This window comes from Cnephaeus nilssonii, assembly GCF_951640355.1.
Source record: "Cnephaeus nilssonii genome assembly, chromosome: 2".
NCBI lineage: Eukaryota > Metazoa > Chordata > Mammalia > Chiroptera > Vespertilionidae > Cnephaeus > Cnephaeus nilssonii.
Genome location: NC_137073.1, coordinates 81,471,964 through 81,544,052, shown reverse-complemented (window position 1 = coordinate 81,544,052; position 72,089 = coordinate 81,471,964).

Sequence of the window (72,089 nt, the reverse complement as noted above, 5' to 3'; positions counted from 1 at the left end):
GGCCCCGACTGCGGCCCCGCGGCGCGTCTGAGACCGCGCTCTCGTCTGGGGCGCCCTCCCGCCTCACCCCGACACGAGTTCTGTTCAGGGACTAGTGCTGGCTTCGTGATTACTCAGCACTCTCTGGTTTCCTTAGGGTGACATCAGTCCGCTCCGGGTCCAAACAGGCTCCTCTCCGAAGGCTCCTGCCCAGCGGGGTCCTGTGTCCGGAGACTGTCGGGGACCCCCTGCCCAGACAGCCGCCGCCAAGCCCTCCCCAGCCCTGGGGCGCTGCGCCTCTGCTGTTGATTGCTTTTGCTCCCTGGTTAAATGCCAAAGCTCAAGGTTTCCTTTTCTTTCTTTCTTTTCTTTTCTTTCTTTTTTTTTTTTAATAATTATAAAAGTAGGATGTACTGGATTAAAAGGTGGGAAATTATAAAAAGAAACGGAATCCTCGGAGGTCTCATCCTCCAGGCTCAATCTCTGCTCGTTTTGATGCATTTCCCTCCAGTCTTTTTTCTCTTTCTTTGCAACAACATTTTAGACTTTGAATGCTGGTCAGCTGCAGTCACCCTGTATCCTATCTTTTCCTCAATATTGTTGCAGAAATGTATTATGTACTTTTAGCAAATATCGCTTTAAAGCTCATTAAGAGTCTCCATAGTGAGTGTACCATTAGTTACTTAACTATTATTTCAGTTTATGGGCATCTAGGATGTTTCCAAGTTTTACTAATACAGTTGACCTTTGAACAATACTGGAAGCCAAGCAGTTGAAAATTCACATAACTTTTGACTCCTCAAAACTTATGTGCTGGGGGGTGGGGGTGGCTGGGGAGAGGTCAATGGGGGGGGGGGGGAAGGAGACTTATGTAATACTTTAAACAATAAAGGATTTAAATATATATATATAACACTACAATCATCCTGGGTATCCACAGGGATTGGTTCCAGGACCCCACAAATACCGAAATTCCCAGATGCTCAAATCCCCTATATACAATGGCATAAAACAATGCATACAGTCAGCCGCCCACATTCACGAGTCCCAGATGCAGGTTGAAAATATTGTTTTCCGACCTAGCCAGTTTGGCTCAGTCGGTTAAAGTGTCATCCAGTGGACTGAAGGGTTGTGGGATCTATTAGGGTCAAAGACAGGTACCTGGGTGCAGGCTTGACCCCTATCCCCATCCAATCAATGTGTCTCTTTCACATCAATGTTTCTCTCTCTCTCTCTCTCTCTCTCTCTCTCTCTCTCTCTCTCTCTCTCTCTGACTCGCCCCTTCCCTTCCTCTCTCTCTGTAAATAAATAAATAAATAAATAAATAAATAAATAAATAAAATAAAAATCAATGGAAAAAAATACCCTCAGGTGAGGATTAACAAGAAAAAAGAAAATACTGTTTTCCAGCCGAGGTTGGTTGAATCTGTGGATGCAAAACCTGGGACTATGGAAGGCTGACCGTATACTTACTGAAAAAAACAAACAAAAACCCCCGAATACATGTAGACCAGTACAATTCAAACCTGCATTGTGCAAGGATCACCTGTAGGTAGACCATCTGCACCCTTCCCAATGTTTGCCCCGGGGTTGTTGGTTGGCAAAGTATATAGGCCCCAACCAAGAGTCTCACCCCGTCTGTGGGGAAGAGTGAGAACCCTTGGAAGCTTCTGCTCTTTTCCACCTGCTGATAGTAGAGAACGGATGGAGGGCTGAGTGTGTGCGGAGCAGCAGGATGAGCCTTTGTGCCTGTGAAGCCGGAGGTCACAGGTTTTGCCATGGAGATGGGGGCAGAGGGGGAAGCACCTCCCACACAGGTGAGAAAGAGAGGCCAGGAAAAGGCGTCAGCTGGCCCTTAAGGGGAAGTTAAGTGGCTAATGATTTTAGAACACTGATGATGCACACCCAATTTTAATTCTGTTAGTTACACACGCCAATGTATTATTTGGGAAAACACCTCTTAATCTTGTTTTCTTACTTAAAATAATCAAAGAAACACAGGAGAAAAAAATTGGGCCTAAGTGAAGGAAGAGTACCACCCATTGGAGCCTTTTCCGCCTTGCTGTGACCTGCCCCTCTGCAAAGCCCCTGTCCCTTTTGTGAGAGACTGGTGTAACGTGTTTGTAAGATTCCAGATATCTAGGATTAGCAGAGCCCATGAGCCATCCACAACTCCTGTGAGCTCTTACATAAGCCTACCTCTATTCATCTCCTGGAAGTCACCTTGACTAAACTTGTGATAGGAGAAGGAGGTGGTGGGAGAAAGGCGGTGGTCGGAGAATAAACTCAACCTCCCAGAGCCTTTTTTCCGGATCTAACACACTCTCATGCGTTAGTCTGGTTGCTAAAGAGCATGCAGTCCTACTGGCTGTGTGAATGCCAGTACTACAGGTCCTGCTGGTGGTGGGGTTGTGACTTTCTGTAACCCACGGGACAAGCAGGAACAGCCAGCCCTTGGCATCTCCCTCTCTCCTTGGTCTGAGAGAAAATGTGGCACTGACCCTGTCTCTGGCTGAGCCAGTTTTCTCCACACCATCTCTGTGAGGGAAGCTAGACTGACCCACTGGCAACCTCCTCGGTCTTGATTGAACTTTGCACCACAAAGCAGGCACTTTGTGTCCCTGGCATATCCTTTGTGAAGTAGCTGGCAATGCTTGACCCATCTGAGAACTAGCAGTATGGCAGTGATACGATTTCAGAAAGACGGAGACAGGCCATGGTGGCGTTCTTTCCCCCGCTGAACCCAGAGGTGCCTGCCTCTCCCCCTGCCCCTGTCCAAAGCAGCCCCCTCTCCTGACAGTGCAGCCATCCCCTCCTAACCCACTGCCTCGTCCCTGTGGTCTCCGCCTGGAAGACAGGTCCTGTGGAGAGCCCACGGGGTGATATTTGCTCCAGGAGTAGCCTTCTGAGGGCAACACTTCAGACCTGGCTGCCAGCAATCAACCCACCAGCTCCCAAATCCCACATCTGCTCCCTGATTAGTACCCAGGGTTCCTTTCAGCTCCCATTTCATAGGGCCGGGGAAAAGCCAGCTCCAGGCTCATCACGTCCAGTGAGGTCAGACCCTCCCAGCCTGGCCTCTCAGCATCTCTTCCTCCAGCACCACATTCTCCAGGCACTTGCTGACCCTGCTGTGTTCTGCCTGCTAAAAAAAAGGTCACCTGCTTTTCAAATTCTTTCCACTCTCCTCCCAGTTATGTGTGATAGCCTTTTAGAAGCTTAAAAATAACATTTGTTTCCCCAGTGGTTTTGTCTATTTCCATTTGTCGAATCTCATTTTGTTCCATGTGTTTCTAAGGGAACAGAAATCAAAATGGTTTACGTCCTACTTCCTATACTGGCCTGACCGATGTTGTCAGACAGGAATTGTCCTTCAGCCCAGGGTGGGTACACGCAACCATAAGCTGGGCCTTGATGTAGTAACTATATAAACTACAGAGACAATGGACATTGTTTGGCTATTGGAAAATCTACTTCATTGTACTTCCTTCAATCAAGCAGAGATTTTTTTCATAGATTCAAGCCATTTGGCATGTATATAATAACATTGATGATATTGATATTTATAACTATATAAAAATGGGTTATACATACAATGATGCAATGATACAAACATTGATAATAATATAAAAATGGGTTATATTATAATCATGAGCAAAGACACTGTGTCCCATTATTAAAATAAAACTGAGGGAAATATAAGAAGCCAAATGGGTGGCTTTAGTTACTGGAAGGGGTGCACTGGGGGGCTTCTGGGGAAAAAACACACACATGCATAAAATGTTCTAGAATGTTGCAGAAAATATGCGGAAAACATTGAAGATCCAGGTGATAGTTTCATAAATATGTCCACTTTGTGAAGATTCATTGAGCTCTATATTTACGATCACATTTTTCTTCATGTATGTTTTACATTAATAAAAAGTTGATTTACAATAAGCAAGCACACTGAGGGGTTTTGTTGAGGTAAGCAATGAAGGCAATGATTCCTTCATTCCTTCATTCAACAAATATTGCTTTAGTGCTCACTCAGTGCTCATTGGTAAGCATGAACTTTGTACATACTAGTATTATAGAAATGAGTAAGTTAGTGGCCACAGGGCCTGGCTTCAAGGAGTTAAGAGTCATCTACAATGTAAGTTAAAAGTGCTCAATGTATGTACCAACATTGGATTCTTAGATGTGGCAAATGTACCACAGTAATGTAAGAGATGAGCATTAGGGAAACTAGCTAAGGGGTCTATGGGAATTCTTTATACAATCTTTGCAACTTTTCTGTAAATCTAATTCTATTCTAAATTAAAATTTTTATTTTAAAATATTCACTATCATAAGGCAGAGATTACTTTTGAACTAAGGGAATCAGAGATGATTGTAGAAGAAAAGATGTGTGAACTGGGCCTTAAAGGAAGAATGGGATCATAATAAAAGGAAGTGGGGGAGAAGTTTTCTAGACAGGGGGAAAATGATACAAGGAACTGTGGGCTCAATAGGCAAGATATGGAAACAGCCTAAATGACCATCAATGCATGAATGGATAAAGCAGCTATGGTGTGTATATACTAAACTGAGATATTATTTGGGCCACAGGAAGAAAAAAAAGATATCCTGCCATTTTGACAACATGGATGGAACTTGAAATAAATCAGATAAAGACAAATACTGTCTTATATCACTTATCTGTGGAATCTAAAAAAGTTAAACTCATAGAAATAGGGAGTAGAATGGTGGCTTCCAGAGGTTTGGGGGCAATAGGTAATCAAGAGGTGGTCAAAGAATACAAACTTCTGTTTCAAAATGACTAAGTTCTGGGGATCTAATGTATAGAATGGTGATTATACTGTAGTTAATAATTCTATATTACAGACCTGAAAGTTTCCAAGCAAGTAGATCTTCAATGCTCTCACCACAAAAAAAGAAATGGTAATTATGTGACACAATGGTGTGTCAGCTAAGCTATTGTGGTAATCGTTTTGCAGTACGTAAGTATATGAAGTCAACCAAAAAACCCTGCTGAGTGAGTAATTAGACTAGTACAGGGTTCTGTAGACTAGTGGGTTGGGAGCAGGAAAGAAGTGGTGTGATGTAGGAACAACCTTAAACTGTAAAACTTAATGCACAAAAAATTAACTCTGAATTGCTATTGAAGTCCATTTTACAGAGAAATATAAGTCAACTTGAAAACTGATAGAAATTAATATATTTAAATTACCTCCCAGGTCTGTGTACATCTACCACAGAGCTAAAGGAATTAAGTTATAAGATTTATTGAACACTCACTCTGTACCCAGTACTGTGATAAGCACTTTATGCCTACTATCTTATTTAATCATCCTAAGATCCTTATGAAGCAGCTGTTACCATTTTATTTTACAGATAGAAAATCAGGAACTTCTTTCCAGCAAATACAAAAGAGTCATAAATATAAAAAATAGATACAGCCACCTGAGATCATGTTTGTTTCCAACAAGCACAAAAGTCATAAACATCAAAAATAGATAGAGCGCTTAGTGCCAGAATGTGCTTCAGTGGTTGAAATAGAACTCTGAGTTGAAAATCTGTTTACATTCACATTTTATTTAAATTTATTTTTTAACTGCAAGGAAAGTCATCTGGGACTAATTTAAGTTCTTCAAGACCTAATGGTCTTGATAAGACCATTTATCAAGTGTGTTTTGTGGAATAATTCAGACAAGCAAGTTTGGCAAGCAGTAATTATCACACGGAGTACCAAAGCCTGATAAAGTCTGGCCTCCACAGACTAGACTGGACACAGCATGGGAGAGATGCTTTCCTATTGGGTTGTAAACTCTTGTTCTGTGAAGTCAGAGACAGCACAGCTATGCTACATGGACCGCAGGATGGACATCCCAGCTCCGAGCTGTGAATGTTTCCAAATGTTCCCGAAGAAAACGGACAGGATTTAACTTTACTATCTCAGAGTTTCAAGAAGCATTGTGACTTGCCTGCAAAGCCAAGTTTTATGTGTTTAAGAGTCACTTGACTCAATATTTACCTATGTCATTTTCCCCCTTCTTATAAGACACAGTAAGAAACAAAGTACATTTTAGTTTGGCTTTTAATAATTCTCAAATCATGCATAAATGAAGAGTTCATCAAAGATCTATAGTTTCCATTGAAACGTTCCTTCTTTTGTTTTTTCCTATGACTTCCCTACAAAATACTAAACCCCCCCCCCCCCGCCTCTTATTATTTATTGAAAGAGAACTAAACTTTTGAGAGGAAATTTTGTTTTCCTTTAATTCCTGACAAACTGTGTCCTATACCTGACCACCAACAAGGTAAGGGAGGCAGCTGAGTTACTCCAAGAAACATTTTGTTCTTGATCTTGCCATTCAATATCACAGGGTGTGATGAAAACTGGAACAAATATGGAAATCGTGGAGGTGCCAGAACATTACATTTAAAAAATGGAATTATTTGAGTCAATCTGGAATGTCTGGTTCTTTTGGTTTAGGCCTCATGGGTAGCATTGCGCTTCAAAAACAACTTGAATTGGCTACCAAGATTCCAGAAGGGTAACATAATCTTGTACCTTTGTGGAAAGATGCTTATCTTTGTCTACTGTTAGCAGAAAGAGGTTGGATTCTTCTACCTCTTTATGTTTCAAAATGAAAATTGTCCAAATCAGTTTCAAACTTGAAAGCAATTTGGAAACAAGAGTGGGAGGTGGTAATCTCTCAGGTCTTTTCAGTTTGTGTTGTTCTTAATTTGAAATAAACACCCCAGCATGAATCAAATCCTCTACAGCTACAGAACTGTGAGTGTTGGGGGAGATTCATCATTACCACTTTCCTTCACGTGATTTGGCAATTAAAGAAGAGGTCTCGGAGTTAGTAATCCTGAATACAAGACCCAGACCTGCTGCAGAGACAGACACTTCTGTGAGACCCAGGAGCAGGTGGTAGCTCAACTCCCATCCTGGAAAATGCAGTTTGGAACTTGGGGACCTGCACCCCCTGGGAACCATGCTGTTACCTCCACAAAGGCCTCCACCAAGAGCTGTGAACACAGGACAGGTCTCACTTCTCCCCTGTAACCAACACTCAAAGTTATAGGGGTGTGTCTGACCTCAGTAAAGCATTGGGGAAAACCAAAGGGAATTACAACATAGAAAGGAAGGAATTTTAAGCTGTCATCTAATAAAGAGGGGGAAAAAAGCCCCATCGAGTTAAGGGGACACACCCGACTCCTAATCTTGTTGACGTATCGTCCCATAGTGGAAATAAATCCCCACTGTGGGGCTCTGTTGCTTCTTCCCATGGGGTGAGTCTAACTCCAGCTTCCTCTTTTCAATGCAGTTCACATCGCCATGCCTGGCCAACCCGGCCTAGAAGACTCCGATGGCTCCGGCAGGACAACCAATGGCGTCTCGCAAGAGTCCAGGGTCCAGCTCCCTTGAAGGCCTCACCTTCAGACATGGCTCTGCATTTTTCCACTGGGAAAGTATACACATAATACACACAGAAAAAATAAAAATAAAAAAATAATACACACACACACACACATTCCCCCTCCACACCATTATCACATAGAAAAAAGGCAACAGTGCTGCTATAATCTTGCCCAGTACAGTGCTTCTCAACCTTGAATGTGCATGTAAATCACCTGGAGTGGGGGCTGAAACTGTACTTCTTTTGTTTGTTTTTTAAAGATATATTTTTATTAGAGGCCCTATGCACAAATTTGTGGAAACGGCTTGGCCCTCGCAGCCCCTCGCAGCCCCTCACAGCCCCGGCTTCATCTGGAAGGTCATCCGGACGGTTGTCCAGAAGGATGTCCAGGTTGTTCTGCTGTTCGGTCTAATTAGCATATTAGCTCTTTATTATATAGGGAAAGGGAAAGAGAAATAGGAACATCAATGAGGGAGAATCATTGACTGGCTGCCTCCTGCATGCCCTTTACTGGGGATCAAGCCCACAACCTGGACATATGCCCTGACCAGGAATCAAACTAAACCTCCTGGTTCCTAGTCAACACTCAACCACTGAGCTGCACTGGCCGGGCTGAAACTGTATTTCTAACAAGCTCCCAGGTGGTCCTGCTGCTACATGTCCCATATGCTGAATAGCAAGGATCTAATTAATACACAATCCATAGTCAACATTATTCAGTTGCCTCAAAATATCTTTTTCCAATGAAGTTCTTATTCTTTTCCAATGCAGGATCCAGTCAGGATCCACTGCATTACATTTGGCCATCTTGTCCCTTTAGGCAGAGATTGTGAGCTTTTTATTGACTTCTCACTTAGTTACACAGAGACCCAGTGGAAGTGTTATTTCCCCCCCGAGAGACCCTCTCCATTAAATATTTGAACAAGGACCACGCTCCTCACAATCGCAGTGAAGGAGAGGCAGAGGAGAGAGTGATGTCTTGTCCAGTTACATCTGGAAGGAAGCACCTGGAGATGACACTGTAATAAGTAGGTTCTATTATGTGTGTTTTTTAATGCAAACACACATAATGACCTGGACTTTCTGAGGCAAGTGCAAGGATATGGTGCCTAACTCAGAATAGCAGCACAACATTCAAACAGCTGCAAAGAGTTTTACTGCCCTTAGTCCCAGACTTAAAGATCTTATCCATTCTCTCCAGAGAAAATTAGAGTCCAATGCTACATATAAGCATGGTAACACCCAGTGGGTGTTCAAACTTCATTTCTGACTTTGCAGAGCTTAGAGTTTGGATCATTTTAATCCCTCCTACAGTAACTCTCCCAAGGGCTCAGGCAGGATGGGCCCTGGGAACATACAACTGTGCAAATCCCACTACAATGTCCAGTGTGGGCTGTACAATCTCCCTCGCTCTGTGTGACCATCACCACTCAGTGCAACCATCATCTCTGCTTTCTCTTCCCAGTGGCCTCTGCTAAAATGCATATATTGCCTAGAAGGGAGGATGATAGACTAATTCTTCTGTTTATCTGGCTAGCAAAAACTAAAACCTGAAGAATCAAGAAACGGGATAGGTTATTTTTCAAGTTGATGGGGGAGAAGGATTATGTGACTTCATAAAGACTCCTCTATGTAGGAGGAGTGCAGAGGCAGGGAATCTAGATAAACTAGAAGCACAGTAGAACATCTGCACCTGGCATTAGAGTAAGCATCTCAAGAAAGGAGGCATTGAAAGGAGACCAAGAAGTTTCTTGTTCACCAGCCTCACACTTTGTCCTCAGGTCAACACATCACGCTCCCAGGCAACACAGGAGTTACTTCATAGAATGGAAAAGAATCCATGATTAGAAGGTTGTAGAGACAGAACCCCTCCCCTAATAAGGCATTCCCACACAACATTTTTATAGAAGAATTTTAGTCTCTGCTTGAGCATTCCCTCTGTGACGTCCACAATATGCCCTTACAGAATACATACTACTAATAAGCTAGTGGTTATTGAGTGCATTCAACACGGGCATCATTCTAAGGGCTTGACACACATTCATTCAGTCTTTTAATATGCACAACAGCCCCAATTTGGTGATTCTATTACAATTCCCATGAGATCACTGAGGCACTGTGAGATTTAGTAACTGGACCAGATGACACATGTCTAAATTGGCCCTAAGCAGTGGGATTCCAAGACCAATGACTTTAACCACTTCTCTAAACTGCCTCCCAAGAAGACTTGCTGCCTTGTAGAAGTTTAAATCCTAAAATATGCATCACATATATACTCACTCAACTCACAATTTTAAAATTCATAATGCAATGATTATGCCTTGCTTTTCCTATTTTCTATATTTTACTTGTGGTAGGTTCAGCCCAGATGTCCCAGGGAAAGTCTTGTGCCAGAGAGGAAAGATAAAGATTCCTTCTATAATTCATCCATGACAGGAAGCTTCCCAAGGCTGCAGGGGGAATCTGAGAAGGGATTTTGAGGGGAGGGGAGGAAAGAAAAAATGGCTAAATACTATCTCTGAGATAGATGATGACTTCAAATTGATAAACTTTGTCCCAACCTTTCCATTTTGGTGTCTAATAGACATCTCCAACTTAAGTCCAAACGAAAATACTTGATTTCCACCACCACTCTCCAAACCTGCTCTCACCCACCTCATTAAATCATACCACTGGTCACCTAGTTTCTTATGTCTAAAACACAGGAGTCATCCTAGATTTCTCTCTCTCTAACATTCACAGCAGTTCCACTGGCAAGTCCTATTGGTTGTACCTTCGAAAGATATCCAACATCCAACCATTTCTCACCATCTTGCCATCCCTGTCACCTCTTTTTAGTCTAGGTCACCATCATCTCCTGCCTGGATTACTGCACGAGCCTCCCATCTGGTCTACCTTCTTCTACTCTTGCTCCCCTAAAGACTCTAATCCACTTGGCAGCAGTGATCTTTAAAAACGTAAGTCTCATCCTTTTCCTTTATGCTCAGGACCCTCTAATGGCTTCTCATGAAACTTATGATAAAATTAAAATTTTTCATAATTGTCAACAATGTATATGCTATGTGATCTGGTCCCTGACCACCTCTCCAAGATCATCTTCCACCACTCTCCCCTTGCTCATTTTACTCTAGCTACATTGCCTTCTTGCTGTTCCTAAAATGCCCTAAGTTTATTTCCCTTTGCATTTGCTAGAGTGCTTACATTGCTCTTCCTTATTCCAAAATCTTTGTAGGACTCAGTCCCTGATTCCATTCAAATATCACCTCCTCAGAGATAACTTCCCTGGGCATACTTTATAAAATAGCTGTTTGACACTACCTCTAACCATCACTCTTTATCTCTTTAATCTGCTTTTATTTTTCTTTGTAGAACTTATCACTCCTGAAATAATATTTTTATATTTATTGCTTACTTATTTCTAACTTATCCCTTTAGATTATAAATTTTGTGAGAGAAAGGATCTTGTCATATTCACACTTGTTTCCCCAGTGCCTGGCACATTGTAAGTGCTCAATTAATATAATTTACTTTATAAATATATTCTAAAAGCCCAAAATGTGTTTATAGATTTTCTTTCTTGCTGATATCAAGATCCATATTTCTCACTGTCTGTGACATTTATGTTCCAAAGGAAACTCAAACTCAGCATGTTGAAAACTGAGCTCATTATTACTTCCCACCTCTTCCCCAAGCTATCATTCCCAAGCATAATTAACAGCACTAGTCTTCACCCAAGCCCCCAAGACATAAATCCAGGCATCATTCTAGATTTCACCCTCTCCCTCACCCCTAATCTATTACCAAATTCTGCCATTTCTACTTATATCAGAATTGCTCTTAGTTACAGACAACAGAAGCCACTCTAGCTCTTTTAAGAAAGGAAAAATCATTAGGTAGCACACATAATCTTCAGGAGAGCCCAAGAGCCCAACTTGGAGGATCTTCAGACAGGAACATTGCCCAAGTCACCCTGCCAAGCTGTCCAGTGGAAATACTGCTGCAGCTACTGCTGGTGCAAGTCCTTGGATCGCAACAAACTCCGGGGTGGAAAGCGACGGCTAGGACCACTGTTTCCAAGACGCAGTATCCCACGGCCATCCTTGTCAGAATGGACTTCATGTGCTATCTCCTTCTTCACACCTTTCTTTTCTAAAACAAAGTCCTGATGGACATCTGAGGGGTAGGGCCCAGTTCACATTCCTGCGCCCCATCTGACAAGGAGGCTGGGAAAGTGTGGTTGTGGCTTCTTCTTTGAGGAGGTGGACTCAGAGTTGGGAAATTCCCCAACCATAGGAAGGGTGTTCAAGAAACGCCGGGCAGCCACAGGCATCACCCACGTCGGTTCACTCTATCTGCTATTGCCCAAGTGCGCCTACCACCACTGACTCAGCTCAAGTCTTCATAGTTTGTGGTCTTGACTAATGTGACAATCTCCCTTCCCCTTTTCTCAACTCCACACTCATGCTAGAGCAATACATCTAAAAGCAAATCTTAACACATCACTCCCTTATGTATCATCCATTATTAAAAAACAAACAAAAAGTCCCTCAAAAGCTCTCATTGACTAAAAATGAAGTCCAAATCATCTAGTTGGCATCTAGAGCTTCTTGTGACATGGTCCTTTCCAAGATCCTCTCCTCACTCGTGATCCTGTACTTCATCTCCACCAAACTCTTTGCCCTTCTCCAAACACTGCCCGTTCTCTCCTGCTTCTTTCCCTTGTACATTCCTGTTCCTTGGAATGGCTGACTCCCCAACAAACTCTTGCTCATCCTTCAAAGCTCATCTCAAGCATCACTCCCTCTCTGCATCTACCCTGATCCCTCATTCAGGACAAGACACTGTCCACTTGGCTCTGCCTCGACCCCTACCTCCATCTGTACTTATTCTATTATTTTGTAACTAGAGGCCCAGTGCACGAAATTAGAGCACGACGGGGGTGGGGGGGGGGGGGAGGCGTCCCTCAGTCCAGCCTGCACCCTCTCCAATCTGGGACCCTTCGAGGGATATCCGACTACCCGTTTAGGCCCGATCCCAGTAGGATCCCAGTAGGATCGGGCCAAAACGGGTAGTCGGACATCCCTCTCACAATCCAGGACTGCTGGCTCCCAACTGCTCGCCTGCCTGCCTTCCTGATTGCCCCTAACCGCTTCTGCCTGCCAGGCTGATCACCCCCTAACCACTCCCCTGCCAGCCTGATTGATGCCTAACTGCTCCCCTGCCAGCCTGATTGCCCCTAACTGCCCTCCCCTGCCAGTCTGGTCACCCCTAACTGCCTTCCCCTGCAGGCCTGGTCACCCTAACTGCCCTCCCCTGCAGGCCTGGTCCCCCCCAACTGCTCTCTCCTGCAGGCTTGATTGCCCCCAACTGCCCTCCCTTGCAGGCCTGGTCCCTCCCAACTGCCCTCCCCTGCTGGCCATCTTGTGGCAGCCATCTTGTGTCCACATGGGGGCAGCCATCTTTGACCAAATGGGGGCAGCCATCTTGTGTGTTGGAATGACATTCAATTTGCATATTACTCTTTTATTAGATAAGATAGAGACCTGGTACACGGGTGGGGGCCAGCTGGTTTGCCCTGAATGGTGTCCGGATCAGGGTGGGGGTTCCCGTGGGGCATGGGGTGGCCTGGACGAGGGGCCTATGGTGGTTTGCAGGCCAGCCCCTCCGGCGACCCAAGCATAGGCCAGGGCTGGCTGGAAGCAGGTATCTGGGATTTATTTATCTTCTATAATTGAAACTTTGTTGCCTTGAGCGGAGGCCAGGGCCGGCCAGGGCGGGTGGGAAGCTGGACTTCCTCCGTCACCGGGGGCAACCCAAGCCTCCTGCTTGCTCCAGCTCTGTGGTGGCTGCCATCTTAGTTGGGTTAATTTGCATACTCACTCTGATTGGCTGGTGGGTGTAGCTGAGTGATGGTCAATTTGCATGTTTCTCTTTTATTAGTGTAGATAGTTTGCTTGTGCATCTATCTCCATGACAGGATGGAGCTCGACTGTGAGTTCCTTGAAGGCAGAAACCATCGCCTTATTTTTGTATCCCTCACAAGGCTGCCTCATGGCAGAAATGAATGAGTATGTGGAAGAAAGAACAAATAAATGAAAGTGTGAAGCTGTGTATTTTACTCTACAGTTAGAATCACTCTCTACCCTGCACAGCTAGAAGACTTTCCTTACCTTTTTAAGTTTTTATTATTATTTTTCTTATTTCATTCTGCTTGAAATGCAACTGCTTCTTTCCATGAATTCAGAGACAATAAGCTCCTCCAAGGCAGGAAGTCGTATCTTTTTCACTTCTATGTCTGCCTATTTGTACTAGTTTCCTAGGGTTGGCAAAATAAAACCATACAAACTGGGTGGCTTAAACCACAGAAGTGCACTGTGTCTCAGTTCTGGAGGCTGGAAGTCTGAGGTCAAGGTGTGGGCAGAGCCGTGCTCCCTCCGAAGACACTAAGGGAGGGTATGCTCCAGCCTCTCTCCTCGCTCCTGGTAGTTTCTTGGCTTGTGACAGCAGAACCCTAATCTTCACATGGCGTTCTCCCCGTGTGCCTGGTCTCGGGGTCCAAATTTATCTTCCATAAAGACAGTCACTTTGGATTAGGGCCCACCCTAATGACTTCATCTTAACTCGATCATCTGCAAAGACCCTATTTCCAAATAAGGCCACATTCACAGAGACTGGGGGGTTAGGACTTCAACATATCTGAGGGGGGGGGGGGGGGTGGAGCACAATTTAACCCATAAATATCCCATGTCCAGCAAAGTGTCTTACAGTTATCAGGTGTTCAGTTAAGGTTTGTTAAAGACCTTGAGGGCCCCTAGTGAGACCTGGCTTCTAGCCAGTGTGTTTGAGACCCTCCACCCACAGGCAGGGGTGAGGTGAGTGAGTGTTGTCTGGTGGACACATCATTCTCTGCTAAATCTCTGCAGGGCTGGAGGGTGGAGAGGGACTGTAGTGAATACAGGTTATCATCTCTTTGAAAACAGTATTTTCTCCCAGGAAGGTTATAATATCCTTGGGCTCATCTGTGGATAAGAAGAAAGGGATTTGGGCTGGCTGTTTGCAGGGCAGTGGTGTTGGGCCAAGCGGTTGTAAACATGCCATCCTGTGGAATGTGTCTGCCTGCTTCGCTTGGCAGATTCCTCAAGGACTGGATGAGCTCCAGCCAATGTCCGAGGAGTCTCTGCCTCCTTACTTGGGGCCCAAAAGAATCTATCCCGCTGTCCAGAGTCCACTCCTCTGTGCCTTCTGATCCTGCCCTCAGTACTGGCCTCAGGGAAGAGTTCTTTTATTCTGTTTTTAAAATTTAGATACATATCTTAGAGGACTGGTACTTTCTGCATCTCATGTCATTTGATCTTTACCATAGTACCGTGAAGCAGAGTTCTCATTTAATTGCAGAATACATCATATGTAAAATGAACGAATTTTATCTGTAGAACTTTAAAAAATAGTAATGAAATTGGTAATCACTGCCCAGGATAAGAAACAGAACATTACCAGTATCTTAGAGGCTTCTGTGGACCTCTCTCCAATTATATTGTCCTTCTTCCCTGCAAGAGAAACATCTGAATTTTATTAATAATACCCCTGCTTTTCTTTATAGTTTGCCAACTATGTGTATGCATCTCTTAGAGTATAATACTTAGCTTTGCCAATTTTTGTTCTTTCTATAAATGAAATCATATATAAATGGAATCATACAACTTTTTTCTTTTGGTCATCATTATGTGTGTTTTTTTTTTTAATTCTTCCATATTAATACCTGCAATAGTAATTCAATTATTTTCTTGGCTGTGTAATTTTCCATTGTATAAATATACCAGCATCTATTTATTCTACTCTTTATAGACATTAGGCGTGTTACCAATTGGAGCTATTATGAAAAATGCTATTAGGGACATCTTTCTGCATGTCTTTTAGTGTATAGGCAGTTTCTCTAGGCTACATGCTAGGAGGTATGAAGGATGAGGTCAGATTATGAACATTTTAATTTTACTAGATAATGCCAAAGTGTTTTTGAAATGCTAATACCAAGTTAAACTTCTGCTAACAATAGGTTAGAGGTTTCATTACTTCACAGACTTGCCAATATCTGGAATTATCAGAATTAATACTTTGACCATCCAGTGGGTATGAAATTAAAATTTTTTAAAAAATATTTTTATAGATTTCAGAGAGGAAGGGAGAGGGAGAAAGAGACAGAAACATCAATGATGAGAAAGAACCATCAATTGGCTGTCTCCTGCATGCCCCCCACTGGAAATCGAGCCCACAACCAGGAATTCAATCGTGACTCCTGGTTCATAGGTCAATCTCAACCACTGAGCAACACCAGCCAGGGTAAAATTATAATTTTAATATGTATTTCCTGGATTACTATAAAGAATAAGTACTATTGAAGTTTAACTCCTCTCTCATGAAGTGCAACTTTTTGTCCATTTTGCTACTGGGTTCTGTTGTCATTTTCTTATTGATTTATAAGAATTTTTAATATACTCTGGATACTAGTTCTTTTTGATTACTGAGTGTATGTGTTGAAATATCTTCTTCATATTTTGACTTCTTTTTATTTATTTATTTATTTTTGCTCTCTATACGGAGTCTCTTGATGACAGACATTTAACAGAAGTGAATTTATCAATTTTTCGTTTATGGTTTGTTTTTTTGTCTCTTGCTTAAGAAATCTTTCTTTACCCTTAAAGTATCATAAAGTTATTTTTCTAATTTATCCACTAAAAGATTTATACCTTTACCTTTCATATTTAAGTCATTATTTCACTTGGACTTAATGTTTAGGTATGACTTTCATTGCTGCTGCTGAAAAGAGTCAATTGTAACTGTTGGTCCTCTAAAGGTAACCTATGTTTTCTCTCTGATGGTTTTTATAACAGCTTTATTGAGATATAAGTCACATACAATAAAATTCACTTTTTAAAGTGCGCAATTCAGTGTTTTTTAGCATATTCATAATTATATAACCTTCACTTCTATCTAACTTTAGGACATTTTCATCAACTCTCCCCCACAAACCCTGCATCCATTAGATGTCATTCCCTATGACCTCCTTCTTTCTGCCCCTGATAACCACTAACCTTTCTGTCTCTTTGGATGTTCTGGACAACATATAAATGAAATTATACACTATGTGTGGCCTTTTATGACTGGGTCCTTTCACATAAGCATAATGTTTTTATGATTTATCCATGTTTTAGCGTGTATCAGTATTTCATCCCTTTTTATGACTGAACAATATTCCATTGTGTGGATATACCACATTTTGTTTATTCATTTATCTGTTGATAGACATTAGTGTTGTTTATTTTTTGCTATTATGAGTTATCCTGCTATGAATGTACAAGTTTTGTGTAGATGTTTTCAATTGCATTGAGTATACATTTAGCAGCTGAATTGTCATAGTAATTCTATATTTAACATTCTGAGGACCTGCCAAACTGTTTCCCAAAGTGGCTACATTATTTTCTCTGGTAGCTTTTAATATATTTCTTTTTCTTTTATTTTATTGTTTAAAGTATTACATATGTCTCCTTTTTCCCCCATTGACCCCTCCCCGGCTACTCCCACGCCCCAAGACAAGCCCCTACCGCCCCAGTGTCCGTGTCCATTGGTTATGCTAATATGCACGCATGCAAGTCCTTTGGTTGATCTCTCACCCCCCCACCCCCACCCCCCACCCCCGCCCTACTCTCCCCTGCCTTCCTTCTGAGGTTTGATGGTCAGTTCAAAGTTTCTCTGTCTCTGGATCTATTTTTGTTCATCAGTTTATGTTGTTCATTATATCCCACATATGAGTGAGATCATGTGATACTTATCTTTCTCCGACTGACTTATTTAGCTTAGCATAATGCTCTCCAGGTCCATCCATGCTGCTGCAAATGGTAAAAGTTTCTTCTTTTTTATAGCAGCATAGTATTCCATTGTGTAGATGTACCACAGTTTTTTAATCCACTCATCTGCTGATTTTTTTTTTTTAATTCTTTGGTAGTCTGTAGTTTATTATTATAGGTGGATTTTTTAAAATTCTTCTTCAGAGTCATTGGGACTCCTGAATCTAAATATTGAAGTATTTAAATTATTCTGGAAAAAAAAATCTCAGCCATCACCTCTTAAAATACTGTTTCCTCTGCATTTTTTTCTATCATTTTCTCTAATAATTAAAAGTATACTAGACCCCAGTATATTCCCATTTGATTTCTTATAATTCCCATCTCTTTATCATTCTGTGCTGCATCCTGGATAATTTCTTCACTCTTGTCTTCCAGTTCACCAGTTTTCTCTTCAGCTTCAGTGCCTTATATGGCTCATCCATTAAATTTTAAATTGCAATTAATAATTTTTTATGTCTAGAAGCCCTTTTATGGTTCCTTTTCAAATTCACTCATGTTCCCTGCATATGTTTGCAAGCTTTTCGTTTTTTCTTGAAACAATTAAACATAATTTTTCAATATTGAGTCTAATTGTTCTGATTCCTGAAAACTGTGGTTTAGCTTCCGCTCTTTCCCCCCTTCTCAATCTTAGTGGCCCGTTTTCCTAGGGTGCATTTTGTTTTATTTTACTGTGAGTTGCTCATTTTCTGAAATTTAGCTGAAAATGTTCTTTAAGGCCTGGATTGAAGTTGAGTTTCTCTCAGAATATTCAAATTGCTTCTGCCAGTCTCCTGGGGGCATCAGTCTGGTCTTCCTTACTTGAATTCTTCACTCAAAGTTTTTTGACCACACAGGTGGCATGAATTTAGGCTGATAAATCCTTATGAAGGCTCAGTAGTGATTTCAGTCTTGGGGGAGAAGTTGTTTGGTCCCTCTACTCAGGAAATAGGTCAACACAAGCAAGTCCCCTAGTTTTCTCCTTCTATGTGGCAGGTTTTTCTCTTGTTCGTGCCTTTGGGATCTTAATTGGTGCCAGGGTGTCTTATTCCGTCTCCACTTTGGGGAAGCTCTAGGCTTTATCTCCTGCCTCTGGAGTTCCGTACGTACATCAGAGTGGAAGTTCAAGTTTCCTGGCCTAAGCCAGGGTGAAATTCACCTTGTTTCTCAGTGACCTCTGGGTTCCTGGCTGTTTACTTCCCTTTTGGGATTCACAGAATCTTTACTTTCAAGCACTTTAACAATGTGCTTATTAAAAACAAACAAACAATAAAAACCAACACACTTTGTTTTCTCTTTCATTTTAGTTGCTTTGGTTGGAAGGATCACTCAGGGGATCGAATTTGTTACACTGCTGAGACCGAAACCCAGGTGGTCTTCTCCAGATGAGGACCATGAGGATGAGTATATCCAGGTCCAAAAGCCAGCAAGTGAGTAGTGCCGACGCCTGGACGGAGCCACAGGGAGCCTGACCTCTCACACAGCACTCTCCGTGGTGGACAGTGAGAGGGATTTGATTTAAAGCTAGAGACTCTCAAGTAAAGGTCTCAGGGAGGCTTCTGTATTCCCTGGGGAAATGGAAGTTGATATTGTGTCAAGGAAGAGTGGCACCTTCCCTTTGCAGTCCCCTTTTCCATGTCATCTGCCCTTTAATACTATCTTCATTCATGAATCTGGCAAGTTTGTCTGTTTTGTAACATAGGAAGAGGCAGGGGGTAAGGACCTTCATAGAACCAGCCGAAGTCAGAACTTTGACCTAAAGGTTATCCGTTTATGTCTTCATTCAATAGACGTTTGTTGAGTAATGTGTTGTTCCGGGGGGGATTCACTGAAAGTGAGACCCGGTGTTTGCATTCATGGAGCTTACAGCTGGTGGCAGAGACAGAGGAGCGGGCCAGACTTGTAGAGCTAGGATGGCTGCCTCAAAGGGGTAAGCCCTGGGTGCTGTAGCAGCACCAGGAAGTGAGGGGTCAGGGAGATATTTTTGGAAGAAGTGACATCTAAACTGAGACCTGAGGGCAAGCAGGGATTGGCCAGGCAGAGAGAAGAAGAGGCCACAGTGTTCCACATGCAGGGATCCTGGGCCCAGGAGTTAAGGTGAAGGGTGGCAAGAGACAAGGCTGGAAGGGGGGCAGGGGAGATGGAAAGGGTCTTGTCTGTTGCCTTAAGAAGTTTGGACTCTGCCTGGAGGGAAGTAGGGAGCTATAGAGGGTTTTTGCTTTTTTAAAGGAGAATTCATTTAGAGAAATTGCTCTGGCTGCATTATGGGGAATGGGTTTCAGGGGGAAATACAATCATGGTGGCAGGGGACTGAGACATAGTATTTAGGAAATGGGTTTTGAAGCAGACACCCGAATTCGAATCCTGACTCTATTACTTTAGGCAAATTACATAACCTCTTTTGCCTCAGTATTTTCTTTTATAAAGCAACTAGAGGCCCGGTGCACAAAATTTGTGCACGGGGGGGGGGGGGGGCGGGGGGGGGGAAAGGGTGTCCCTCAGCCCAACCCGTGCCCTTTCGCAGTCCGGAAGCCCTCGGGGAATGTCCAACTGCCACAGAGCGGCTCCCGCCTTCACTGCTGTGCTCACCAGCCATGAGCCTGGCTTCTGGCTGAGCAGCACTCCCCCTGTGGGAGAGCACTGACCACCAGGGGGCAGCTCCTGCATTGAGCATCTGCCCCCTGGTGGTCAGTGTGCATTATAGCAACTGGTTGTTCTGCCGTTCAGTCCATTTGCATATTAGCCTTTTATTATATAGGATAGTACAATAGGATCAACCTTATAGAGTTGTGAGACTTAAATGACTTTTCACATGTATAGTACCTTTGACAATACTTAACATATATTAAGAGCTTGAACCTATTGTTATTTGAATAAACAGGACTCAGTGGGTGATTAAATAGAAGAGGTGGGGGAGATAAGAGTCCAAAATGGTTGATGGGGGGTTGAAGCCATAAGGAACCCAGATGGAGGTGCAAGTTAACTCAGTAAAAGGAGCCAGTGGGGCATTCATGGAGAGATGCCTCCCATCAGCTGGCGTCCTTACTTTCTTCTCTTTTACCCCTGAAACAAGGGAAGGACATGAAGAATCGGGGGATGTGATAGTAAGATTCAGTTTCTGCCTTTCAGGGGCTAACAAAACTGGTAAGTGCTTTGCTAGAAGAAACCACAGGGTGCAGATGGGATGGTTCCTACCTGAGGTTAGGTGGCCAGGAAGAAGTCCCTGCAAGGAGTTACTGAGCTGAATTGTGAAGGTGATGGGGAGCAGGGAGAGGAATGAGGCAGGAGCTGTTCTAGGGAGAGGAGAAACATGCAAAAGTAGAGCAGCAAGAGAACAAAGCAAAGGTTGAAGAGGGCAACAGTGGGAGATAAAACAAGGAAAAGGCCGGGGTCTGGTTCTGTAAATGGTACTATGGAATTCGGAACCTTACCTCCTCTTCTCAACACCTACAATGAGCCATTGACTTCTCTTCTTTCTCCTTTACCTTTTCTGGAAAACCTGAATGCCTCCAACACGCAAGATGCTCTTGCCCATTGCTGGCATGTAATGAAAATAATTAACAGCAAGTCTACTTTATCAATGTGGTAGGTCGGTACACACTGTCTTTTGGGGGCCTGGACTCCTCTGTAACTCTGCATCAAAGGGGTTCACTCCAGGGAGCGGAGTGGAGGCCTGGCTACCTTTCTCTCTGTGGGACCCCCAGGGCAGGCGACGGCCTGTGATGGTAACGAGAAAGCCTCTCTGTTCCTCTTCACGTGTTGAGTCTGTGGCAAGGAGCCAGCCAGCACCCTGGACTTCGCTCACTGTCCAACTCACAACATAATTTGTTCTTTCCGCCTTTGAGACTTGGTAGAGCCACCCAAAATTTCAGCCAAAAATGTAGCTGCAGGCCAACACTGACAGAACATCCTCATGACTTTCCAACATCAGGAGTGCAGGTGTGCTGGTCCTGGCTCTCCGCAGACCTCAGTTATTGTGAACTGCCTGCAGCAGCCCACGGCACCCTCCCCCACCTCCGCCCCCAGCTTCAGCCCGGTGAGCCACGGGCTGCTGATTCCACGTGCCCAGTGAAATTTCCTGAGAACTTGCGCATGGGTGTGTGTCAAATAGTTGGGCAACCTGGAGTGATGGTCAGAGCTAGCCAGGGCACTTCCCAGAGTCGCTGATAGTCTCCTGACTCCACCTGCTCACTCAGTATTGGGGAGGCAGCAGGTTTAGTGGAAAGCCAGACCTGGGTCCAAATCCTAGCTCAGCCACTTACTAGTGTGACCTCGGACAAGCTAAGCCTCTATTTCCTCACCAGTAAGAGCCCCTATAAAATAGGGATGATAATAACTACTTTGAAGCATTATTAGAAGGATTAGAAACAATTACACAAGAGCCTAAGGTATAGTAAGTATTCAGAAATGGACAGCTACATAGCATTTGGTAAGTTCATAGCATTTGGTAAGATTTGCACCTTAGGGCATTAGACTGCATGATCTCAGAGTTTCTGAGAACAGAGCTAGCCATCGGTGCTGGCATGCCCGGTTTCCTGCCCAGCCAGGCAATGAGGTAGGTTGGTGGGGGGGAGGGTGGGGAGGTGATCATACCCTAGACTCCAGTGTTTCTCCTGATTCTTAACTCAGGTCCCATCAGACAGCAGGGAAGTTAAAGGGCACATCTTTGTCAGTGGGTCACCCTTTCTTTGGGCAGAGACACAGAATCCCCATGTTCAGAAAACCCTTCTGTCTTCTTTATGAAGCACTTTTATAGCTTCCCCAAGGCTAATATTTAATATATAATTTTATAATTAGCACTTCCCAGTCACCATCTCCAACTGGTCTGCAATAACCTCAGGAACTTCAATGTGATGGAATCTTTAACACTCCCTTTCCCACCCCACTTCATGCACACACACACCCCTGCCCACCCCTCCCCCCCGGCAGAGTTGGCTGAGAAGGAGGATGCAGGAGGAATTTGTCCCCTCATTCCTGGTGGATCATTTCCTCACTCACTGCAGGTTGTATCTCAGTCCAGCTGCAGTCTTCTGGACCGATTCTGGACAGGGAGTGTCAGATGTCATGCACATGTAACTCACCTTTCCGGTCTGCAAACTTAAAATCCCCTCCATGGTTATGCCTGAGCAGCCTGCAGGAATGCCAGGAGAAAACAGGATGCTGCAAGGCTCCTCAGGATAATCCTTTGGGATTTGAGCAATCTTCCCAGCCAGACGTTACAATGTGCTAACACCCTTGTGAGTCATGAACTAACTCATGGTCAACTCTGTTTGGCGAACAGGATGAATAATTGAGAGTAACTGGGTGTTTGCCTGAATCTGGACCTAACTCAGTATTTATTCTGTTTTCTTGTCTGTTTTCGCCTAAAACAAACATGTCTAGTTTCCCATCTTCCACATTTTCTGCCTAATCCTTCACTGGCTCTTAGAGGAAAGCCCAACATGTTTAACCCAGTCTAAAGACTCCGTTGGGTGGTCCTGCCTACTTCTCTAGCATCTTTATACGGAGCCAGAAAAACTGGACATGAGGGCAACCACATCCTTTGGGTGAAGAGAGTGGTATACATGCCTAAAAGCCATAAACTTAATTTTCTTTTATTTTTTCTTTGATAATAATTTTAGACTTATAGAGAGGTTGCAAAAATAAAACAAGTTTTCCCACTAACATCCTTTTTTTTCTGTTCCAGGATCCAATTTGGGATCCCACATTGTATTCTGTCTCAGGTCTTTTTAGTTTCTTTCAATTTGAGACAGTTTCCCAGTCATTTGTTGCCTGTCATGACCTTGACTAATTTGAAGAGTACTAGTCAGTTATTTTGTAGAATGTCTCTCAATTTGGATTTGTCTAATGTTTTCACATGGTTAGATTTTTGGCAAAAATACTGCAGAGGTGATGTTATGCTCTTCTCAGTACATCATATCAAGGGGGACATGATGTCAGTATGTCCTATTTACTGGTGATGTCAACCTGGATTCCTGACTAGAATAATCTTCTTTTTATGCTTAGCTTCTAAACATACTATTCCTCTATTCCTCTTCTCCAATTATCTTTATTCCTTTGGTAAGCTCATCCTTTTCCATGGGTTTGAGTATCATCCATTTATACCCTAAATATACCAAAATTTATATTTTTATTCCAGATCTCTCCTTTGAACTTTAAACCATATGTCCAATAGTCTACTCAATCTTTCCACTTGGATATATAATAAGGATTTCAAGCCTAATATTCAGAACCAAACTGCTGAATTTCTAGCAATTTTCTACATCTTAGTGAATAGCAATCCATCTTTCCAATAGGTCAAGCCAAAAGTCATTCTTTACTTGGTGTCATCCTTTACTCCTCTCTCTCTTTCTCACTATATCCAATCCATCTGAAAATGTTGCTGCTTCTATATTCAAAATCTATCCAGGATCTAACCACTTCTTATCACCTTCTCATCAACCACACTGATCTAAACCACCACCACCATCTTCCACTTGGATAATTGTAATTGTCACCCACTGATGTCCTTGATATTGGCCTTGTCACCCTAGTGCAGTGATGGGCAACGTTTTGAGCTTGGTGTGTCAAACTTCGCCAAAAAACTGAGCATAACTCGGGTAATGTGTCACTTTGAGGAAAAAACATTATTTCGCAAATGTTTCATCCTCAGGAGCAGCAAATGTTTCATCCTCGGCATGCAGCCGCCTCAGCGGCCGCGTGTCATCAGAAATGGCTACGCGTGTCAGTGTTGACACGCGTGTCATAGGTTCGCCATCACTGCCCTAGTGTCTTTTCTTATTACAGCCACAGTAATCTTTCAAAAATGTAAATCAGATTATGTAATTCACCTGCTCAAAACCCTTCAATAGCTTCCCAGCCCATCTAGTTAAGAGATAAAACCTTTTTGCAGTGGCCTACCAGGCTCTACATGATCCAACCCAATCACAGCTCTGTCATTTCATCTCTTACTGCTCTCGCCCTTGCTGTCCCTTAAAAATCCTCAAGTGTGCTTCTGCTTCATGTTTTAAGTCCTCTCTTTCAGTAATCCCCCACTTAGTAAATGGTAGCTCAGAAAATCCAGTTGTACAAATGGGAGCCCCATAATAATCCTTGACAATTCCCTCTCCTTCATATCCGATTCATCATCAAATCCTGTGCTTTCCACCTCACATAAACCATGCTCAAAATTGTCAACTTCTCATCTCCTCTGCTGAAACCCAGGTTCACATTATCTCTCCTCTCTGATCTCTTTGACCACTGCCAATCGCTTCTTCTATTGCAGCCCAAGAAGACATTTTGAACTGCAAATATAATCAAATTGCAGCCTACCTACATCCTCCTTAATGGCTTCCCACTGCTGGTAAATGCAAACCACAATCCTCAACATGGCCTACACAGTCCTCCTGGTGTGGTCTGACCTTTCCATACCCCACCCATGCTGGCCTTCTCTCCATTCCTCACAAGGCGCCATGCCTCCCTTGCTATGGCCTGCTCCTCTATTTGGAAAAACACTTCACCCAACCCATCATGGCCCACTCCCAGCCCTAGATGAGACCAATACACACTCACACTGTAAATAAATTATCATTTTCCCAGAGGAGTCTCCCAAGTCCTCAGTCCAGAGGAGGTTCCTTTGTTTTATATTATCAAAAACCTTCCTTCTTTCCTATGGAATGCTTAGATAGCTTATAATTGCATGTACACAGTATTGGGATTATCTATTAGATTGTGAATCTTATTATAGCAAGGAGCAAAGTGCTTGACACACAGTTGGCATTCAATAAATATTTATTGAATGAATGGATAAATCAATGGATTACTGAAAATAAAATCATGCTTTTAAAAGATAGGTCTGGCAAAACAATTAATAGAAGGAAGAGACAATGAAGGGAAGGCATTCTGTATAATTAGGAGGCCCTCAGAGTTACACAGGCCAAGGAAGAGGAAATGAAGTTTTAAACTAGAGTGTTGAGAGGGGACTGTCTCTTGGGGACTGTGTTGTGCTACTGATATACCAGGTCACCCACAAACAGCCCAGCAATGCTGTGCTCAGTGCTGGCTGCTCAGTCCAAATGTGGTGGATGGTTGCCACGTGCCTGGCATGTCAGCAGTCTCAACACTGAGGGGAGTTCTGTGGCGAGGACAAAAGGCACTTTCTAGGACCTCTTGTCTGTTAAAAAGAGAAAGCCATTTGAGTGACAAAGAAATTCTAGCACCATTTTGCCATCCTCTGGACACTGAGGTTTCATAAATAAACGGTTTCCTCTGTGTGTGTGTGTGTGTGTGTGTGTGTGTGTGTGTGTGTGTGTTCTGAACAGCCTCTGATGTAGTTGATTATATTTTTGATTCAAATGATTCCGTTACTACAAGAAGCAACTTCATTACCAGGAGGGCCCAGAGCCCAGACTATACTAGCTCCCTGTCATATAATTTAGCCTCAGTCATACCTCAGACAGTATTTATACAAGGTCACTTCTTCAGACCATGTCTAGCCTTCCCAAATGACAATATTATTTATGCCAAATGCTTCTCCTAGGGGATGGAAAACTGCCAGCTCCGGTTTAATAGGCTACACGGACAGGCTAGAAAAACACCATTTGTAGCACACACAGTTTATGCATTTAGTGTATAACTAGGAGCACAGACTGATCATTGGAAACATGGCCGAAAGCTGGCCTCAGGAAAAAAAGCCACAAAAGCACTAAGGTTTGGATCTTTCCTCTCTGATATTAGTTTTGGAAGCCCTAGGTTCAGCCAGAATTATGAATGCACAAGAGAGAGCTGCCTCAGACTTCAGTGGCTACCTGAATATCCAAAATAGGGGGGAAACCTGCAAAAGGAAATTTAACTTGGGCGTCTGTGCCCAGCAGCCATCCTCATGTGGTTGCAAATTAATGTGACCATCCAGTGGAGCAGGCAGCCCAGGGGCCCTTAGTAACAGAGAACAGTCTAACCCATTGATGTTAATTTACCAAATTATTCACATCCCACAATCTGGAATAGAAATCAGCAGCCAAAAAAATGCCTCCTCTACACCTCAGTCAAAACACCTATAAAAATCTAGATACCAGGAGGCAAAGTCTGGAACATAAACTGCTTCATCCTGTTGCCAATGAGTTATTAAAATACAGAATGATGGAGCTGCCAGGGGTGTCTGGGCTAGGAACAAGCTCCATTCTTGGTGGTGTCTTTAATAAGACATTTGGTCAAAATATGTTGGTGACAACTCCTTTCTCTTAAAATCTAGTTAACGATGCTAGTCATACATTCCGCTTATTTCCTGGTGGACCACTGGGACTTGAAAATCTCTCTGGTAGAGAATTAACAAACTTCAGGATACTGAGATTTCAAATAGTGTGACCTATCTGTCCAGACTCACATGACTTGTTGATGATATATATCACTAATAAACAATCTATTCGCTGTTGTCCTCTAAATAGATGCTTATTACTCCTACATAAAACTGCTGCATCTAAGCCTTGACCATTGTGCTTCAGTGTTTAGAGTGTTGGCCCACACACCGAAGGATGGCAGGTTCGATTTCTGGTCAAGGGCACATACCTGGGTTGCAGGTTCAATCCCTGGCCTCAGTCAGGGTGAGTGGGGGAGGCAACCAGTTAATGTGTCTCTCTTGAATTGATGTTTCTCTCTTTCTCTTTCTCTCTCTCTCTCTCTCTCTCTCTCTCTCTCTCTCTCTCTCTCTCCCTCCCCCCCCCCCCCTCTGTCACTCTCTCTAAAAATAAATGGGGAAAAATTATTCTCAGGTGAGGATTGACAAAACAACAACAACAACAAAAAAAACTGCATCTAATTTAAGTTTTAGAAAACAAAAATGTCAGATTATGAAGAGGTTTCAAAAGGACAAAATTGTTCCTTTGTATTAATAAACTTGGAGTGGTCTTATTCTTTAAAATGCATTTTAAAGGCTGTTGTATTTTTGTTTTCAAGAGCTATCGCCAAAGGAATTGTTTCCCATCAGCCCAATATTCATTAGTACTTGATATCATTGTCTATTAATAATAATAGCATTAACACTTTATGATGAACACACCCTTAGCCAACAATTCCATGCCCAAGAATTACTTCAGAACATTAATAAAAGAGATATCCAAAGGTGTGTGTGCAAAGACATTCACCACAGAATTATTTATTATTGGTATTAAATGTACAATACAGAACTGGTTAAACAAATTAGCCATGTGATGAAATACCATACAACCGTAAAAAATCATATTACAAAAGTTCACCATATAATAAGTAAAAAAAGGAGACGACAAAAGAATATATACCAAATATAGGTCCAGACAAAATGGTATCAAAGTGTTTACCCATGCCAAAGCATCCCGGGCTCCCCCCCACACCCCACACCCCAGTGATGTGGGTGGTCTCTGAGAAGGAAGCTGAGGAGGTGACACTGACGTGACTTCATTTGTGTCTGCAGGCAGGTGAGACTTAGGGACATTTGGACAACAAGGACTTTTACTTACACTTTTATTGTCGAAGTAATTTGCTTCCTACCTGACAGCATCCAGGCAAGGAAGGGATGGCACGAGCATTTTTGCAGGTCCTCTCCCAGTGTGGTTTGCACAGGGCCTGTGTGAGACTGCCTGTTCCTCCCTCGGAGTCGCTTTCCCTAAGTCAAGAGCGAGGAGCCGACTTCAGTCGCATAGGAGATCCCCGTGTCCGCAACAGGAAAGCACTGCCATATGGTTTCGAACATTACAACACTCATGGGTAACCCCTGAAACCATCTTCATGCCCATTGGTTCCTACAGCATTGAGATTTATTAGAATATTGTAAATAAAACTTAGATAAACAGAAGCATGAAGCGGGAGACCCCACAGACTAAAAAAAAAAAAAAAAAAAAAAAAGGAAGAAGAAGTTGGAAAAATAGACCTGTTTCATCAGCCTCTCTGGCAAGTAGATGTGGCCGATGATTTATTAAAACAGGAGCTTTTTCAAGGCATGATTATAGGGAAGAGAACGTTGAATAAAGCTTTTGCTTAAGAGCATCTCTGTATGCAGCCGCTCAACTTTGCTATTTCAATGTCCTGTGGGCTCCTCGAGCTCAGTACATTTGAAGCAGAATCGTTCTCCTCTTCTTGCCTTAGCATCACTGTTTGGATGGCACCTGAACCGAAAAGACAGGTAGAGTAATAGAGGCGGCTAAGATCTCCGCAGGCAGGAGCATTGGTCAGGAGCATCGTAAGATTGGGGAAGAGTTCCAAGGACAGACCCTTGGGGACAGGTCCCCGTTCGAGGAAGAGGGAGAAAAGGTCAACTCAAAGGGGTCATCTAAGAAGTCAGAGTATGAATGAGTGTCCTCTGTACTAAACCATATAAGCATCACTTGCTTTAAGATTGAGAGTCTAGTCAAAAATACAGTTTGAAGACAACATAGTTTTGTTTTGTTGGATGCGAATGCATCTTTTCTTGGGGGTAAAATAACCAGATGTACAGGATAAGGTAAAACAAAAATATACTTACATTTTCCAAGAGCTCAACTATTTCACTCAGGAGGGGAGGGGTAACTTTTCAGGCGGTAAGTGAGTAATTACAAGCTGATAAAGGAAGTCCAAAATGTTGAGTAAATCAAGAAAAACTTTGTAAATGGGTACACCTTGAAAGGCCCCTACAAGCTATATAGACTAAGTATTTGCATTCTTTAAGGTTAAAGTGACATTTTTGCTTGAACATATTATTAAACGGTAGGAGCTAATGAGAGCTCACTTTTGTTTCCTAGGCCTTAGGGTTGTCTGGCTCCCTCTGCTTGGAAGTAACCACAGGGCTCCCAGCAGCAATGCAAGAGCATCCTACAGGACTGCAGGGAGAAAACTGTTGCCTCTGTGGTCGCGAGGCTGGGATCAGACTGGAGTAATTGTGCAGTCAATTTGGCCCATCTCGGGGACTTTGGCTCCCAAATGGCAGGGCTGTGCAGACTAAACTAGAGGTTATTTTACAAGGGCCATCAAAATCTTCATTTGCATGTGTGAAATTCCTGTGGAAAGGCTGGTTTTGAATCAAGCGTGTTGGGCCAGATTACAAATTGAATCTGCCAGTGTGAATGTGAACAGCATCAGCTAGATCTCAGCCCCTCCCACTCAGCCTTTCTCTTCTCTGGCCCAAAGCACTAGCCAGTGGTTTGAATTTCAACACAAGCGACCCCCAACATCTGCCATTTGCATTCCAGCTAACAGGAAGACATGAAGCTTTCTTAGAACAAGAAGTCATCAGCAGCCACCACCACAACAATGACGTTCGTTGAGTGCTTAACATTGTGCCAAGTGCTTTACAGGCATTGTCCCTCGGATCCTCACAACAATCCCAGGTGGTTTGGTCATATTACCATTTTGCAGGGGAGAGCACTGAAGCTTAGAGAGATTAGGAACAACTCATCCCAGCTCATGAAAGAAATGGATTGAAATGCAGATAGTCTAACGTCCACATCTATGCTCTCTGTCCTTTTTGCCTGATGCCATGTCGCTTCCATATTAGTAGGCTGGCTTCAGTTGGCAATTAATAGCAGCAATGAACATGGGGGTCAAAACCAGAAGGTCCTGTGATATGATTAGAACTCAGTTCCCTTTGTCATTTTTGTCGTATAATGGAGCTGTGTGAAATACAGGGAGCCCTCCCACTTGTCAATGGTGATTCTAGTTCTTAAAATATGGACATTATGCCCTAACCAGTTTGGCTCAGTGGATAGAGTGTCTGCCTGCGGACTGAAAGGTCCCAAGTTTGATTCCGGTCACGGGCATGTACCTTGGTTGTGGGCACATCCCCACTGGGGGGTGGGCAGGAGGCAGCTGATCAATGTTTCTCTCTCATCGATGTTTCTAACTCTCTGTCCCTCTCCCTCCCTCTCTGTAAAAAAAAAATTAATAAAATATATTTTTAAAAATATGGACATTATGGCAGAGTATCTGCTCCATCCCTCTAACTCCCAGTAACAGTTAACTCCGTGACTGCCATCGTTTTTGTCTCTGGAATTTAGAGCTTTCTCCGTAGAAGCTTGGGGAAAAGAAAGCAGCCCATCAACAAACTCCTAAATTTGACCGTAGGGAGCAGGTGCCCATAGTGTCGCAGCCCCCGCCCCAGTTCCTCTTTCAGGGCCCATGCTAGGGATTGTCAGGGAAAGGGGACCACTTCTTCTTTGGCTGAGAGATTCTTCAGAGTCATCGGTTTTAGCGGTCTGTAACCCAGGTCCCCGACGTGCCTTCCCGGGAACAACGTAGCACAGTAGTGACACATTTCCCAGTTCTGGGTCCCTCCAGACATATGGAGGGGGGTGTCCTGTACTCATCACCTGGACAGCAGTCTGGCAACCGATGGCCAAAGTGGTTTATAACATCTGGATAACTGTTTCCAGATGTGGCCTTCCACTGAAATACTTGATTAAAAGTTTCACACTCAGCATCTTGAAATAACTGACATGTGCACAGAGAGTTTCTATCATCTGGACCCAGAGTGGAAGCAGCAGGACCCTTGCAAACATGAGAGCAAGAACAGTTCGTAGAATCTCAACAGCCCAAGAAATCCGTGAGGCCACGTGTCTATGGGGGGTCCTCATTAAAGTCAAGCCAATGGAACTAGACCTGAGCCTGGAGGTAGTAAAGTGGACTGGGCAGAGCAAGAGCTTTGGAATCACACAGATTTGCATGCAAACAGACTCCACCATCACCAGCAGGGACTTCAGCAAGGACTCCGCCTCTGGGAGCCTCAGGTTTCTCCTCTGTAAAATGGGAATGCAACAGTCCTCAGGGAGGGGTTGGGATGTGCCTGGCACATAGCGGGCACTCAATGCATGGCTGTTTCTCTTTTTTTTTTAAATTATTGATTGAGTCTAACACAATTTTACTGTTATTTCAAAACTGTTAGCAAAACACCCATAGGACTAAAAGTTTCTTTTCACCCTTTATACAGAACATTAAGATTTTTAAAGCACAAACAATAGCAGCAGATGTTTATAATGTGTCCTTTTGAGGAGGAGCTCAAACCATTTCCCATTAAATTTAAAAAAAATCCCTGAATTTGACTTAAAAACAGATCCAGACCAATCCTGACCCCCCAACCTGCATCCTGTGGTCCCTCACATCTGGAGCTACACAACCTTGATGTCGCACAGAAAAGGGAGTCCAGCTAGACTGAAGGTTGAGACTCACCAAACCTGTAGATGGACCAGATAAAATTATTCCCATGTCATAAGTCCAGGGAGGTTAAGGAATGTTTTAAGTGTTGGGTTGGAAGTTTAGTCCAAATGAGTAGGCTCATTTTATTCACTACAGCGTTTCCCCCTTTTATTCTGAAAACCATTATCAGCCTAATAATGGCTATAATTTATGGAGCATCTGCCCTCCTCCATGGCGGCGATACACACTTTTCCTACACCATTTCCATCTAATCTTCTTTATGACCTGCCTGGAAAGCAGGCATTATTATCATCCCCATTTTTCAGGTAAGGAAATTGTAGCCCAAAGAAGCTAAGTAGCTTAGCACAGGTCACAAAGCCACCCAGCAGCAGGCATGGAACTTGTACCCGTTAGCCTAGCTCCGAAGGCTCCTGCCAGCAGCTCTGAAACGTCACCTTACCACGCGGTGAGCAAAAAGCTCGCGAACACGGCTTTTCCCACTCGCCTGAAATCGCTAGAGGAGTTGTTCTGTGGTGTCCCTTGTTCACTGTGTCCACAAACTGGGCTCTGTCCACTGTTGCTTGTGGCCTCTAGAGTACCTTTTTTTTTTTTTTTTTGTCCCGAGGGCTGGACAGGTGTGCAGTACAATGGCTCCCTTTTCTCCCATCTGCTTCTCCTGGTGCAGCCAGGCCCCAATCCGTCACGGGCGGCTGCTCCCCACATGTGCTCGCAGCCCCATTGATGAGAAATGGCAGAAGCAGGTATTAAAGGTGGAGGTTCTGGCTTACTGCTCTGAATGTATTAAAAACCGTTCCCAGACTCCACATAAAGAGTTTTACACACACAGCACATACGAGGCAAGGGAGACAGAGCAGCAGACATGGGGATAACCACAGTGAGACAAGTAACCACAACAGAAGTCTGGAGAGACGGGCGCAGGGAAAAGCTACTTTCACAGACCAGGTGATGGATCGCCTCCTCCGCAGACAGACAGACAGCTAAAGATACTTATTTTTATAAAAAGTTGACAGAAAGAACTCCAGACATCCAGGCCTGCTCTCTTCTCAGCCTTGGGTCCAGAGCTGACTCAGCCCTCTCTGTTTCCCTTTGCCGGGCGGGCGTTGAGTTATTCCATGCATTCATGCTAATTATCCACATCCCGCTCCTTTCTTTTCTCACAGGTCGTTTAAATGTCTGCTCGTCTGGGTTAGAAGCTGGGCGGATGCTGAATTCCCTTCTGCAGTCCTCCCCAGCGCTGCAAGCCTCATACCGAGGGGATTGTTTGTGGGGGAGATTCTTTCCATTTAAAGGTCCTTCAGATGGTTACCCCAAAGAATGTGTTCTGCTGCGCTCTTGAAGACAGTGCCCACTCCATTGATTGAGTACTCAGTAACCAGATAATGTCCACAGCTATCTCCTTTCACACTCATAATGATCATACCAGGTAGGTATTAGCCCCATTGTACAGATCAATAGCACATAGGACATACGCAATAAATGCGAGGGACGGGGAAACAACATTGCACATTGACTTCCTCAGGGTTTCTTCAGCCTCCAAGAGGCAGAGTGATATGGTGCAGGGAGCTACTCCTGGGCCAGGACACCTGAATTCGTGGCCTGGCCTGGACACCAAACAGCTCTGTGATCTGAGCAAGACTCTTTACCTCTGTGCACCTCTGCTTATCTCACTAAAAATTAGAGGCTGGACTAGGCGATTTCTATAAACATGTGACTCCCGCTTCCTCTCACTTTCTACGGCTATTGACAATTTTCATATTGTAGCAAATATCAACAATGTCAGACTCTAGAAGAATAAAGTCCAAAACATGGCTAGGCCATCAGCCCGGAACTGATGTCCTTCATCACCCAGCTCTGGAGAAGCGCACAGCCAACAACGTGTTATAGCAGATTCAAGCAGCTATCACGCGTTATCCTTTCCAGAGTAACTTAGCATGCGATCACTTTTAACGACTAATTAAAGCAGAACATCAAACCCTGAGGCATCATCACAGACGCAGTTGTTTTGCCACCTTGGACCTGAGAGGTTTCCTTTTAGAAAAGATACTTGGTTTTAGTTAGTTATTGCAAACCACTCCCAAAACCAATGGTTGACAACAACTATTTACTATAATCTTTCATAGGTCTGGGGCTTTTAGTTCTCTTTTAGGGTCCCTCATATAATTTCTGTTGCATGGAGGCAGAGGCTGGAGACTTCTAAAGATTTCTTCATTCCCATGTCTGGCATGTGGGCTGGGATGACTGTGGACTTATTGGTCTTATCCCTGTCCACGTGGCTTCTCCCTGTGGCTACCTTGGGCTTCTTTGCAGTGTGGTGGTCTTGAGGTACTCAGATTTCTTATATCATGCCTGGATTCTCCCAGAGAAAGCATTCCAAGAGAGCCAGGCAAAAGCTGTAAGCTCTCTTATGACCTAGCCTCACTTATGTATTCTACTGGTCACAGCATTCACAGGTCAGCCCAGACTCAGGGAAGTGGGGGCATAGATTCTGCTGCTCAATGGGAGAATGGCTTGTGGATACTGAAAGGGGTTGATGGAAGCTCTCTTGGGGACAAGTTCCTGCACTTGACCTGTCTCAGAGCAGAATGAACTCTAGATTAAGGTCAGTTTCTCTCTCTCTCTCTCTCTCTCTCTCTCTCTCTCTCTCTCTTTCTCTTTCTCTTTCTCTCTCTGACACACACACACACACACACACACACACACACACACACACACACACACTTTCTCTCTTACAATTTCAAATGATGCTTATAATATTGTGCTTGACCCCAAAAGATGACTACAAAAACACAAAGTGGGACTCCCAGGGAATCCCATAAGGAAGAGTAGGCCATGGAAGGCATTCTTCCACCTCTTTGTGAGATAGCGTTAAGCTCTGTCATTAATGGAGAGGGGAAAACAACTAAATTGGGAAAAATGTCTTCAGGAGAAATAGTAAAGGCATGCTAGGGATCTAGTCACGTCTGTCAGGATGGATGTTGATATCCCAGTAATCTTAAGACAAATCCAGATATCCATTTGAGATCATCCTTCAATGAGGGTGAACCCAGCAGGATGCAGTTGCCAGACTCCTTCCCAGACATCCACACCGATAAGCAGGCCTGATGTGTGGCAGTTTTGACGGGCAGGCTTAAGAACACTAAGAAACAAGCTGAGGATCTGGACAATATCACTCTAAGGGAAGCAGATCATACACCTCCAAGTGAGACATTGTCCCAATAGCAACCCAGAGGCCAACTAAAACCCTGGAGATGCTGGAATAGAAAGCAGGTGAGATACAAGAGCAGTGGTGAACAGAGGAAAGTCTGGATAGCATGTTGGGGTGCAATGAGGCTGGCATAAGGAATTACAGACCCTGAAAGGCCTGGGATTACGTGTAAGAAAAACAATGTCTGCGGCTCCTGGGGAGGAAACAGGACTTAGAGGGCCATCGAGGAAGCAGCCCAGTGATCCTCCAGGTTATGGATGCCAGAACAAAGCTAGAATTAATGTGGCTTGGAAGGTAAATCTGAAGGCGTTTCTTTCTTTTCATGACTCAAGAGAAAGTCAGGAATGAATTCCCTAAACATGAAACGTAAGGAGGCTTCTGCCTGTATCTGGAATATGTAGGAGTTGTCAGCCTTGCAATCTGATGGGCACTTCAGGAAGCTCCCTGAGTCTGTGGGGCAGGAGGTGGAACAAAGTTACTTTCCTCTCTGGCTGTGCCTCCACATGGGAATATGAGGCTTGTTCTTTACACTGAAGGACATTTAACACCAGAGCGCCCCAACAAGTCAATCATAATCCACCAGCCAATGGGGGGCACGAACTGTACCTATATTTAGGTTACACCCACCCCTCTGGCTCTTAAAGCACCCTTCTGCAGTTCTGGTCAATATAAAAATCTGTGAGTCAATGGGGGGCACGAACTGTACCTATATTTAGGTTACATCCAACCCTCTGGCTCTTAAAGCACCCTTCTGCAGTTCTGGTCAATATAAAAATTTGTGAGTCATTTGAATTCATAGTCTCACGTCCGGGAATTGAATACAACTAAACTAACCACAAGCAGGGAAAATATATGTGCATGAAGATGTTCCCAACAGCATTATTGATAAGTAAACTAACTTGGTGCTTCTCGAACTTTGATGTACTTCACTTGGAGATCTTAAAAGGCAGAAACAGTAGGTCTAGGATGGGGCTTGCAACTCTGCATTTTTAATAAACTCTCAGTGATACTCATGCTAGTGGTCTGCAGGCTTACTTTATACACACCTAAAACTTTCAAACACTGGCAAGACATGGCTAAGTAAATCGTAGTTACATCTCCTTGAAATACTGAGATAAGTGTTAAAATTATTTTGAAAACCAGCAACATGAAAAATTATGTATGATATAACATTAAGAGAAAAACACAGGGCACAAAAATCGCATACACATTAGCCTAGCAAACGTAAAAGAGAAGCACTGGGGAATATTGGAAAAGAACCCAAAATTATTAACTGAGTGAGTGGTTGTTTTAGGATGGTAAGATTATGTTTTTTACACCCAAGTTTTTAAACTTTCCATTATGTTATTACATTACCCTCATAGTCTTAAATGCTGGTAAAATAAAAATAAGAGAGAGAGAGAGAGAGAGAGAGAGAGAGAGAGAGAGAGAGAAATAATTTTCAATAAAATTTCAAAATAAAAGTGCTGGTAAACTGTGAAATATTATGTAGAGTGATCATACATCTGGTTTTGCTGGAATAGTCCCAGGTGCCTGTTTTCCCTACATAATTATTAATAGTGGTCCCTTCAGTTCCAACAGTGCCTATATGGTTGATAAATTCTGTGGCCACATTAGACATAGGACATGTCTGGGGGCACCTGTGTGCTTTCTCTGTTACTCAAAAGCACTTGAAAACTGAACTGAAATGCCTGTAGAGAGGGGCAAGGGATGTGCATTTTCTTCTTTAAAAAAAAAAGATTTGTTTTTTAGAAGGGTTTAGGTTCACAGCAAAATTGAGAGGAAGTTACAGAGATATCTCATATACCCCGTTTCCACACATGCACAGCCTCCCCCATTACCATCACCCCCCCACCAGAGTAGTGTGCTTGTTATAATTAATGAACCTGCATTGACACATCGTCATCACTCAAAGACCACAGTTAACATTACAGTTCACTCTTAGTGTTATACAGCTTATGGGTTTGGACAAATGTATAATGATATATGCCCACTAACTATAGTTTCAGATGGAGTCATTTCACTGCCCTCACAATCCTCTTGCACATTCTCACTTAAAGGTATATTTAGATTGTGATATACAGAAAACACTGACACAAGCAGGAAAGCTAGAAATTCTAAGGCAGAGGGCAGAGGAAGTGTGATCAAACTGCTGTGCTTTTCTGAACTCTTGCTTCTTCGTTAGTCCTTTCTGACCTTTTCTCCTTGCTGCCCGTGAGAAGTCACCTCATCAGATGGTGAGCTGTATATCTTAGGACAATGTGTTTTTCTCCTGCCGCTGCTGATCCTCTCAGGTCTAGACAATGTTTGAAATGCTGATGGTTTAGTTTGATTCCCTTATGCTGCTTTGGCTAACATGATATTTTTAGAATCTTTTTGCATTGCCATCTTAAAACCTATTAGGTCTTTTACTTTATGTCTTATGATAAACCTGACTAAAACTAGTTCTACTACTCATCGCTTAAATTTTTTAAAAAGTATTATTTAAGAGAAAAACTTTAGAACAACAATGGAATGAACGAAATACAAACCAAATTTGCTTTATAGCAAAGTCTAAGGCACTATTCAAATTTCATTGACTTGGAATTTCATTTTATTGAATATTATTTTAAAATATATGAACTTCAACTGCAACTTGGAAAATATCTTATAACTATAACTTCTGTCATATTATTTTGTTCAAATTGAATTTAATTTGCAAGGCCATTTCTCTTGTCTTCTATGAAATTCATCAATTTCCTTTGTTAAACCAGAAATCAATATATATTTCACACACATACCCTGATGTGAAACACTTAACTCCTAGGCCTGAAATGTTCATTGTGCTGAGTCTTGTCTGCTAGTGATTAGGTAGGTGGGAGCCCAGAAAATGATGGTCTTTGTTCTTTCGTTCCCTCTGGCGTATATATTTCACCTGTACAGAGCTAAGATTACACCCCAAAGGACAAATGCCACTGGGTGGATGACAATAGGTGACTCTAATTTGAGAACAGCGCTTCAGTATGGGTGTAAATTCTGACTGGGGGTGCTTTTATAAACAGAAAAAATAGGAGTCCTTGGAGTGGATATTGGACTTCAGCTTTAGGTCACTTTAAATAATGGTGAAAGAAAGATAGAAAGGGAAAGAGAGAGGGGCAATAGTTTGCCTTCTACAGAAATAAAGAAATTAAAAATAGAGCAATACCTTCTTAAAGTATACACACAAAAAAAAGGAAGAGTAAAATGGGGTGTTGAACAAACTCAAGAAAAAGCTTTTAATTATTTAATGCTTAGGGGACAAAGTGTTACTAAAGAAAGGAAATTCTAGCTTGTGAGACTGAACTTGAAACAAAAAGATAAAAATCCTTTATACAATCAGCAAACAAAAGCAAGGAAATATAAGTTTTCAAATCCCACGGAGAGCCTGGAAGGGAAGTCGGCGAGACAATGCAGAGCATGTAGTTGGGAGGATAAATCCATTCTCTACCTCTTTCTACACAAAAGGGAGATAACAGATGAGGGTGAGACAGGTTTTCCAGCAGAAGGGTGAGGAAGTGTTGAAATGTTTTTCCCTTACCACAAAAAGCCATGGAACACCCAATTCAAATGAACAGGATTCTCACAGAACAACAAAGTCCCTTTCTATAGTAACATGGGTGTACCTACTTGAGTATGGAAGAAAAGAGGCTGTCCCCTTTGGCACCACATGAAATATTTGTTGATTCATTGATGAAGGAAGATCTATAAGGACATTAGAATTTGTTGGAGCAGCTTCTCTGAAGAAAGATTTTGGGGTTTGATGGGGGTGTCCTCAGAGTAATTGGAAAGTTGGATCATTGGAACACTAAGACCATGAGTTTCTCACTCATTGCCACAATTTTGAGAGGGAAGTAGAGATTGTTTAAAGAATCAAGTTTATTTAAAAACATTTACTTAAATGTCTCAACATCTACTTAAAAACAACACAAACACACTCCAAAACCCTGGATTCCAAGAAATAGAAGTCTACCAAGATCTTAGAAACTTAAGAAAAAAAATGTCTGGCATGATATTGAAGCCAAACATATTTTATCTTGGCCAAAAAACATTTAAAGATCATTTCTCATAATAAAACACAAGACAGAGGAAGTGTTTAGCAAACATATGTAATGTTTATTTTCTATAATGGTTGGAAAAATAGGTAATCAAAGTGTGTAGTGTCGATGATACTTAATATTAATTTTCCAGTCCCAGAGATATGCAGTATGCCAAAAACAATCACATGAGTGACATGACCATTCTCACAGCTGGACTTAACAACCTCTAGTAATTCTTGTTTTTAACATACTGTCTGTATCATCCACCTGCAAAATAGACTGTGTGATATTGATACCATTGCAATTAGCTAATCTATACTAATAAAAGGGTAATATGCTAATTAGACCTGGAGACCTTCTGGGAGACCTTCCGGACGTCCTTCCAGACATCCTTCCTGACAAAGCCAGGGCCAGAGGGAAGCCAGTCAGGGTCCCGGGTGCCTGTGGGTGGCCGGAGGGAAGCCGGTGCCAGCAGCCGGGGGAAGGAAGGCCTACCTACTCTTGCACAAATTTTCATGCATCGGGCCTCTAGTTATTAATAATAAAAAAGGAGTGAAGGGGAAAGCAGACATTATAGGCATGTCATTTGGGCAGCTTCATCAGGAAGCTGCAACTTTTCACTCCCCAAGGAACCATCAGCCTACTTTCTGCAAAACACTGGAGAAAGAGATCCAACAAAGAGAAGATTGATGCATGCCCAGCAGAGTTGGGGCGACATGGGGAAGGTACTTGTCTGTCAGTCATTTCTTGGACAAAAGATCATTGGCCAGAATGGGAGTGGCCAGTGCAAGCATGGGAAAATTTGGGAATACATAATCTCCTAAACAAAGGAGCTCTATCTTGTGTTGCTCTTGTTGTTCTTGTGCTCTTTGCTTGCTTTTGGCTTTCTCACATTCATCCGTGTTTTCTCCATAGCCATGTGGCCCTGCAGACCCCATGTGCAATGGACTGATAGATTACAGCGGGGGACACAAACTATCCTAATCTGAGGCTGGATTGGACTTTGCTCCAACATGGAAAGGAAATTCTGAACACTGATTCTGAGTTTAGTTCTACTGAAGCCCCAACTACACTTTTTCTATAATTGGACAAAGGAAAATGGAACTTTGAAAGCACAGGAATTTAATTCCACAGAAGTAAAAACCACTTGTTTTCCTGTGCAAGTCTCACAAAATTCTTTTTCTCGGGGATATAACAAGAAATCCAACCCCACTAGCAACCGAGGAGACAAGGACCTCTCCCCTCCCTTAACAATAATACCACTTTTCTCTACACTGGCTTTTTTTTTTAATTAAAACTTCTGTTTAAATATATTTTTTAATGTCCTCCCCCCCCCCCCCCCCAAAAAAAAAGGTCTGAGCTTCTCCAAGAAGTAGTTTTAAAGATAACTGGGAGCTTAGGAAGTCAATGCAAATTAATTTGTATACAAACTTGATCTTAAATGATATAGAGAGAAGAGGGAGTTTAAAAAATTAAATAAGTGTCCTTTCCTGAGAAATCTTTTCTAGTTAGAAAGACACCTTCCTGGAGTTTTTGCAGGCTTTGAGGACTCTTGGTGATATCTTGATCTTCCTCTTCACCCTCCCCCCCCACACACACACACTTTTTTTCTGATTTAGATATTTCCAACTTGGAAAAGAAAGATACAGGAATTGTAGGTATAGGCAAATACAATTACATTTTTGCCTAGTAGAAGGCAGATTTCTCTCCCACGGTCAGAGAGCAGTCTAGATTTTATTGGAGCATGGAAAGAAGGCAGTCTCTCTGATTGGGGATAAGTTAAAGCCTTTTGATGTCAGATGAGTAGAAAGCTTGAAGGAGATTATTGATAGAAACCTTCCTGCTCTTTGAAGCACTGTGTGGAAATAGCCTTTTTCTTAAATCAAACATTTTAAAAATAAGGTTAGTAAAAGAGTGGTAAAACAACAAAAATTTAGGAAAGTATTTAATTTGCAACTTAGGGGTGGTTATATTTCTTTAAGAATTTGTTTAGATTGTGTGAACATACATTTTATTAAAATGTCTTTTTTTTTTATTCTGCTTTCTTTCCTTCCTTCATTTCTTCCCTCCTTCCTTCTTTCTTTCCTTATTTTTTTAGCACTATTATTGCCAAAGAAATGGACCTTAATTTTTCTACATGACCAACAGAAACCAAAGTTAACTCTTTCTTTTCATAACTAGAGGCCTGGTGCACAGATTCATGCACTGATGGGGTCCCTCAGCCTGGTGTGCAGGGTTTGGGCCAAAACCAGCTCTCCGACATCCCCTGAGGGGACCCGGATTTCCAGAGGGCGGTTCTCGGGTGATGCACCCCGGAATCAGGCTCCTTCCTCTCTAGTTCCGGTTGTGTCAGCTCCTGCATTGAGTGTCTGCCCCCTGGTGGTCAGTGCACGTCATAGCTACCGGCCAGACAGTTGTCAGACGGTTGGACAGTCGCTTAGGCTTTTATATATATACTAGAGGCCTGGTGCACGAAATTCGTGCACGGAGGGGGGTTGTCCCTCAGCCCAGCCTGTACACTCTCCAATCTGGGACCCCTCGAGGGATGTCCAACTGCCCGTTTAGGCCCGATCCGGGATCGGGCCTAAACGGGCAGTCAGACATCCTCTCACAATCCAGGACTGCTGGCTCCCAACTGCTTGCCTGCCTGCCTTCCTGATTGCCCCTAACCGCTTCTGCCTGCCAGCCTGATCACCCCTTAACCACTCCACTGCCAGCCTGTTTGCCCCCAACTTCGCTCCTCTGCTGGCCTGGTAACCCCTAACTGCCCTCTCCTGCAGAGTTGATCACCTCCAACTGCCCTCCCTTGCAAGCCTGGTCCCTCTCAACTGCCCTCCCTTGCAGGCTGGCAGCCATTTCTGTTGGGGTTATAATTGAAACTTTGTAGCCTTAAGCGGGTGAGCCCAACCAGGGTGTGCAGAAAGCTTTGCTTCCCCTATTGCCGGGGACAACCCTGGCCTGCTCTCTCAAACTCCATTCTGCCGCCATTTCTGTTTGAATTTGTTTACCTTCTGTAATTGAAACTTTGTAGCTTGAGTGGAGGCTTAGGCCTGGCAAGGGCAGGCAGAAAGCTTGGCTTCCTCTGTTACCTAGGAAACCTTGCTCTCTGTGGCTGTAGCCATCTTGGTTGGGTTAATTTGCATACTCACTCTGATTGGATGGTGGGCATGGCTTGTGGGTGTGGCTTTGTGGGTGTGTCGAAGGTATGGTCAATTTGCATATTTGTCTGTTATTAGGTAGGACTAGAGGCCTGGTGCACAAAATTCATGCATGGAGGGGGAGGTTCCCTCAGCCCAGCCTGCACCCACTCCAATCAGGGACCCCTCGGGGGATGTCTAACTGTATGGATGTCCAGTGGTAGGACACCCCTCTCACAATCTGGGACTGCTGGCTCCTAACCACTCACCTTCCTGCCTGCCTGATTGCCCCTAACCCCTCTTGCCTGTCTGCCTGATTGCCCCTAACCTCTCTGCCTGCCTGCCTGATTGCCCCTAACTGTCTCTGCCTACCTGCCTGATCGCCCCTAACCTCTCTGCCTGTCTGCCTGATCGCCCCTAACTGCCCTCCCCTGCCGGCCTGATCTCACCCCCAACTACCTTCCTCTGCTGGCCAATTTGGTTCTGATTGGTCAGTTTCTATGCCAGTCAGCATCAAAAGCTCCACCTCCTAGACAACCATTGGCTCCTTACATTCACCCAGATTTGGTTCTGATTGGTCAGTTTCTATGCCAGTCAGCATCTCTGGCCTATCAACGGGGCCTGATCAGAAAGGCAGGGCTGATCAGCAGCCCCAGTGGAGGCCTGGAGAGAAATGGAGGCCTGGCTGTTGGCCAGGCGGCGCGAGAAAGAGAGGCAAGTTCTGATCAACAGCTGCCACAGAGGCTACAGATCAGACCCTGCCTCTCTCTTGGCAGGCCTTTCTCTGGGCCTGATATGCAGCCTCCTAGGCAGTCAGTGCTGGGTCAGGGCACCAGCAGCAGCCCCAGTAAGTGCTGGGTCGCCACGGCAACCCAGCACTGACTCCCAGTCTGGTCGAGCCTTCGGTTATAACGGTCATTACAACCCTGGCTCTTTATTATATATATAGATGATTTTATGAAAGTTCTGGCTGGTAAGCTGTAAATTTCTTTAAATTGTATGTTTTGGCCCTAGCTGGTTTGGCTCAGTGGATAGAGCATCAGCCTGCTGACTGAAGGATCCCAGGTTCAATTCTGGTCAAGGGCACATGCCCAGGTTGTGGGCTTGATCTCTAGTGCAAGAGGCAGCCAATCAATGATTCTCTCTCATGATTGGTGTTTCTATCTGTATCTCTCCCTCTCCTTTCTTTCTGAAATCAAGAATAAGTAAATGAACAAACAAACAAACAAACTGCGTATTTTGCCTTGTGTGTTTAGCCTTAAATGCTAACATTTTAGCCTATTTCATTAATCAAAAAGGTTTTCAAACAAGGGGAAAAAAAAACACATGCCATTACCCAAAAGAACAAAAAGTAAGAAAAGAAATATTTAAAACATTGTTTCCTTGTTTTTGCTACACTACAATTATTTTGTTAAGGACAACTTCTGTTAGACCAGGAAATCTTGTTAGAATTCAAACTTGTTGCATTATCTGAGGTGAAGGTACATGTAGTTTGTAGTGAATTCCTTTATTCAAAGCTATTTGGAATGAAAAACCCAGTCTACAAAATAAGCCTTATGATTTTTATATTTAAAATAACTGATTTGTTGGTACTGCTTTTTTTCTTAGATGACTCACACTGACTTTTCAAACACTGGGTTTTTGTTTTTTTTAGATGCACCTAAGGGTCATTTGTCTGTAACTAACAATAAGGAACAGAGTGCCTCCAGGGGCTGTGTCTTCCATTCCTGACCCACCTAAACATTCTGGCCAATCAGAGCAGGGCCCTTCCTCTGGCCCCAACCTGCCTTATGTATATCACATTTAATTTTGACTTCAACATCTGCAAAAAACCCTATTGCCAAAAAAGGTCACATTCGCAGATCCTGGGGGTTAGGATTTCAACATCTTTTGGGGGGACACATTCAATCCTTAATATGACCCTTGACCACCAACTTGAAAGATGATTAAGTATTAGTGAAGCAAACTGGGGAAAGTGCAGGGGAGGGCATTTCAGGTGGTGGAACGGGCATGAGTGTGTGAAGCAATAAAGGGGAGTCGCATGCCTTGGTTGAAGGATAGATGCAAATGAGGTGAGGTGAGGTAGAAGTAGGCTGATCCACTAGAAAAGTAGGCAGGGTTCAAAATGCTGTGATAGGTAATGGGGAACCAAAAGGAAGGTTCTAACCGTTGGCGCCCTGGCCAAGTTTTCAGCTCCCTGGAAGCAGGGTGTAGGGCAGCCTGAGTTGACCTTTGAAGTAGAGGCACAGTGAAGAGGTCACTGCCCTGGTCTCAGAGATGACAAGGACCTGAGCTAGAGCAACGTCAAAGAGGAGGCGGCGGAGTGGGGCGAATGAGAGTCACAAGAAAATGGAGATGGAAGCCAACCCCCGAGCTGGTTGAAATCCTGTTTTTTACTCTGCTTGTGTGGGGGGTCCCTCGTCTCAAGGGGAGCATACCAGCCTTGGGATTTGTTTTCTCTCAAGAACAGAAAGTTTGGCCCAAAGAGAAAGCAGGACAAAGGATGCTCCCTCTCTATACCTCTTCACCCCCGGGAATCAACCTAGGGGCACATCCGCAGAACTTACTGGCAATACTCAGACAGAGCTGTAGCAGGAGAAACACACCCAGCTCTCCTGGGATTCAGATCAAAGAACAAAGAGGAAGAACCTGGATTGAAAGGCAGTCTCTATCTAACCAGAAACTTTAGGAACTGATTTAGAATCTTATCTTCCCCAAACCTTGGAATTGGGCCAGCTCTTAAAGACGGGTATTGGAAGAAAAACACCCAAGTATCAAATGGCTCAAAAGATCTGATAAACATATGTGCTCTTGGAGAGGCGGGGTGGATCTGCAAGCACTGTCGTGGGCTGGAAAGTTAGCAGGATTGTTCTAGTCCATGTTCGAGCTAAGTGTTTGCAAGCCCCCAGTTCTCCACCCAATTAGCTACTGAAAACAAAGTATGGCAGCTTTTGATTGTGGTAAGGCCTACCGGAAAGGAGTGCAGGAAACCCCAAAACTAGACATAGTTCTCACAGTGTCCTTGAAGTCAAAGCCAACATCCTCACCTTGGCCAGCTAACTGACAGGTGAACTTGGAGGGACAAAGAGAAGTGATGCGGCAGCTGGAAATGAGACACTTCTCATCATCTCACCCTGATGGCTTAAATTTTTTTCTGGCCCTGGCTGGTTCGGCTCAGTGGATAGAGCATCGGCCTGCAGACTGAAAGGTCCCAGGTTTGATTCCCATCAAGGGCACATTAGGTTTTGTGGGCCACATGCAATCTCTTATAGTCTTTGCTTTCAGGTATATTTTGTTGTTGTTTGTTTTCTTGCTTGTTTGTTTTTAGCAACCCTTTAAAAATGTAAAACTCCCTTTTCATTTGCAGGCTGTACAAAATCAGGCCATAGTTTGCTGACTTGACCTAGGCCCATGATGCCAATCTGTTTTGCTTAATCATTTGAAGACATTTGGGTTTTTTCCACACCTCTTCCCACCCAGAGTCTGATTAATTGGACTCCTGCAGTTAGCTGACTTGTTTGAGGATTCTCCAAAAAGTCAGGAGCAGAGCTTGTGTGGCCTGCCTTCTGATGAACATACCCTGGGGTCTTAGGTCTGTGGTGATTGATGAGCAGGAAGCAAATGGCCTCTTGTCTTCCACTGACTGTAATAAAGCCATAAGCATTTATTAAGAAAACAGGATCCCTACTGAGGATCAGAAGGGAAAGGCATGCCTCTGAGGTGGGCCCCCTTCCCAAATAGTCATGGGTTATACTTCCACTCAGCTCCAATCTACACAGCGACTCTTGGCCAGTTTACACATGTCAGGTGCTACATTAGTAACACACATCACAGTATCAATGCAACAGACCTGGTGGCTGCTTTCTGACTCATGGACATGATTTCCATGGAATTGCAACAGGTATCCCCAACAGTGCCCAGTCTGTTTAAAGTACAGACTCTTTTAGGAGTGTCTGGTCTAAAGCAATGTAGAAAACCAAAGTAAATAATCTGAGAAGGATGAATTTTAAAAGAAAATAAACAACAACAACAACATTATGAATGGATCTGAATTCTGAACCCAGATCACTACACCAAGACCTTCAGAGGCAGATACAATTATACTTACATCGATACAATGGAATGAATTAGACTCATTAGACACTCGCATATACTAGTGTACAAATAGGATAATATCGGATCTATACCTACGTCCCTCGATCTGGTAGTATGTTACTCCAGAAGCATTGACAAGGAAGTTGATTCGAGTGATAGTTGGGTATTTGTCGAGGAAACAGACACCCGTTGTGTACTTCTCATGCTGGCGGAAAAAAAAGTGCACAAATGCTTGGGGCATTCTGTTACCTTTTCACCCTCCAGCTCTGCTTAGCCCCCAGCCTGCTGTCAGTTTACAGAGCACGGCATTCTGCCGACAACCAAAAGGAAAAAGGTGTGTCCATCATCACAGCATGTGAATTTTTGTCATGTGAACCTAGACAAAGCCAGTCTGCTCCAGGGCTGTGTACATGGGTGATTCCCTCAGAACCCCCTCAAAAGGAGCTCGCAGTTATGATGCCCAGAAAAGCATCAGGTGAAAAAGAAAGGCCCACTTCTCTCTTACTGTCCTGCTGGCTTGTTTTATGTCCAGAATATTCTACTTAAATAGGGCCTTGGTAGAACCTAATATAACTTGAAAAATGTTCACTATCGTTTCTAAAACATCAACATAAACCTCTTGGCTTGAGATGTAAATACACCCAGGAATTACTAAGGGACTGCACACGTTGAAAATTGTCTACAAAGAAATAAAACTGACCAATATGGTAGGAATGTACAACAGTACAAATGCTGGAAATTAAGTTGCCTTTTAAATTGTGCTCATTTAATAACTGAAAACATTGTACTGCGCAAAAGGGATTTTACAAGTCCTAGCATTTCTGCTGCTGTTTCTAAATGCAGCTTCTATCTGTCCCATCTCTTTCGAAAATGCCATAACCCAATGTCCCGCAAGTGTACTTTCTTAAGTACAGATCTGTGAGTTATAATAGTTATAATGCTGGCTCTTCCATGCACAGCTGCCTTCCTTGGCTGGTACAGCCCACTGCCGAGATAAATGAACAGCATCCTTTTGTGGGACTTACTGTCAGAAACGCTCTCTGGTCTCACTTCTGCAAGTTTGATTGGTAACAGAAGCAACTCAAGGAAAAAATATGTGATGCCTGCACTCTGCTTAATAATACTGTCTGTGCATGTGTTGTTTCAGACCCAGCTTTTCTTAGCAACCACTGAATAGGCAAAACGAATCTCAGGATCCCAGAGTTAATTAACACCAGCTCATTTTGATGAGAAGCATTGTAAACAATCTCTAGACTTGTTTGGGAGCCTGATAATTTTTATCCCTTCAAGTTAGGAATAAAGTACAAATAGACAGATGAGTTCAGGTTGCATTCACAGAAACACGATTGGTAAGAATGTGTGCATACCTATAGGCTACTGGATGGAGGAGCATTTTTATTTGTATCATATTACATGAGCAGCAATATCTCACTTAAATGCAGACAGATGCCCAGGCCTTCCCTCCGTGGAGAGGTGGTAATTATCATAGATCTTGGGCAGGCTCTTCAGAAGTCCTAACTTCCTTTTGCTAAATTTTCTCCTGCAAGGTTCTTAAGAATAACTACTGCTTCGTTGTTCTCAAAGTGATTGTGCAGTCAGCTGGATTCAACAATTCATTAATTGCTTCCATGTTGTTCATAGTGCCCTGATACTTCAATGGCTCTGCATCTTGCCAAAGAGAGACCTCGTCTTCTCCCCCAAGCTACTTACTTCACTGCTATACACATCATTCCCCAACGCAACCCTGTCTGTGGTGCCACAAAAGCACCCGTCTCCTATCTGGCAACTGGCACATGAGGCTCAACCACTCAGCAGTGACAGAAACCAGGCAGATTCTAGTCTCGGAAACGAGAGTGGATTCGGTGGATTTTCCTTTTTCCGGAGGTTGAAAGCCCAGGTTGCGGCTCTTCCTCTGGCCGCCTGCCTTTGGCACTCACTGCCCATTCACACTTCCATCAGAGCCTGGGCAAGAGCAGCGAGTGAGGTTAGGATTGGAATCTGCCCATTTTGTTGCTCCTTACACACCGCCTGGTAAAGGACTTGGCCAAAAAGAGGGTTGACATGTCTAAACCATTTTAAAATAGAAATGATCTATTATAGAAAGCATCCATGTTAGGGACTAAAATAATTTTTATGCCTTTTGTAAATGAGTACCTTACTCTAACAACCTAGGAGGGATGTAGACAAGTTGGGATCCAAAGAAAATGAATCAAGAACCAGACGATGAGGAAAGTTTGGAAACGGTGTCTCTGCATCTGGAAAGGGAAAGGTGGATGCTGACTGTTTCCTGACCTGTAAATATGAAGGAGTCACACCGGATGGCAGGGGTAGTGCCTTCCAGCTGTAACTTTTTACAATTTTATGGCTAAGTATAAGGTTGCGTATTATTTGTTCCCCTATAGGGTGGACATTACAGGGAAAACCTATGCACTAAGGGCAGAGCTATTCGGCTTTTCTTCTGCCAAGAAACAGCTCTTTCTAAGGTTGCCAAATATATTCTAACTAGAGGTCCGATGCACAAAATTCGTGCAAGAGTAGGCCCTCAGAGCCCCGGCAGGTGGCCTCGGCCCTGACAGCCCTGGCTTCGTCTGGAAGGTTGTCCGGAAGGTCATCTGGATGGTCGTTCCACTGTTCGGCCATTCAGTCGATTTGCATATTACGCTTTTATTATTATAGATAGTCACTAAGAATCCACCCGTCTCTACCAAGGGCACACCTACTAGGTGCCAGGCACTACTGTTCTAAGAGCCCAGCATACAAAGATGAATAGGACCCAAACTCTGCTGAGGGAAACAAATGTAAACACCACCCCAGTATAATGGAGTAAGTGCTTTGCTAGCGATGGGGCATGGAGTATGGTGAGTTGCATGAAAGAGCAAGTAACTCTAAGAGGAATCTAAACAAGTTTCTCCTGACATTTTGGTCAGGTCTTGAGGGATAAGGTGAGTGTGTTTCTGGCAAAGAAAAGGAAGAAAGGACATCACTGGGATAAATGGTGAGTGAGCAATGGGAGGCACAGGAGCAGCTTGTGTAGGTGACGTGGAGTGAGAAGGTGAAGAGAGCAAAGTGACTGGAGAGAAGTCTGGAGACACTAGTCCCAAGAGTTTAAATAGCTCACACATTCGGTTGGATGCTCTCCTTAGGGCAGTGGTTCTGGGCTGGTGGTAAGTAGTGATTGCCAAGATTCCAAGAATCCATTCATTGACTATAGACTGAATACATCTATATTTCTGATATATATGATTATTGGTCAAATGTATGCCAGTGCTATATTTATTAACAACAAAATAAATTTAAAATAATTGCCGAATTTGAAGTAGCTTTTGGTTTATGTAATTTCTCCGTTAACAGGTACTAAGAGGACAGCTCTCATGTTTCTTGACAGAAAAAGTCTCCATGCAAAAAAAGATTGGGAATTACTATTTGAGGTAATGATAAACAAGTACACAATTTATATCAAGAATGTAGAATGGTTTAAATCATTCATTGTAGAAATGAGTGCATTTTAGAATGATCACTCTAAAAGCATTGAAAGATGGGTTTGAGTGAAGTGAAAGAAAAGCAAGGACATCAGTTAGAAAGCTGGCCAAGGTAGATGATCATTAGGACCTCCGACAGTGACAGGGAGAGACTAAACTAGTGAGATATGTAGAAAATAGAAATAAAGGATTTGTTGACAGATTGGATATGGAGGAGAGAGGGGAGGGAGTGAGAACCACTCCCAGGTTTCAAGTTTGGACTGGGAAATGGAAATAGAGAATAGGAATAGAATTGCTGCAGAAGATAACAAGTTTGATTTGGGATATATTCACTTAGAGGTGCTGAGAGACAGAAAAGTGGGGTCCTCAGATAGAGGCGGGAAATGTGAGTGGGAACCCCAGGAAAGAGGCAGAGGCCACAGGTAAAGGTCTGGGAATCACTAGGATAGTTAGAAAGGGTAACTGGAACCTCCAGAGTGAATGACGTTACTCAGTGGTGTTGATTGTAAGGAAGAAGCGCAGAAAGGAAAACATCCTAGTCCCTGTGATAGAGGACAAGCTGGAAGGGAGAGTGAATAAATGGGGAATAAACTAATTTCCAGTCTCTCCCACAAATGGATTGCTTTCCCCTCTAAGCCAGCATATCCCAAATTAAAATAAAAGTTGCTATAAGTTAGATTGCCAACCCTCTCATTTTTTTCTGCAGAGGCAATACCATTCTTTTCGTCCATCAGAACAACAACAAAAACTTAAATCCAACTCTTCTCTCTCTCTCCATTGACTCTGTCTCACTTTTTATAAGGACTCGGTGTTGTTTTTTTTTTGAGAAGAATGGTTTTGTGGAAATGCACTTGCCAAGTCTCGTTGCCTCAGGCTGAGATTGTTCCGGTTGTCTCTGAGCCTGTCTACATGCCTCTAAATTCAAATTCTTCCAACACATCTTCTGTAAGGTCAGGCATCCTTCATGACCCTAGTGACCTCAACTTCTGGTCAAAAATTAATTATTAACACGGAGGAAAACATGTGGTGTCTGATTAACCAGCCTTAATATAACCTCTTCCATGAGCTAATAGACCCATGAACCGAGAAAAACTAAAAACCAAGACGGACAGTCAATCTAGTATTTCTAAAAACTGGGAGGAAATGCTGCAAAATACAAAAACCTTTGGAACTGAACTTAGACATTCTATAAAATATGACACATTTTCCACTTAAAATTGAACAAACTAAGGCCTACAAAAAGGCAAAGATATTGATGTTTTATTTCCCACTCCCTGCTCCCTCTCAGACACTCAGGTATGTACTTTAGAACATCAGGCAGCTGTCACTGCTCCGTGTGGGCACTGCTTTCTGGAGGAGCACGTTCTAGTCCCTCACAGTTGCTTCCCCTCCTGCATCCTTTCACGGCCCTCACTTCCAGACTATAATGGAGTGGAGGTACAGGAAAACGGCTGTGGAAACCACACCTCCCACACTGCGAGGTGCCGAGGGTCAGGTGGACAAGAGACAATGGCTATCATTGTGACAGAGACTTCTGGTTGTCCTCCTGTGTCTATTCTGGCCTTCTCTGCACGAAGAGTGTTTAGCTAGATGGTAGCTTCCAAGAATGAAGACTACATATTACGTCTTCCCCTCCCCCCAGGTATCCTCATGAACTGAGTTTTGACCAGCGGCATAAGTAGAAGATACACAAGTCTCTTTAAGAGGCAGCAGGTGCATTCTCTTTGTTCCCTTTTCTTCGTCCCCTTTTCCATTCTACTGCCCAGCATTCTGATGGTCACTGTGCACCCTGAGAATGAGTACCAACCCTAGAGATGGAGAAGCAGAAAGCTGGAAAGAGTCCAGGTTGTCAAGGACTTTGAGGGGCAGAACTCTCATACCAGCCTGGGGCTGCATGTCCTTGTACTCCTATGTGAGAGAGAAAGAAATGTTTATCTTTTGTAAGCAGCTGTATTTTTTTTCTGTTTCATACACTGAACCTAATCCTAGTTAATACATAGTATGTGCTGGGAATTATGCTTTTCAAGCACCATATGTTCAGAGTATCAAGGAATCAGAGAGTTGAGAAAGGAGAGGATAACAATTCAGCCTTCTAGGAAACTGGGTTGGAAAGTGTATCTCTCCATCTCGGGTGGGACTCTGAGAAGGGGAATTCTTCTAACCCTGTGAAAGGGACAAAGGAACCACCATCCAGTCTGTTGGCCAACACCAGATCTGGATCTATCACTTCTTGTTTCAGGATAAATGAAAAGTAAAATAAAATAATTTCTGGGATCTGCTTATATAAAGTTTTAAACCACAGGAACCTAATAGATGGCGACAGCAGTCAGAACATGGTTACCTTTGGGGGTGGTGACTGGGAATAGGTACAAGAAGCCCTCCTCAGATACGGTACTGTTCTCTTTCTCGATTCAGGGGTGGTCTCATGGGGGTGCTCATTTTGAGAAAATTAATGGAGCAGTTTGTATATAATTTATGTGCTTTTATGTAGGTAAGTTATTAATCAATAACACATTTTCAGAAATAAATATAATAGGAAGAAAATTACTGAAGAATGAGAGGAAGAGAGCTTCTGACTGAAATAGACATCTGAAAACTATCGGATAATCCTATGAATACTTGGCAAAGCTGTTTGGCATTATTAATGAGACACAAGGACACATGTACTTAATGAAACAAGAGCAGAAAACTGTGAGTAGCAAACAGGCTGCAATGACAAGGAAACTCCTTGAGATTAAAAAATATCTATAATTTAATAGCAGAAGTGAAATTTGCATCACAGCCTAAAAAATACACAATTGGCATTGCTGAGAATGGAGTAAAAGACATAAAAACAAGCTTAGGTTTTTTTTATTCAGTTTTATGATGGCAAACCAGTTAGAAAAAGATGAACCTAACTTGTCATTTTAGGCCATGTGCAAAACTCCTTTAAAGTACACATAAAATGGACAAATAAATAAAAATTAATGATAGCTATGAGGACTTGAGCCCGAAGTCCAGTCATGTTCCTGAAAATGGACCCAGAACAACCATACAAAACAGACTAGTATATATCTGAACAAAACTTTCCTGAATTGAAAAAGACTTACATTTACAGATAAAAGAGTCTCGTTATGTTCCAGGCAACACTAATGAAAGGAAACAGAAATATAATCATATCCTGGAAAAATGTTTATACGTAAAATATACATAATATTAAAAATTAAAGGTTTATTTTTTAAAAAGAGAGAGAGATGAGACCATCATTCATGGTGAAAAATAGATTTATGACAGAACAAAATTCATGCTGGTCTCCAATTCTTTTCTGTTATTCTACCAAATGATAGTTCAGCAATCTTTATAAAATTTTGAGGGGAAAATTCAATTTTTAATTAAATTGAAATGACAGTGACAGAAAGACTTAGTGCCCTTCATTCATTCCCTTATTCAGGAAACATTTGTTGAACACTTACTATAAGATAGACACTTGGAAGTAATTACTTGAAGGCATACTTCAGTTGTCTGAATGATAAAACAAAATTAAGAACTCAAAAATGACCAATAAGAACCAAGACCAATTTAGCACTTAAGATTAAAACACAGCTGTAAAAATGACTACAAAAAATCTGCAAAATAAAATTGAAGTTAGGCAATGATTTCTTAGGCAAATACAGACACCAAGCCCTGGCTGGTGGCTCAGTTGGTTAAAGCGTCATTCCAATATGCCAAGATTTTAGGTTCAATCCCTGGTCAAGGGCACATACAAGAATCAACCAATGAATGCATAAATAAGAGGTCAACCAAAGGACTTGTAGGCATGCATAGGAGCAAAACCAATGGACACAGATTGTAGGGGGGTGAGGGCTTGTGCTTGGGGAGGGGGGGTGGCAGGGGAGAGGTCAATGTGGGGAAAAGGAGACTCATGTAATAATTTAAACAAAAAAGAATTTAAAAAATGGAACAACAAATTGATGTTTCTCTCCCCCCCCCCTCTAAAATTTTTTTTTGAAAAAGACAAAAAACAAAACACAATGCAGATACCAAAACCAGGGATGATAGTATTAATTTTGAACAAAGTGGAGTTAAAGCAAAAACCATCATTCAAGGGTCAACTTATTATTTTAAAATATGTAATTCAAAAAAATAAACAAATTTAAAAGACAAATACTATACTAGAAAAAGTTACAATAAATATTACAAAAAGCTAACATCCCTAATATGTAAAGATCTGTTAGAAAAATATATAAAAAAATACTAACATTCTATGCCAGTTCTGTCCAGCTGAACACTCTGTGATGATGGAAATGTTCTAAATCACTGTCCATCATGGCAGCCATGAGCCTCAGGAGCACTTAAAATGTGGCTAGTGCCAAGGTTGAAATGATAGTATTTGGGGTATATTTGGCTAAATAAATATTAAGATTTTCATTATAAAAGTAATGTTATTGTTAACATTTATTTTACTTGTTTCTTTTTATTTGCTTAATGTGGCTACTAGAACATTTAAAATTACGTACATTACTCACATTAGGTCTTAATTGGACAGTGCCATTCTAAAATAATGGTCAAGAAAAGAAGAAATTCACAAAAGGAGACCTTTAAAAGGTCAATAAACAATGAAAAAATAGTCCATCTCACTTTATAGTCTAAGAAATACGAGTTAAAAAAACACAATACTATTTTTTCCTATGAAACTGACAAGGTTAAAAAGAAAAACTCATTGTTGGCAAGGGCTCCATTACATGGGCACTCACACACTGCAGAGGGAGTATAAATTAATTCAACCTTTCTGGAAAGCCATTTGACAGTATGAATCAAAAGCCCTAAAAACACATATTTTTTGACCAAGTGTCTCCATTTCAAGGAATGCAACCTAAAGAAATGGTATTTATAAAGTTTTATGTATAAAGATAGTCATCACAGTGCAATTTCTAAGAGTGAAAGATTGGAAACAACATAAATAGCCAATAATAGAGAATCTGTTAGGTATATTATAGTACTTCTACCTTATTAACAGTCTATAGCCTTACACACATTTTTTGAAATATTATCTAGTGTTGAGAAAAATGTTCACAATGAAGAGTGATAAAAGAAGAGTTTGTTAAACAGTATAATCATAAAAATAATTATTTGAATAGTCAGTACCATTGTTTCTCATGCCAATTCCTGGGCAAACTTTTCCACAAAATTTCATGCAAGGAAGCCCTGGCTGGTGGTCAGTTGTTCAGTAGATTGGAGCATCATCCAAACAGCAAAAGGTTGCGAGTTCTATTCTTGATCATGGAACATACCTAGGTTACAGTTCAATCCCCAAATGGGGCAACTGGTCGACCTCTCTCTCTCTCTCTCTCTCTCCCTCTCACTTCCTTTCTCTAAAATCGATTACAAAACATATGCCCATGTGGGGATAAAAAACAAACAAACAAAAATGTCATGCAGGTGAGCAGCAAGCCATGTGGATTTGATGGGGGTCTCCCAGATACATGCTCTCATGCACCAGCCAAAGACAGAGAAGAGATCCGTCCACCTGACTCAAGCAAACCTAAACTACCCGCAGGCTGCAATGGCAGATACACACACTGCACTAATCAGCCAGGCTCCCAAGGAATATCAATTTTCTAACAAGTTTCCCTCTTCCCATCCCGACCCCAAGCACCACATGCTGGATTCAGTGAGATACAGCATCTCAACAAAGAAACTCACTTAAGGGATTTCTTGGGACAAGCCAGACCTAGCCCTGGGTCAGTGTACACTCGCCCCATCTCCTGCAGTGCCTCTGGCTACAGGACGCCTCACCAGGCAGTCATAATTCATAATGTGCTGTAAGGTTTATAATCATTCAAGAAAAAAAAATCAGCTTTGTTCAGTGCAGCATTATTAAAGTAGTATTGATAACAGGTATTTGATGAGGTGAAAAGGAGTTCGCTTAGGGACAATAAAAAAAAAAATTAATCACCCAGAATATCTCATCCTCAAATAGATTCCACAAATGTTTTCTGAGCATCTACTTCGTGCCAGGCACGGTGCTAGACACCAGGCAGACAGCAGCTCCACTGTAGTCAGCTCCTGTGTGCCCCACCCTTGCCATCCCCCAGCCCTCTTCACTCCCAGCGATGACTCAGAACCCACGTTCACCCTCAAGCCTGCCTCCCTTGACAGCTTGGTGAAGAGGGATGTGGACACAGTAGGAAATCAACAAATATTTGTCGAAGGAATGAAGTGGAAAGGAGTCCAAGCCTTAAGCACAGGACACACAGAGTGAGAAACATTCCCTGGCCCCGGGGAGGCAGGATCACAACCTCACCTGCCCCTGGGGTGGAATTCCTTCCCGGATGCGCTGTGCACACGTGCACCAGGGGGCAGCCTGAGCAACGCTTTGCGAGTTGACGGAGGGCCTTTTCCAGAGGGCCCTCCTGGAGCTGTTTGAGACCTCCCAGTAGAACAACATGTTTTCTGTGCTTCTTGGCACGTTCCTGTTTCCAGCCCGAGCTCTGTCTTTCTCTGAGGAGATGCTCTCTCACTGAAACCCAGGATGGGAAGGGGAGGAACGCCTTCCGCTGGAAAGGGGGTGATCCTTAGGAAATGTTGATCATTCATCGTACCCCTTTGGCTGGGGAGGCTGAAGAAACTGGCTGCTGGGAGACTGTCACGGAATTCCACCATCTCGGGGGGCCTTCCACGCCCTGTCTGAATGGCCAGCCCCATGAAGCCTACGGTAACCCAGTCCGGGGGAGGCATGCTGAGTGTTATAGGCCAAGAGGAATGTGTACCATGTAGAGGACAGTGAACCCCAGACCCACTGCCCCAGTCGCTTCTTCCTTTCTAGGCACTAGGCACCACGCAGGCCCCAGAGGCCTAGCCTTACCAGCAACTGATTCCGAAATGCAAACTGAAGGAATTCTGCTGCAAATGGTATTTATTACTTCAAAAGAGAGAACTGTTTTTCCTTTTATGGTATCTGAGATATCCATTTTTTGAAAATGTTTTCCCAGCACAGTACAGATTACTTCAGAGTTGGGAAATGCTCCTTGCTAGCAAGAGGCCGCGTGCGCTGAGGATCCGTCCCGAATCCTGATTGAAAATATTGTTTATTCAGGCAACTACATTCTTCTCTCAGTGCGGCCTGGGGAGTTTACTATTAATCCCAAATATAAACCCCAGTTTAGAGTTGCTGCTTACAAAAGGCGATTACCATTTAACTCTTACCTTCACAGCACAGCTCAGGAATGCCTTCGATAAAGGAGATCACAGAACTTAACTAGTAACGTTAACTCACGTTGGAGATCCAGTTGCTGGCTTAGGTGACCTAAATTACAGCCCCCTTGATCTCCGCCCTCACCTCAACTCCCTTCAACTGCCGCAGAAAACACCTGAGCGTTTGGCCTAAAGCTAAACTTGCTCCAATTTTCAAGGGGAGAAGGAGGAGGCAGGAAATTGCACCTGGTGGCCGCCATGGTGAGAATGGGCCCCCTTTCCTGCTTTAAAGAGTTGCTGTCTGGACAGGAATTGAATTAGAAGAATCATAAAAACATACTGAATTGGAGTTGCCAGATTTAGGGAAACAAGCAAATAAAAAATATTGGATGGGACATTCTTATACTAAAAATTACTCCATGTTTAGCTGACATTCAAAATGGAAGCTTCCAAAAATCTCAAAGAGAGAGGTTCTCAAGATTTCTTTTCTCTGGCATCCTCATCCTCAAGGACGCAAAGTAGAACTAGGGAGTCCGGGGCTGCCTGGGGGACAAGGGCTGGTCTAGTCCATCAGCCTGGCTCATTGAAGGGAGATCCCTTGTTGAAAGAAGAGACGAGAAAGTGGAAAGAACCAGACTTACACCTGCTTCCTCTTCCTCCTCCCTCTCCCCCATGGCCCTCTTTTCTCCTCTTCCCTTGCCCCAACCTCCCCAAAACCAGGATAACCAAAAACTTTTCACTGTAGTGTCATGTGCCTGAGTGTAGATGCGACTGAAGCAATTTACATTAAGGTGTGAGTAGTCTGCAAAGCTCCGTTTGGATTTGCAGGGCCCTGGCAGGAGGATGGTGCCCACCTGGCCACACACCTGCCTCCAGGTGCCAGGACACAGCCCCTGCCTCTGCCACTCATGCAGCCTCCTGGCCAGCTGCTGCTGCTGTTTATTAAACTGGTCACATAAAGGGCTTGGGATAAAAACATCAACTTTCCAGGCTCGGTGGTGCAGGCCCCCTGGCCCTGGAAAGTTCTGGGCAGCTGGGGCCTCCCTGGGCACCTGCACACACCTAACAGTTGTACTCTCTAGCTTATGGTTTCCTCTAGATTGACTTCTCTTTCTGAGCCCCCAGGCAATTTCTTCCTCAAACCAGATGGGAGGTACCTGCCATCCACCCAGCTGCTCTTCCTCCTGCAACAGGAACATCCATCTCGGGTTTTATTTCCTCCCGAGACACCAGGGGAAGCCTCAGGTGGGTTTCCATGTCAACCTTCACTGAAATCCAAACATGTGGCTCTCTCAAAGGCAGTTTAACCTCTGCCACCACATCCTTAGAGTGGCAGAGGATTTTTTTTCAAAGCGTAAAAAAAAAAAAAAGAAGACTAGAGCTTTCAAAGGACTTGGGCTTCTGGGGGATTCTATTCACAGAGTGATAACACATCTTGAAACAGGATATTTATAATTTGTTTGGTTTCACGTTTATCCTCCCAAAGCTAAACAGTAATGGCTGAGAGCTATGAAAACGCTTAGGTAAGGAGAGGGGCCAGCGCAGAGATAAAAAGGATAATTGGAAACAGAGAGGCAGCCTCCCAGTTGCACCTTCTTGAATGCTCACAGCTCTCGGGCCAGAGCTCATGGCAGGCCGAAGCATCCTTCAGTTCTGGGCACTCCGCAGCCTCCCCTCTTCCAAGGTTTACTTATGCAAGCTTAGCTGCAATTTTCCACAGATCCTCAGCCTGGTCCTGGGCCACCTTCCCAGTAAGAGAGAAACCTCCTGGGATGGGAGCTTGGGGGAGAACACATGACCAACTTAGGTTCCAAGCTCCAGAACAGGCCACCTGGAAATGGGAAGATAACCTGTCGAGATATGGGATTTACCAGGGCCAGGGTGCGCTGTGGGGAGAGGGGAGAGCCCTGCGTGTCCAGCCATCAGAAGTTGAAACTGGGAGGTAATATATGGGTCTAGTGAGGCCACACGTGGAATACTATGTTCCTCATGGCCTCACAACGAAGATGCACATACTGAGTTGGCTGCCATTCAGGGAAGAGCAATTAGGATGATTAAGAGGCCAGAGGGAGTGACTTAGGGGGAGAGATTAAAAGAATTAAACATGTATACCTTGGCTAAGCTCAAAGCAGAGGGAATGTGGAAACTCTATCAGCATCCTCAGAAAATAAACACAGGGAGAACATGGAATTGTTTCACATGGTCCCTGAGGGATGTAACTGGAAGTAATAGGATGGAAGAAAAGAAAACTGAACTACCTGTTGGAGAAAGCTTCTGAGCAGTCCCAGATCAACTTGGACACTCACAGAGTGTCAGAGTCACACCGAATGTTCTTTAAAACAAAGGCAACAAAGAGAGACACAACATGATAGGAGAGAAATAAGTGTATAAAGCAGGGATGGGTCTGACACGGATGCTTCAAATTGGGCGGGGGGGGGGATAATAACACAGGACAACTGCTTTAAGGGGGTATCCAAAGCATTGAAAGCTCTCTACTAACAAAAGTTTATAATCAGATGTCTTAGCTTGACATTCACGGTCCCCTCCATCTGGTCCAAGCTCCCCCTCCTAAAATGATCTTCCATCCATCTTCAACATGAGTATGTCTCCTGAATGGTCTTGGTGTGGTTCCTCCTTTGTTCATGAAATCTTCCAACCTGGAATCCAACCCACACCCCGACACCCCCTCAACTGTCTAACTATTCAAGTCCCCCATTTTTTAAGACCTACTTAAATCTTGCTTCCTCTGGCTACCCCGATCCACTGTGCTCCCTTCTCTCCCCCTCCCCCCCGGAACTCATTATGTCAGCCGGTGTGGGTCTTTATCTTGTTAGAGAGACTTCAAGCTTCTCCTTGCCACCAGCTTTTTGATCTTTCTGTGCCAGCTCTTCCAGCCATTGTGAATCAGAATGCACACAATAACAGGATTACCTCCCGGTTTCCTCTCCCTCATTTATTTAGGTCTTCTTTAATTTCTTTCAACTATGTCTTGTAGTTTTCAATATACAAATATTGCACCTTCTTGGATAAAATTTATCCCTAAATGTTTTATACTTTTGATAATATTTATAAATGGAATTGTTCTCTTTTATTTTTTGATTGTTCATTGCTACAAGCATAGAAATGCATATGAGTATGTGGGGCTGGGAAGAACTCAGGAGTTTTGTTGGCTTATGACTCTTCCAGCTCTAAAGGACTGTGGAAGCAACCTTAGTTATGAGCTCTGTAACTTGTATTTGAGCCCATTCATATCTGCTGCTTTACATGGAAAGAACTGATATTGTCAGGAAAAGTCTGAAATGTGTTTCTAATGACTGAGATGCTGGCTAGGAGATGAAAAAACTTAGCAACACAATTTTTTTTTTTTTTTTTGAATTCTGCTTCCTGTAAAAGCTGGTACCAGGAGTAGTCGGGGAAGACAGATGACAAGATTGGGTTCTGGAACTTACAGCCTGTGTGGTAGTATGTACAGTATAAATAGCCTTGGCACAAGGTGGAAGACCCATGACTAAAACCTGCACAGTTGGTGAATTGGGGTGATATACCAGTGGAAGGGAGCAAAGTATTAGGCTTTTGAGGTCTATGAGGCAAATAGTAACTGTAAAACCAATGAAACTGAATAGATATTGCTATGTTCCGGGGACATTAGGAGAAGACAATAAAAGGCTGAGAGCAAGTAACAGGCAATTGAAAGTGAAGTGTGAAAGAAAAGAGTCTCCCCAGCATCATACAAAAAGGCTCTCAGGCCCTGGCTGATTTGGCTCAGATAGAGCATCAGCCTGCGAACTGAAAGGTCCCAGGTTCGATTCTGGTCAAGGGCACATGCCCGGGTTGTGGGCTCGATCCCCAGTGGGGGACTTGCAGGAGGCAGGCAATCCATAATTCTCTCTCATCATGGATATTTCTATCTCTCTCTCCCTCTTCCTTCCTCTCTGAAAGCAATAAAAAATATATATATATTTTTAAAAAGGCTATCAGTTCCTACATCCTATTGGGAATGACATAAAACTACGCAGGATAGCAGGTACTGAAGATGTCAGAATCAAGATACAACCAAGATTGAAAACATCAAGGAAAATGTAATACGGATAAGGAGTATAAATTTTACATTTCCAATAATACAGGAGAGGGGTGACATGGCTTGATACCAGGTCATGAGGAAGAAATTTAACCCTGAGCTCAATAGGAGAAGTGACTGTGAGAAGAGAATTGTGTCATTTGGATCACAGAACGTGCTCCACAGAGCACCTGGACTAACGTATTAGGCACCACATGTTCAAAACACTGATCCACTGGCCGCGAGGCTATGAGAGATCTGGAAATCACACCATTCGCAGAGAGGTTGGAGGGACAGAGACCAGAACCCAGAGAACAGAGCACAAGTGGCAACATATATCCTCAAATATTTGAAGACCTTTTAGTAAAATAATAATAACTTGTATTTTGCTCCGAACTACAGAATTGAGACCAAGAGCACTTAGTGACTGATTTCCAATAAACAAACCTCCCCCAGACCTGTTCCAGGACCACTGAGAGAGTAGAATGTAGGACTGGGAGGTGGAGTTTGATGTTCGCTAGAGACTCTTTGGACTCTCAGATTCTTTGATTCCCTTCTATCAAAATCTGCTCCCACATCTTTCAGTCAATCACTTAGGCATAAATAATGAATGATAAATTTGGAGCTTCCTCATTCCCCAGGTACCTAGACTTTAATAGAGGTAAAGACATATTAAACGGTTAATTGGCTAGCTAAGGCATTTTAGTGAACAAGGGAGGGCCTGGCGCCCTGTCCATGGCCTTGAATTCCCATGGACAGAGCAGCTCTCCCCTTGAAGCTCAGGTCCCTTTGCTTTCCTGGCACCGGGAAAATTTGTGCAAGAATAATGTATTTGTTGTTAAATCCGCTCTTCCCGCAGGGGCTGTCATTGCTTCCCAGGGAACATCTTTACATCACAAAAGCATCAGCCTCCTTTTTAAAATAAATGAATGAGTGGACAAAAAATGTCAATGCTTTCATTTCCTTTCATCAAAAGCCATGCTTACAAGTAATAAAAGACGCACGGGGCAACTGAATATTATGGAAAGAAGGAGGAAGTACCTAGAAAAGCGGACATTAGAAACGCTCCCTGGGCTGAAAGATTTGCCTGTCTGAATACAAAATTGGCATTTCAGAGCCATATAATTTATGTACACGGTAGCCACTACGATCGTTTATCTTGGTCATGTGCATAATCTGCAAAGAGAAAAACTGGGGATCGTCCTCCAGGACAATTTCCTGCCGGAGCTTTCCGGATGATTTATCAAGAGGCTGCGCATGAGGTCACCTCTTTAGGTGGCGGACACTTTAGATGGGATTATTATTGCCATTATCTGAGCGGGGCCTGAGTCGGCCTGAGGACCCCTCCCCAGCCTCCGCAGGCCGGCTGCCTCCTCCGTCACCATGGCAGACAGCTGTCTACACACAGCCCTGCAGCACCCAGCTCGCCGGGCCGGGGACTGGGAACGATTAGCCTGTCTTGACGAGGCTCTTCCCCCCACACAGACTCACTGGCAACGCTTTCCTTGGGAGACGGCGTGTGTGCCTGGCGGCTGTGTCTGCTGATCCCCTAGATGTCTGGGGAGCCTGGACATCTGGGGGTTCGGAGCCACGCTCTAGAGCAGTAGTCAGCAAACTCATTAGTCAACAGAGCCAAATATCAACAGTACGACTGAAATTTCTTTTGAGAGCCAAATTTTTTAAACTTAAACTTCTTCTAACGCCACTTCTTCAAAATAGACTCGCCCAGGCCGTGGTATTTTGTGGAAGAGCCACACTCAAGGGGCCAAAGAGCCGCAGTTTGCCGACCCCTGGTCTAGAACAAACGTGTTGTTTGGGGGGAAGTGTGGGGCATGGGGGCGGGTAGAAATGTCAAGTAGAAATGCCCTTGATCATCTTGCTAGTACCTTGTGTGTGCTTATTCATGCCGAGTATAATTCCATGCAAGAATGAGGAAGCAGGGGATACAGTGAAGGGGTTGGTAGAGAAGTGAAATAAAAAGGGACCCTGAACAGTGAGAGAGCCAGGGTCACCCGGGTCCCATTTCTTTGGTCTTGAGTCGCTTCAGGGAAGTTCAGGTCCTCAAAGGACTTCAGAGGACCTGCGTAAGGACAGTTTCATTTCCGTTTCCCAGCGGCCTCTTGACAAACGAAGAACAAACTGGAAAGCCAAGGCCATCAGGGAAAGGCTGGGCAGCAGGGGGAGCGAGGTCGTGCGTCCAGGGCTGGATCTGAGCGGCGGCTGTGGCCTGGCCCTGAAACTCGCCGACCTTCAGAGCTGCAGGCACTGCGCGTGCGTACAGGCAGATAGCCGGGAGCGGCTGTGGAAGTCTCAAAGGTACTAGCAAGATGATCAAGGGCATTTCTACTTGACAAATCACTGCTCTTTTTTTTTTTTTTTTTTCTGAAAGGAAGCCTGGAAATTTCTAGACTGTTGTTGGCAATCCTGTGTTTCTGCCAAGAGCTACCCAAACCACTGATCTGCTTAGAAATCGAGAGATCCTGTTTATTGATTCTTTACTGAGGTCTAACAACTCTGTTTCACACTATGGGAGGCCTTTAGCAGTTCCCAGATAGTATCTGAAAGCAAAAGAAACAGCCGGAGGGGCGAAAATAATTTGGGAGGAACCTGAGCCTGTCAGAAAGTGATAAGATCCAAAAAGCTTAAATCCCTAATAACATGGAGGGCAACTTGTTAATTTATTTACTGGCTACAAAATGCTCTCTTTCTTATTGGACAGTTTCTCTCTCTCTCTCTCTCTCTCTCTCTCTCTCTCTCTCTCTCTCTCTCTCTTTTTTAGCATAAACTTCTTGACTGTTAGCAACTTGTTTTTAAGTGACATTAAAGTGCCCTCTTAATTGCTGAAAAACAATATCTTGCATCAGGAAGGATGAGTCATTACAGGACCCAGACGTCCCCTCGGTATCCAGTTTCCTCCGCAAACACTTAGGTAGGAAAGTGGGTCAGAAGAGCCCATCGTGCCAGTCATATTTTTTCTCGTATGTTTAATTCACCGTTGTTTTGGACTTATAAGGAATTGTTACACTAATCATCTTTTGCCAAATTGGCCATAATATAATCCACCTACCACTGACCAACTACAGAAGAAAAATTAAACAAACGTTTTGCTGTTGTTATCCTTTTTTTCCTGGGGGTTGAGCTTCTGAAGCCAGGAGGTCACTTGGATTATGTATACAACTTTGGTAATTGCATTCCTAGATTCTACGAAATGCCACGGCGCTCACTGGAGTCCAGAATAGCTGTTGCAAACAATGACAATTACTGCCCAGACATTTTCAAACACAGCAGGTTATTGGCTGAGGCCGTGATGGAAACCCTAAAAAATATATAAATATTTTGAAATGCTCTGTAAATCAAATTGATGCCCCAGACACAGAGTGGATTGTCTCGGAGCAGCTGAAGTCATTTGGAGGCTGAGACACTTTGCGGAAGGATGTTGGAAAACTTTGAGCTTGTGAATATTAAGCCCAAATGTCATAATTAAATGATGTTTCGGTGTTTTTTTCCCTCCCCAGGAACAGAGATCAAAGTTCTGTCTGGTCATCCTCACAACTCACCTGATAAAGGGCCTCTATAACAAACAAACAAACAAACAAACAAACAAACGATGACAAGTCTTCAAATTATTCCCCCACGGCTTGCACATGTTCAGTATTTAAAGTGGATGCTATCGGATGCTATTGGATGGTGACTGACAGCTGTTTTTGAGGTGGTGAGGTCTGAGGCCCTTGCCTTGTGGTGATCTGAGAGGCCTCTGGATAGCCAGGTGAGGTCAAAGAGCAACAATAATGGCTGCTAACGCGGCTGACGCCACACAAAATCTTACTTAAACATTTTAACAGCCCTGCTGTCCTGGGTCAGCCTGTTGAGGTTCAGCTTGCACAGTCATGGTGCTTTCTGTTTGGGGGTTGGTGGGGCTAATTTTACCATGGCTGATTTCTGGGGGGAAGCTTCCATGTCTTGTCAAATGCAAGGCTAAGATAGGAAATCTGACACTGATACAATGTCACAGCAGCAGGACAACCTGCCAGGAGAGCCAATCCCATCCTGGGATATGAAAGAGCCTGCTTCAAGCGCTCCCACATGGCAGGCCACCCTCCACCACCCTCAGGGAAGTGGAAACTTAGAACCTCATCCAGGGGACAGCCTTAGTGAGCTTGCCTCCAAAAGGAAGAGTGGAGCTGGGGTGAATCTGGAAGATTTTCTTTTCCTAATAAGTGTATACTATAGACGGAATGTTTGTATCCTTCCCCACCCCCCAGATTCATATGTTGAAGCCCCAGTCCGAATGTGGTGGGCATTTAGAGGCGGGACTTTGAGAGGGAATTGGGTTTAGATGAGGTCATGATGGTGGGGCCCCCATGGTAAGATTAGTGTTCTTATAAGAAAAGAAGTGATGCCAGAGCTCTCGTTTTCTCTGCCCTGTGAGCACACAGTAAGAAGGTGACTGACAGTCTACAAGCTGAGAAAGGGCCCTTGCCAAGAACGGAATCTTCCAGCACCTAGATCTTGAACTTCCCAGCCTCCAGAACTGTGAGAAATAAATATCTGTCATTCAAGTCGCCCAACCTATGATATTTGGTTATGGTAGCACATGCTAAGACAGTGCACTTGATAGTTTAGGTTAATTTAAACTATCAAGTAACTAATTTCCTTTAAATGCTACAAACTATTAAAAAGAAATATCTACCTGTATTTCAATTCTTTAAAAAATGTTTGTGCCAGATCCTGGGATACAGAACAACAACAACAAATCAGAAAGACACAGACCCTGTCCTCAAGGAACTTACTATCTAAGAGTGGAGGTAGATGTTACTGAAGATGAGCTGAGTAATACATTTAAGTGATGGTTTGAGGGGTTACTGACTTACTGGCTATGCATTGTCCCCACTGCTTATGGAATAAAGTCCAAAGGTTTTTTAAGGTTATTCAAATTGCAAATAAGAGAAATGAACTCATTCTAGTGTGAGTGAAAAAAAAGGAAGATGTGATCTAAGGATTCAGGGTGTCTCGTGAAATAGCAGGGAAGGAGCTGAGCCCCACAAGGAACTGAAATCAGACCCTGGGACCCTGTCCGGAACTGAAGCCCCCACATGGACTCTCATCTCTGAATGTCTCTGTGTGTTTGATTTCTCTTCTCTCTCCTCGGGCCAGCTTTCTCTGCATCTCCATGTGTATGGCAGTAGATGTCTGCTCCACAGAGCACAAGTTTCTATGGCCCTCAGGTCCAGCCATGCCCAGAGTCTGGATACACCCTTGAATTCCAACTCCACATTCCCAGGGAAATTCCACATCAATATTGCCTTTCTTATACTATCTAAACATTACCAGATGCCAGAATATATAGACATATTCTGAAAATAGACTACCTACAAGAAATGGAGGCCCCCAGGCACCATTTCCTAAAGAACAGATCATTCAGTGTATTGATTCAGTGTATTGATTCTTCCACACCAAGGTTCCACCTGACCAGCTACAGCCAACGAAGCAGGGTCACATGACACAAATATGGCTGTGAGGCTCTCACCTCATGGATGAGGAGGCCCTTTTTCAGAGAAGAGGGGCTGAGCAGATACCCCAAAATGTATTCATTTTAGTCCTTCACAATATGACTTCAACTCACAATTTCCATGTTTAGTAGTTTTCATGCATTCGCAGTGATCATCTCAAACATTGCATCTCATTAAGTGCTGCATTTCAGTTTTCAGTCCTGGCTTCTCAGTTTTCTCCTCTAACATGGAGAAAATAGTGCTGATTCTCAGGATTTAGTAAATGATCTTCTGTAGGATTGATTCTTGGGGCAGGTTTAGGAGACACTAAGCCTTGGCAGAATCTTCAGCATCTTTATTTGGATTGGAACCAACATTGGATTCTAACAAACATGTTCTAGGAACAGGGACATAGGCTTGGGGTCACTGCCGTGGCTAGTTATAATCTGTAGAAATATCCAACGATACAGCACACTGACATTCCAAGAATCGAAGGGCAAGTGGTAGGTCAAGCCCCTTGTGTGAGTGAGATTCAGGACAGGACACCTTGAGATCTACCACATGCCAAGGCAATGATGGAAGAGCCTTGGGACACCAACAATTCGGGACCTTGCATTTTAGAATGACATAGGATGTCAGACAGATGAGAGGCAGAGGTGGAATTCACTCCTTCTGAGCCATCCTCTAGTGCTTTTTCTGCCACAGTGTTACCTTGTGCCCTCTGGTTGACCTGGGCCTGGGAGATTCTGTCTGTGCTTCTAAGTGGGCAGCGGCTAGGTTTCTGAGGCACAGGGCTTGGACTACAATGCTTTTTTAGTATTCCAAGGAACAGATGTAAACAACTGTGATCGGGCCATGACAACACCATCCAAAGCCCTTCTCCCTAGAGGCCCATACCCATCAACAACAATCCTGTCATCTTGGACAGCTGGTCCACCACACTCAGCATGCCAAGTCTCTACCGACTGGCAACTCCTGTTTTGTATTTTATCCTCTTTTGTGATGTCTGGTAAATATTTTAAAAACTAAGCATCTTACTTCTTTGGTTAAACCATTTGAATTCCATTTCATTCTTTCAGGATAATTCAATGTATCGATTCTTCCCTTTGCTGATAATCAACTTGGCAGCCATGCTTATGGGAAGCCGTTTTAACTTGTTTTAACATGGTTCTAGGCATTTCAAACTGTCTCAAACTAGCTGAATGGAAGCAGCAGCTCCTGTGGACAGTCATGGGCGGGGGGGGGGGGGGGGGGGTTGAGCCATGTGCTCAGATCCAGGGATAGGTCTGAGCTGAGCCAGCCTAATGCGGAGTCTGTTATTTGCCAGTTGTGTTACGCAGCATCTCAGACGGCAATCTGAGCACTCGGGGGGGGGGGGGGGGGGCGGGGGTGAATCTCTCCTGTTTGGTGCTTGAGGGGGCCATGCACAGGGACAGCAGAGGTGTCTAGTGTCTGTCTGCTTCCCTCCAGCAGAGGACACTGATCTGAGCCACACTCTCTCCTGCTCTGCTGTTCTCCTGCCCCTTTGGGCAGGTCTCTATTTCGTGTTGCCAATTCTTTGCCAACTTGAATTCAAAGCCAAAGCCGTGCTGGGCAGTAGAATTTTTTGGATGTTTGGCGAGTGACATTGTATCAGAAGAGCCATGTGAAGGAGGCGAGAGATCTAAAAAATGCCTCCTTTGGCTGGGAGGCAGAAAACCTAACTCTGGGACTCTTTGTACCATACGATGTTGGAAAAGCTAACTCATGTCTCCATAACTCAACTTCTCCTCCTCAAAAATGGGCATGAACCTGGCTTTCAAAGGTTCCTGGGGCCACTGGGCAGGGTCAGGAGCTGTGTTCAAAAGTCTCTGAGTCCTGTGGTATAAAAAAGCTCCCTGCTCACAAACAGAGATGATTATTTATCATGTTGTTACTATTTCTCAACTAGGCCAGACTTGGATTTCTGGCAGAATCCCATGTCTCTCTTCTTGGACTGAGTGCTTAAACTACTCAGAGAGCCAGTTTGTCCCGCCCTCCTGACAGACTGCCAGCTCATCAAATAATATTTATTGACCAGCCCCATGCACAGGGCATGCCACTGGCAGCGTAGACTGCAAACCCTCTGAACACAGACTGTTTCTAACTCTGTGTTCAGGACAGCAACTAGAAATTAGCAATCAAGAATAAGTTGAGAACACCATCTTGGGCTATTTTCTGTCTGGCAAGTGTGTGCATACAGGCTTCTGCCACGGGCCTTCTTAGCAAAAACCCACTCTCATTCATCTGTCTGCTCTGTAGCCCCAGGACAGCAGCCTGCACTCTGTGGGCAGCAGCAGCTCTCATAACTGTACCTATTTTGGGCAGATACTGAGGGAACAGGCGAGAATTCCTGTAGAGTTACATCGGGAAAGGATCTGCCCCAGATTTAGCAACTTACACATCTCAACTAGGAGTAAAAAAATGTTGAATATTGGAATAGGGAAAAGAAGCAACAACAATGGAAGGTGCGTTTATATCAGCTAAGGAGGAAAGTTGAGGCCTGGGGCTGTAGTGGAAAACAGTCTCTCCATTCCAGGTTTGGATACTCCTGTCTGTCTGAAGCAATGGCTTTTCTTTTCTGATGCTCTGGCAAGAGCTCCAGGAATTTCCCAGGAGCTCAGAAGGATGGGCTTTTTTCATTTCTCTAGATCAATTTGGAGGAAGACAGATTTCACAAGAGAATCTCAGAATCGTCACCAGATTGGGAAGCAGTCATGTGGCAGAAAAGAACATTCTACCCAGGCAATTATTTCAGGAAGCATTCCTCCCTCTTGGGAAGTGAGGGAGAGGATTATGGAGAAAAGAGAAGACAGGGAAAGAGGATTACTTCATTGCTACATGGAATATGTACTCACATGTCAACACTTTCTTCTTATTCTTAGTGCTTCTAATGCACTGAAGTGAACATCCTAACTGGACATCATCCAAGCAGTGCCAGTTTTAGACAAGCCAATCTCATGGCAGAAGCGGTGGGGAAAGAGCCAATCAATAATGGCCAGGATATAGAGTATACCACATTTGCTCAGATTCCATTGCCTAACCACAATACGTCATATGGCCAAGCCCAAAATCAATGGGGCAGATATGTAGACTCTTTTCCATAACAGGGGTCACTTCAAGTCACATGGCAAAGGGCAAGGATGGGGAAGGGGAAGAGCAGCTGGAAATGACAAACATTCCACCACAGGCCTATATCATGACCCACTTATATAGGTGGAATATCCCTTTCCTGTGGCTTGGGATCTTTCCCCCAAATCTGCAGTGTTTAAGAGATGGCAAGTTCTTGTGAACTTTCTTTGTTTTTTTAATTGTGATTATATATATATAATTTACCACTTAACTATTTTTAAGCACACAGCTCAGTAGCATTAAGTACATTCACATTGTCTTACAACCATCACTATCATCCTTCTCCAGAACTTGTCTAACTGAAACTCTGTGCCTATTAAACTCTAATTCTATACCCTCTCTTTTCCTCTGGCAATCACCCTTCTATTTTCTGTTTCTACGAATTTGATTACTCTAGGTACTTCATAGAAGTGGAATCATCAATATTTGTCTTTTTGTGACTGGCTTCATTTCACTTAGCATAATATCCTTAAGTTTTATCATTCTTGTAGCACATATCAGAATTTTCTTCCTTTTCTAGGCTGAGTAACATTCCATTTTATGTATGTTCCACATTTCTTTATACATTCATTTGTTGATGGACAATTAGGTTGCTTCCACCTTTGACTATTACAAATAGCGCTGTGATGAATATATTTTCAAGTCTTTTCTTTTAATTCTTTGGGGTATATACCCAGACTTGGAACTGCTGGAATATATGGATATCCTATGTTTAATTTTTTTGAGGAACTTCCAACTGGGCATTTTTTGGGGAGAAGTATTATTATTCTTGTCTGGTTTATAAGAACAGGGTAATAAATATACTTCAAAGACTCTTTATTTTAGAAGATTGTTCTCCATATTACTTGTGAGTGGTATAAGTATAGAATGAGAAGGAAATATAGTATTGATGCTAGTTGACCAATGATGATAAATGGATGTTCAATTGGTTGTCCTCCAATTCATGTTAATGTTAGTATATGCTATTAGCAATCAAAATAAGCATTGACTAAAGGATTGGAATATTATATTCTGTTGTTGTGATATATGAAGTATTGGGACGATAGCTAGAATAGAATGGAGAAAATTAGGCCTAGTATGCTCCCTAATTTCCTGGAAATGGATGGCAGAATTGCATAAGTTAATAGGAACTATCATTCTGGCTTAATGAGTGGAGGAATGTTGAAGCAACTGATTGGAATATAACTGTTGGGTCTCCTAGAAAAAAATAATACCCAGATTAAAAATAAAAGTTCATTAGAATATCTTTAATTCTGCAGTATAAGTGGAATGGAATTTTATCTATTATGTCAGATGAAATTTCTGATGGATTGTTAGATCCTGGTTCATGAAGAAATAATAGATGAATAATTATAAGGACTGAAATAATGAATGAGAGGATGAAATGGAAGGTGAAGAATCAGGTAAGTATAGCATTATCAACTGAGAATCCTTCTCTGATCCATTCAACTAAGCTGATAGTGTGATAAGGAGATGTGTAAAGGCTGCTATGGCTCAGAAGGATATTTGACCTCATGGTAAAACATAGCCTTTGAATGCTGTGGCTCTCATTATAAACAATAGGATAATTACAATGTCTCATGTTTCTAGGAAGGTATAGGACCTGTATTATTAGGCCTCATCCTACATGAATAAATAAGTAGATAAAAAATATAGATGCCTCATTGGAATATAAAAATTACATACTTCAACCATAGATTACTAGTAGTTCTCAGAAGATGTGGGATATAAAAAAAGGCAATTATTGTGTCTAATATATAGTGTGTAGCTAGAAATAGTCCTGTAAGAATTTGTAAAATTAAGCAAATTCTTAAAAGGGAGACAAAATTTATCATGATGAAATAATTGGTGGGACTGGTAAATTAATAAATGAATTGTTGATCATTTTGATTTTCAGAGGTTGGTCATTAACATTCTTAGTTGAAATCCAATAATGGTTTTTCATGCCATTATTCCATGTGAGAATAATGATGTTGTATACTCTATCTATTTTAAGTGATGTTTTTGTGATTGGTTTTATACTAGTAGGGATTTTTTGTGTGTTTTTCAAAACTTTCATCTATTTATGGTAGGTCAGAGCTCATTGTAAGTGGTGAGATTGGCCGTGGCATTGTGATGGATTTGGTGGATCTCCTTTAGGTATAATAGTTTTTAAAATTTATTTGGGAAGAATGTTGGTGGGTTTTGGTTATACAATGGCTATGGCTACTGAGCAATATCCTGCAGTTTGAGTTTATAATATAACTGTCTTAGAAATGTTTCTTTCGGGGCTTTAATAGAGGTTATGGTAGTTTTATACATCTTGAAAATGATGAGGTAGAAATTGTTTTTAAGTTAATGGCTGGAAGATTGGATGATTTATGATACTGAGATTCTGGGTTATTTTTAGTGAAGAGTCTATAGAAATTTCTGCATTATATAGTTATGGGATTTGACTGGTAGTAGTTAGTGGTTGAGTCTTGTTTATTGATATTCTAGTATTCTGAAGATTATTCATGGAAACTAAATAGAATTACATATAATTAATGCAATGAGGAAAGAGAAAAATATAATTTAACTAGGTCTTTTTGGTCAGAAATCAGTGTAAACATTTTTATTTGGAAGTGAGAAATGGATTTTGGTAGCACACTTTCTAGTCAAATTAAGTCTAATTCAGTAATAATGATGCTAATAATTTTAGTTTGCTGATAAATTAATGAATGGTGGGTGGTTGTAAAATATCTGAGAAGGTTTGAGAATATGGATAGGTTTGAAGATAATCAATTTTTTTATTTTGTTTGCAAGGTTGATTTTAAATGCCAGAATAAAACCTAAAGTAGCTGTGACAAGGGCCATTAATTTTAA